This window comes from Malus sylvestris, chromosome 11 (assembly GCF_916048215.2).
Source record: "Malus sylvestris chromosome 11, drMalSylv7.2, whole genome shotgun sequence".
Lineage (NCBI taxonomy): Eukaryota > Viridiplantae > Streptophyta > Magnoliopsida > Rosales > Rosaceae > Malus > Malus sylvestris.
Genome location: NC_062270.1, coordinates 35,276,350 through 35,338,606, shown reverse-complemented (window position 1 = coordinate 35,338,606; position 62,257 = coordinate 35,276,350). Strand labels below are relative to the sequence as shown.

General features: G+C 38.7%; 3 protein-coding genes across 4 annotated transcripts; 1 reads left to right on the top strand and 2 right to left on the bottom strand.

Moving 5' to 3' along the window:
• The first annotated feature begins 31,801 nt into the window (after window positions 1-31,801).
• On the top strand, window positions 31,802-33,775 carry LOC126590955 (ras-related protein RABA1f-like). Its single transcript, XM_050256476.1, has 2 exons — window positions 31,802-32,229; window positions 32,999-33,775. Exons 1-2 carry the CDS (start codon window positions 32,012-32,014, stop codon window positions 33,429-33,431), a joined length of 651 nt encoding a protein of 216 aa, XP_050112433.1. The 5' UTR covers window positions 31,802-32,011; the 3' UTR covers window positions 33,432-33,775.
• Window positions 33,776-43,986: 10,211 nt separating this feature from the next.
• On the bottom strand, window positions 43,987-49,388 carry LOC126590952 (probable E3 ubiquitin-protein ligase ZFP1). Of its 2 annotated transcripts, none has more exons than XM_050256473.1 (7): window positions 49,165-49,388; window positions 48,906-48,964; window positions 46,096-46,980; window positions 45,498-45,892; window positions 45,220-45,312; window positions 44,840-45,007; window positions 43,987-44,687 (listed from the first exon to the last, which is right to left on the bottom strand). In XM_050256473.1, exons 3-7 carry the CDS (start codon window positions 46,940-46,942, stop codon window positions 44,541-44,543), a joined length of 1,650 nt encoding a protein of 549 aa, XP_050112430.1. In that variant the 5' UTR covers window positions 46,943-46,980; window positions 48,906-48,964; window positions 49,165-49,388; the 3' UTR covers window positions 43,987-44,540. The 2 variants fall into 2 exon arrangements, with proteins under 2 accessions (XP_050112430.1, XP_050112429.1); XM_050256472.1 differs by having other exon boundaries at window positions 49,170-49,388.
• A 6,824-nt stretch (window positions 49,389-56,212) lies between these two features.
• LOC126590956 (uncharacterized) lies at window positions 56,213-62,001 on the bottom strand. Its single transcript, XM_050256477.1, has 8 exons — window positions 61,770-62,001; window positions 60,366-60,403; window positions 58,845-58,904; window positions 58,632-58,715; window positions 58,517-58,551; window positions 57,449-57,534; window positions 56,594-56,659; window positions 56,213-56,457 (listed from the first exon to the last, which is right to left on the bottom strand). Exons 1-8 carry the CDS (start codon window positions 61,834-61,836, stop codon window positions 56,423-56,425), a joined length of 471 nt encoding a protein of 156 aa, XP_050112434.1. The 5' UTR covers window positions 61,837-62,001; the 3' UTR covers window positions 56,213-56,422.
• Between the last annotated feature and the right edge of the window lie 256 nt (window positions 62,002-62,257).

Below are 62,257 nucleotides of genomic sequence, written 5' to 3'. Positions count from 1 at the left end.
TTCATATTTCTCATCTTCTAGCTCTTATCCAATTTGACCCTTCTTGGCATTCCCATATCTTATTAGATTGCCGGAAGTATTTATAGCAAGGGTCCCTTACAGAAACATGATCATTTTGACTTTCAAGATAAGTGGCTAATTCACAAAATAATTTCTCCATGACATTTTTGGCACCAGACATTGTCGCGTAAACATCAATTCTAAATTTGGTGTACACAGCGGAATCTAATGTAACACAATAAAACAGAGTATTAATTAATAGCAAATGAAAAGAAGAATCATTTAGTAAAAACACAAAAGTAAAGTCTCACTTATACAACAATTCTTCATCTTTTTATCTTGACCAAAACCAACCATTGAGGTGCAGCTTTGATCATCATCGTCTACAGAATTGAAAAAATAAATATATAACAACATAACAACAAATTCAGTACAAGTAAACATCATTAGAAATTAAATGCTGCAAAAACCAAATGCCAATTTTTTTTAGAAACAATGATGAATAAAAGAAAAGAAAAACGAAGATCCAGCAAAAGAAAAGACAATAACAAGTAAGAGAATAACAATGAAGAAGAATGCAGAATGAATACGAAGAAATTTGAAGCATTGATCTTACCAGACATTGATGCTCAAGCTTGAGCTCAGGCAAGCAGTGTTATGTTTGGGTTTCAAGGGAGGAGTAGTGAGGGAAACGAAATGGGGGTGAAAGGTTTAGGGTTTAGGAAAGAAAATACCAAGACATGGGATGGGCTTAGCTAGATCAGTAAAAGCATCTGGTATGCTTTGAGCAATACTCTGAAGATCTATAATTCATCGCACTTCAGTTTTACATTGGGCAGTGTGGGAGCATACCACGACAATTCGTGGCATTCTCTAGGAATGTTAACATGCTTATCTCCCTCTAACGACATGAAGACTATCTCTTCAAAGTGACAATCCACAGAACTTGTGGTAAAGAGATCTATTGTCAAGGGCTCTAAATAGCGAATAATTGATGGCGAATCATAACTAACATAGATTCCCATATTTCTTTAAGGACCCATTTTGGTATGTAGTGGCGGCGTTATTGACACATAAACTACACATCCAAACATACGTAAATACGAGGCGTCAAGCTCGTATCCAATAACCAACTGTAATAGTAAATAAGGTTGGGTAACGGTGGGCCTTAGGCAGACCAACATAGCTCTGTGCAATATTGCATAGCCCCAGGCAGATATCGGCATTTTGGTTCACATAACCAAAGTCCGAGCTATCAATTGAATGCGCTTTATGAAAACTTTTGTCAAGCCGTTTTGGGTGTGAACATGGGGTACATGATGTTCGACTTCAATCCTAACTAACATGCAATAGTTGTCAAAAGTTTGTAACGTAAACTTTCCAGCGTTATCCAGTCTAATCGACTTCATCGGATTAGCAGGGTGGTGAGCCCTAAGCTTAATAATTTGTGCTAGGAGTTTTGCAAATGTAGCGTTGCATGTAGACAATAAGCAGACATGTGACCAACGTATCGATGCATCAACCAACACCATAAAGTATCTAAATGGTCTGCATGTTGGTTGGATATGTCCACAAATATCCCCTTGAATCCTCTGACGAAACTTAGAAAGGTTATGAATAATCTTTGTAATTGAGGATTGAGTAATCAACTTCCTCAAAGAACAAGTTTTGCATGGCGGGAATCCAATATAGGAAGGTAAATGATGTCTATGTGATGATTTGAGGATACGATGCATCATGTCACTTCTGGGATGTCACATACGGTTATGCCAAAGCAGCAAAGTGCTCTGGAACTCAAGCACATGGCCGGCCACATGGTGGGCTTCTATGCCGCAAAAGGTTGTGATGTACAACCCACTCAGGAGACGTTCTAACTTTTCGTGAATATGCTTCTGGCCATACTCGTAAGAAATGATACAAAGAAATTCAGAACCATTCTCTTCAGTGGTTTTAATATGATATTGATTATCTTGAATGTCTCTAAAATTTAGCAACGTTCTTCCGAAACATGGAGAATAGATGGCCTTTTTAATGGTTAACACGATACCATTATACTACATGATACGGGTCTTTCTATATCCTTCAATCAGATTGGATGAGCCTGAGAGGGTTGTCAAATGTGCTTTCTTAGGTACGAAGTTAGTAAAATAGTGTCGCTCACGTACTATGGTGTGCGTAATCGCACTATCAGCCAAACAACTAACTTTCTACTAGACATATTTAGAAATAAGTTGATTGAATTGGTCACATGCATAAATATAATTCCATTCATTCAATTAATCAATTCGAGAAATAATATCCATAAAATAATTATCCATAATTCAAAACAAACCAAAAAGCCAAACAAATTATTCCAAATACTTAGAAAAATTGTCCAAAAATTAAACCATAAACCTAAAAATTAAAGGGGGTTCAGCTAGACCTGTAAATGGGTCGGGTTTGACCCGATCCGTTAATTTAACGGGTCATCTGAACCCAACTCGTTAATCTAATAAGTCACCCGTTTCACCCATTAACAATTTTTTTGTTATTATTTTTTTTAACTTTTCATCCAAACCAAAAAAAGATTGGTGCTTTCAGTTGTTTTCTTCTGTTACCTCAAAACCCAAGTCTCCCTTGCAATCGACTCCATCACCGCTAACCAATCTCTCTCCAGTGATCAAACCATTGTCTATGTTGGTGGGATTTTTCCTTACCCGGGCATTGAACTACAACATCAAGAATTGAATGATTCTCAAGTTGCCAGGCTTGCTTTGGAGTCCCTCGAAACAGATGTTAAAAGGGCAAACAAACTAGTTGACAAGTATAAAAACCGAGCGTGTTTCTACTTGCTTGTCAAGTGCCGACACATTGTCAAGGAGGTACAAGACGTTACCAGGGATATCAGAAGGTCTTTGGCTACTCTGTCTATTGCAAACACCGACGTCTTATTGGGGATATCTAATCAGGTGAATAAGTTACAAAATGAAATGCAGAAATTGGAAATTGAGGCCTCACAATCTCAGCTCCAAGTTTTCGACAAGCTAAAACAAGGTCTTGATGATCAGACACTTGACCAAGGTTTTGCAAACGATATGCTTGCAGAAATAACGATGGCAATTAGGGTGCCACTAACGGGTGTTAACGGGTGGTTAACAAGTTTCGCGGGTTCAACCAAAATGACCCGTTATTTAATAGGTGATTAACGGGTTGACTCATTAACCATCTGATCCGTTTAGCACTCACCCAAATACTAATTTTAACGGGTTGAATCGGGTTGGGTTAACTGGTCGGGTTGAAAATGCCAGGTCTAGGTCCAGCCATTCCTAGTGGGTTCGGCCACTAGGGGTAAAAACACCATAAAAACATGTTTAGAAGAATAAAACTTATTCGTCCATAGAAGCTTATGCATCCTGAAAATCTGATATCTCCATGGATGTAGTAACATCTTCGAGATGCTCCATATAGGTAAAGTTAGACTCACGACGGGAATGATACTTAGTAATGCCCTCGAGGGGTAGTTCTACATACGCGTGACCAATGATCCTTTAATCCACAACGGTAACACATATTCATTTCAGTAGAAGCCGATTGAACGATAGCTTTTCCCTTATTCTTGAAGTTTGGGATCTTAAGGGCAAGGGGTTTGCGCGTGTGGGTCAAATTCTCTCTTGGGTGGGCCTTGGCTCTGTTGACCTTGGGCCCGTGGGTGGGCTTGCAGCCCATTACCATGGCCACGACGATTCTTTCGTCATTTGTGATTGTTAGAATTGGTCGCATGCACTTCAGGTGTAACATTCGAGCTAGTGGGTTGAGCTTGATGATTTTTTAGCTAGAAGTAAAACAGAGATCAAATCGGAATATTTGATGAACTTGTGTGCCTTATATTGTTGTTGCAGGACAATATTGATGGCATGGAATGTCGAATAGGTATTCTCCAAGAAATTTGCATCTCTTAAGTCCACTTTATAGAACTTAAACAATGATCAAATTCTACAAACTTCAGAGTTGTATTCATTCACGGACCTAAAGTCTTGAAGCATAGATGTCGTCAATCGTGTCTTACTCAGGCAAGTAAATGTCTTTCTGGTGATCGAAACGGTCGGCCAGAGCAAGCCAGAATGTGCGTAGGTCCTCCTCAACGAGGTACTCAATCTAGAATGCATCATGGATGTGTCTTCGAATGAAGATCATTGTAGTAGCTTTCTGAGCTTAGTCGATAGGGCTAGCGTCGGTAGCTGCCTCGATGGTGGCTCTAATACTCTTTGCAATAAGATGGAGCTTTACGTCTTGAACCCACTTCATGTAGTTTCTTCCAGATACTTCCAGAGCGGTGAAATCGAGCTTGTTCAAGTTTGACATGTCCCTAAAACGGATGGTACAACAAAACATAGTTAGTCATATGGTAATCCATACACATACATCGTAGAACATTCAGGTTTTATAGACATGTATTGGTTTAATTTAAACATGAAAGGTGCAGGTTTCATGTGGTCAGTTTTGAATGAAAACTTCGGGTTTCAAAGGCACTAAATATGAAACTACAGGTCAATTTAGTTTTATAAACGATTAATTCATAAAGGAGAGGTTCCTGCAATAACATAGAATGCAATATACTGATTGAAGTGTAATGGATTTTAGTTGTTTCAGGAACTCAAGTGTGAGAGTTTCAGGACTACGAAATGATGTCAACGGTTCAAAGTATAAAAATAAATTATTGAATCACTAATGTCCAAAAGTTATCTTCAAGTCAATAATTTTGGATTAATTATCAGATTAATGGAATACAAGTCACTTTTAATTAATCAATAGATCGGGACCAAATATGGTCAATTATGGAAGCAAAATAATGATAGACGGGTCATATTAGCTTCAATTGGTGATAAACCAAGTGATAATTAAATTAGAATTAATTAGCGTAAACCAAATTACCCAAAAAATATATATTTGGGCATGATTTATAAAGTGGGGAAGCCAAAAATTAGCATTGGGTTGAAAAAATAATGCGGCCCAGCCAAATGTGGGCTGGTATCTAAACGTGGACAAGCCTTGCAACTTGGCTGCAAGCCATTGGGCCACAATGATGGCTGCAGGCCTCTGAGCCGTGTGGTCTAGGTGAGCCCAGCAGCAAAAGCTGCTTGTTTAGGCCTAAAAACCAGGCACGGGGCAAGCCTAGCCCAAGGCTGGGTTTCGGGTTTTTGGGTCGGGACAGGTCAAGCCTAGCAGCAAAAGCTGGGGGTGAGTGGGATGAAGGTTGGGGCGAAGCCCAGCAAGCAATAGGCTGCTGCGGGCAGGTCTAGTCATGGGTCAAGAAAAGCCTAGCAGCTCTGGGATGTTGGAATTTGGCCAGGGACACACGGGACAAAGGCCAAGAAAGCTAAAGGCTTTCTCAAATTGGGTTAGGGGCTTCAGGCCCATGGAACCTTATCAGGCCTAGGGCCTAGGTTGTCTGGCGTAAGCAACAAAGCACAAAGGGCTGCTGCCGTATGGTCCAAAGAGGCAAACTATGTCGCTTCTTGTTTGCTCCACGCGGCTGGGCTACAAGCTAGCTGCAGTGGTAAGTGGTGGTGCCACGACGGTGTGGCGGCGAGCCGTGCCGTATATTTCCCTGAATTTTTTTTTCCGACATCTCTATGGTTTGAAAAAACCCTAAATTGCTTCTAATTTATTTATATGCTTTGACTCACAAATTCCACATAGCAAAATAATTGCGTAGGACATGAAACTTATATATATTGACAAATATATGAATCATATACAATATATATATATATAGGAAGGAAAATATAAATATATGGGGTTCATGCATCATGAGGAATGTTTTCATGGGTCGTGGACGTTTCAAATATCTTACTTTATTTTAAGCGTACCTGATTGACAGAAAACAAATAAAAGCCTTTGAATTTTGTAGAAGATAGTCTTCTCTTACGATCCTTCAGTTCCTTAGCTTCTGGTAAGAGTGTGCTGATAACGTGTTGTAGGCGTATTTGACTAAACTGTATTTAGGACTAGAGATGGAGAGAGGCCGGCGCGGCAAGATAGAAGAGAGAAATTTAATTGTTATGTGTATGTTGTATCACCCTATTGTGACTTTATTTATATTTATAGTAGTAGGATATGTTAAATCATTACCTAATAGAATTACAACTCTAATAGGATATCCTAATATTAAAAAATCTCCATATATATAATAGGATGTACACAATTACATTTCTATTCTAAATATGACTGCAACAAGATTATGATATACCATTTAATTATTCAATTTTTTGATATTATTATTTAATAATAATATTATTCGATTATGATCTCTCCCTCCGCGTGGTAAACGGACGGAGTTCTAAATTATATTGTGCCGGTCCAAATTCAAATTATCTCTCCTAACTAAATATTTAATAGGGTTTTCCAATTTCAATACAGATGAAGTTATGGAGAGGAGAGACAGAGACTTCTGGGAATCATACAAAAATTTTGTTCCTTTTTAATTTAAATTCCACCCATTATATCTCCTAAATACAATTGGCATTTGGCATCACTACTAATTGCTCCAATGAATCAACGGATCCTACTAACCACGAGCAGGTGACTCAATGATAAATGGCGAATTACGAGGTCAGGAGGAGGTTGAAATGTCTCTATGAGTCTTCTCAATTCCCGAAATGGATGAATAACTGTGAATTGCCACCGGTTGTCTCTTTTTTTTTTTTTTAAATGTCTTAGTATATTTTATTTGCTTAATGGATGGTAGATTTACACCACCACTAATTACTCACATATACAATTTACACCTTATAATAAACCGTTGAAAATTCCAATTTGCTTAATGGATGGTAGATTTACTCCGCCACTGATTAATCACATATACGATTTACACCTTATAGTAAACCGTTGAAAATTCTTAATTTGCTCTGGTACATTAAGACTGAATCTTTGGATATGTGCTGCTAAAGAGTAGGAATGTGATTGTGTAAATCCTAGTAGTTATGAGAATGTATCTTATATTCCTATTAGGAGTAGATTACCTATTAAATGTTGTAATTCTAAAGGGTAAGAAATTAATCTTCCTTACTACTATAAATAAAGGCACAATGGGATGGAATAACACACACCCCACAATTACACATCTATCTTTTCTCTCTACTATTGCCGCACATTTCTCTCTCTATGGTCTTCATAATTGTTCATTAAATTATGCTTACAACACGTTATCAGCACGCTCTTGACGTTGCGCTAATAAGAGTTTATTCTTCAATCAGGGGAGTATTATGTTTTAATCATTCTTTTTATGATTTTTTATTTTAATTGATCTACATGTTATTGATTCAATTTAATTTTTCTGTGTTGAACATGATACAACGCATTGGAGATCCAATTTTGGCTTTCTGGAAAGGAACTTTGTTTATATCATACTTAGGGCCTCCGTATTTAGACCTCGTATAAATACTCGGGGGACTTAAATGTAATTATGTAATAAAGGAAGGGGCAAATATGTAATAAGTGAAGAGCCCTTATTCTATAAAAGGACCCATCACCCTCACAATTAAGGAGGCCTAACATCCCCTCTCATATTCAAAGAAGCTCATCCTCACATAAGGAAGCTCTCTCTCCCTCTCTCCCTCTCTCCCTCTTCAACATCTCAGAGAAATACAATAATCAGTGTAGACGTAGCCCAAACATTGGGGTGAACCACGATACATCTTGTGTTATTTACCTCTTGCAGATTCATGGTCGATTTACATTGTTCCAAGACCCTTCCGGTTTTGTGCATCAACATTTGGCGCCTTTTGTGGGAAATGACACGAAAAGCTATGTCGGTTCTCTCTCAATTTTTCACCTCCGCCATGAATCTGCAAAACCCAAGAGCCCAACTTTTGGATTTTTTCCAGAAAACCCTCCATTTCTCTCTCTGGGTTTTATTTATTGGTGTTGTACTTGGTGCATTTCTGAAAAAGTCATAACCCCAAAACCCGAGATTTCTCCCTGGAACTCATTGTACCTTCATACCAACAAAAAAGAAACAGTTCTTCGGAACCCACAAAAATGGCTGAAATCAAAGCCGATACGAGCCACCACTAGAGTCTAATCGTGTTGGAAGCCGATGTTTCCGACCCCAAGCTATCCAAATCGAAGCGCCTCGCTTCGCTTGACATCTTTCGTGGCCTCACCTCTCGTTGATGATTCTGGTTGACGATGCGGGTGGAGAGTGGCCAGTGATTGGTCATGCGCCATGGAACGGTTGCAATCTTGCAGACTTTGTGATGCCCTTCTTCCTCTTCATTGTGGGCATGTCCATTGCTCTTTCTCTCAAGTTGTCTCTGATAAAGCCGCCGAAGCAACAGGCTGCTCAGACGACGATTTCTCACTACTGTTTTTTCTCTAGTGCTGCCGGTTCAAAGTCTTAAAACCCTCGACGCCGAAACCAGTAATTTTGGACGGGATCTAGAGTCTTCGATTCTCCGTTCACCGTCTCCGTCTTCACTTTTTATCAGTTCATCACACTCGTGCTGCCGTTGCGCTCTGTGTAACAGAGTTTTCGTCGTCATGGCTTCATCAGCATCGCCAAGTTCTTCCGTGAGCGTCCAGAACTCAAAGAAATTGTTGGGGTTCATAGCAAATGCTGTGAAGCGCAAGGACAGCTTCATCCAGTTCTTTGCAATGACAAGAATTCTGCTATTGAGCGTCAGATCGTTGGGCCAGAAGTACCGCCTCCACGATCTTCAGGAGGACACGACGACTTTTAAAGAAGAGCCGGAAGCCCTAGCCGATCGCACGAAGAACATCAAGCGGGACCTCCTCCACGAGGCCTCTCTCGAGCCCTCTGGTCTCTTCGCTTCTAGGTTTCGCCTTCTCTTAGGCGAACGAGAGTGATCGCATTCAACCGCACCTTCGTCCAGAGCAAGAGCCATAATGGGCAGCAGATCGATGTCAGCGATCCTGACTGGAAATCCAAGTTCCAGGGGGATTTCGAGGAGTAGTTCAACATCCCCCACATCACTGATGTTTTCCCTGACTCTGTTCCCATTCCTTCCATCTTCTGCTTAATGTTGAGGACTCCGGTGATCGAAGACTTTGCAGGGTGAAAGCTCAAAAGAACGTTTGCTCCCGACTCAGATCCCTCGAACTCGGAATCTCAACCCAGTGCCCAGAAACAAAAGCAAAAGTAGATAATATTAATGGGGTGTATGGTGGGGTGGTGCAGTCCACAACCATGATGATGATGAGCCAACAAGCCAGCTCATTCAAATTCAGATCTGACAGCGGTTGCATGTGCATGGTCATGGTACTGCAGCAGATAATATTAATGGGATGCATGGTGGGGTGGTGCAGTCCACAACCATGATGATGATGGGCCACCAGTCTCTCAAAAACCATCCAAGCCAATGAACGCTACCAACAAAAAGCAAAAGAAAAGGAATATAGAAAGGAAAAAGCCAGGATTATACTTTTTCTTTTGTTGACCACCAAAGCAGAAGATGCCATCAACTTTTGAAAAAAACTTGCATTATGATGTTCCCACTTTTCTAAAAAAGCCACTGGAATACGCACATGGAAAAGGATCTGCAACAACCTAGTACACACCAACGACTGCTTTATTTATTTTTTGAATGATGTAAATTATTTTTCTTATCTTTCGGAGACATCTGTATAAACCCCAACAGAGGGTAATAATAAAAAAATTAAAAAAACGGCAAAGCCCAAAAATGGGCTGGAATGTTGTGTGAAGGGCGAATGCCCATAAGTCTAAAATAGCACCAACCAGGTAACCAAAAGTATGCCCAGTACTACAAAAAAATTATTCGGCACCCTGCCACTATTATCACCAACCAGGTGATCAAAAATACGCCCAGTACTTCAAATTATACATGAGCATTACTCATATCAATCATACATAAACATTCATGAGCATCACTCATGTCAATATTCATAAGCATCACTCATGTCAACATTCATGTCAACATCCATGAGCATCACTCATGTCAATCAACATAAACATTCATAAGCATCACTCATGTCAATCAACTTCAAAAGCTTCATTTACAAAAGCTTTAGCTTCAAAAGCTTCATTTACAAAAGCTCTAGCTTCAAAAGGTTCATTTACGGAGCTTTAGCTTCAAAAGCTTCATTTACAAAAGCTCTACCTTCAAAAGCTTCATTTACAAAAGCTCTACCTTCAAAAGCTTCATTTACAAAAGCTCTACCTTCAAAAGCTTCATTTACAGAGCTTTAGCTTCAAAGCTTCACTTGCAAAGCTTCACCTACAAAGCTTCAGTGCAGGGTATACAAATACTGCATCCGAACAATCGCCACTTTGGCCCATACATGGATTTAATTTGAAGTCTCCAGCCAACAAACTCTATTGACCGAAGACTTGGGGGACTACACTATACCCCATATATTGGGCCTCAACTGGGCCTCATGAAAAATACTTGGGGGACTCTAGTCCATTATTTATGTACTGAGGAGCGAGCCCTTATTCTATAAAAAGGACTCCCTCACCGTCATTAGAGAACATCGCTGCCAGCTGAGCAACCGCCTTACAGCGAGCATCACTCCTAGCCCATCACTTATGTATTAAGGAGCGAGCCCTTATTCTATAAAAGGGACTCCCTCATCATCATTAGAGAGCATTGCTGCTAGCTGAGCAACCGCCTCGCCACGAGCATCACTCCTAGCCCATCACTTATGTATTGAGGAGCGAGCCCTTATTCTATAAAAAGGACTGCCTCACCATTATTAGATATCATCGCCGCCTACTGAGCAACCGCCTTGCCACGAGCATCAACTCTAGCCCATCATTCATGTATTGAAGAGTGAGCCCTTATTCTATAAAATTGACTCTCTCACCTTCAACGCCACAAGCCGAGCCAACCAAGGCAACATAAGCCACGAGCCGAGCAGGCTCACAGCATGTGCTACTTCTAGTTGAGCATCATTTCAGATTGAGCACCGCCTCATATCGAGCATCAATTCAAGACAACACCTAGTTACTTCGGCCCATACATGGACTGAATTTCAAGTCTCCAACCAAAAGACCATCTCGACTAAAGACTTGGGGGGCTACTATTTATACCGTACTTAGGGCCTCTGTATTTAGATCTCGTATAAATACTCAGGGGACTTGAATGTAATTATGTAATAAAGGAAAGGGCAAATATGTAATAAGTGAAGAGCCCTTATTCTATAAAAGGACCCCTCACCCTCACAATTAAGGAGGCCTGACATCCCCTCTCATATTCAGAGAAGCTCATCCTCACATAAGGAAGCTCTTTCTCCCTCTCTCCCTCTTCAACATCTCAGAGAAATACAATAATCAGTGTGGACGTAGCCCAAACATTGGGGTGAACCACGATACATCTTGTGTTATTTACCTCTTGCAGATTCACGATCGGATTTACGTTGTTCCAAAACTCATCCGGTTTTGTGCATCAACAAACTTCTACAAATTCAAGGGCTTTTGTAAATTTCTGCCAATCAGGTACGCTTAAAATAAAGGAAGATATTTGAAACGACCATGAAGCATGAAAACATTCCTCATGATGCATGAACCCCTTACATTTATATTTACCTTCAATATATATATATATATATATATATATATATATATATATATATATATATATATATATATATTTATTTATTTATTTATATGTTCCATATATTTGTTTCATGCATTACGCAATTATATTTGCTATGTGGAATATGTGAGTCAAAGTATATTCATAAATTAGAAGCAATTAGGATTTTAAACCCTAGGTTCGAAAAAAATGGGTAATTTTTAGTACCACTATGGCGACAAACCTTGGGACACCGATTTGGACCTTTGCGCAGCCCTCTGGGCTTGCTGCCTTCCTTCAACATTTAATCAGGCCTCGACCTAGGATGGATATCTCACGGGCCTGAAAGCCCTGGTCCAAAACTCGACCCACAACCCGCATGCCTGAAGCCATGTTGAGCTTGTCACTGTCACAAGCTTGAAGCCTCAACCCGTCTGCACCAGTTTTATGGTTAGCTAGACTGGTTCTCTGCCACAGCCCACTTACTACTAGGCCCTTGCCTCACCCCGGCCCTATGCCACAACCTTTTTGGTTGTTGGGCTTGTGCCGCAGCCCAATAACTCGGCCCTAGCCTGTGGTTGGGCCTCATGTGACCCAAAAGCTTGCAAGCCAGCCTCGCTGAGCTTGCCTTCCCATGCAAACCCAAGGCCAGCAATCTACTAAGCCTAACCCATACCCCCCATCGACCCTAATTAAGCCAGCATTTGTTGCTGGACTTCAAAACCCTAGGCATGTGGCCTGAAGCCATCCCATAGGCTACTATTGCAGCCACACCCGAGCCTTTTGCTCACGGCACCCAGCCCAATTTTTAGGCTATGGTATTTTCGACCCAATAATATTATTTTAATATTATTTAGCTTCTACAATCGACCCCTATGCCCTGATTTATTGAATTAATTAAAAGTGACCTGCAGTCCATTAATCTAATAATGAATCCAAATTTATTGACCTGAAGATCACTTTTGGACATTAATGATTCAATAATTTATTTTTATACTTTGAACCGTTGACATACTTTCGTAGTAACTAAGCTCTCACACTTGAGTTCCCGAAGCAACTCAAATCCACTACACTTAGTTGTATATTTCATTATGTGTTCTTGCAGGAACCTCTCTTTTACGAACTAAACGTTCATATACTAAAATTGAACCCGTAATTTCAAATTTAGTGCCTTTGAAACCCGAAAGTTTTCATAAAACAATACACTCATGAAAACCATGTCTTAGAACTCGAATGTTCTAACTTTGATGCTTATGGATGATTCATTCCCATAATACCAATCACAATCTTGTTCCCTCCAATTCAATGGATTGTTGAACCGTCACAAGTTCGATTTCTCTAATTTGGACGTTTCTAATAGAAACCACTTTATGTGGGGTACAAGACGTGAATCTCCACTTGACTATCAAGAAGCTGAGAAACCACTGACGCCAACAATGGCATGGAAGAGCTGAATAAGCATCTACCATGATCTTTATTCGAAGACTTATGCCCAAAGCATTACAAACTGAAGTACCACCCGAACGAGTATTCCATGGCTCTTTGACTCGTTCCTGCGGACTATCTAATCATGAAAGACATTGCCTGAAGCACACCATGATTACATCCATGAATAAATACAATTCTGAAGTTTATAAATCTGATCGAATTTTGACTAAAGAAAGTTTTTCTCATCCTTCTTTGTTTCTAATTCACCCATAAAGCAGTAATGTAGAAAGCGGAAGTTTATCAAATTCTTAAATCTGATTACTACCACAAATGTGAGAGAAAGGTATAGACTCAGTTCGGCTAGAGTCTACCAAAATGGCTCGACCCAGTTCGGTCAAAGCCTACCAAACGGTGATGCCCTGCTTCGGCAATGATGTACCGAAAGGTATGCTCTGCTTCGGTAAAGGTCACCGGCTTGAGCCTACCGAACCCAATCACAATCCAATTTCAATTTTGTTTTTACAACATATGGTAGAATCAAGGCCTGCCAAGGTGTGGCATCATGCCTGATGCGTGATCATTCGTACTTAAGACCTAAAACTTCAAGAATAAGGGATAATATTCTCAAACCTCAACCCTGTAGAATCTATTTCCGTCTCGATGGAATAGATCATTGATTATGCACCTGTCTGTGCCCCTACCAATGTTGTTGAAGAGTACCATTCTCGTAGTCAATATGTGAGATTAATTTTGCTCCACCGAACATCATTGGAAGAGCAAAATTTTGACATGGATGGCCTTGTTGGCCGAATCCCCTCAGTAAACCATTTACTTTGTGAACATTTTTCCATGTTCTTATATTCAAGTTTGGTGTATGTTTTACTTATGGATAATCTTATTGATATTGTCCTCGAATGTGAGTTAATTGAATCATGTTTCTTAATACATGTGACCAATTCAATTAAACACGTGATTAGGTAGGAATGTGGGAAAGTTAGTTGTCTGAATGAATGCAATAGTACGCACACTAACTTTACACCTAAATCACATCTCTAACAACGACTTCAAGTATATCCAACCTGATTAAAAGCATCGACACGCTACTCGTTATAAGAATGGTATCGAATTACCATTTAAGGGACCCTAAATTCTCCCTTTTGTTGAGTTTTTAAGGATATTCTAGAGAACAATGATCATAAATGAAACCACTTATGAAAATATAGTGGAATATCTTTGCACCACCTCCAAAAATGAGCCTGAAGCTTTGATTTGAGGCCAATGGGTTGTCTCCTAACTGGGAACACACCACATGTGGCCGACCTGGAGCTTAGTGATTTAGCAGTTTACTTGATTTAGCACGACCTTTTTGGGACACTTAGGTCGAACAATGATGCTACAACGCATCTCCTTACCTGAAGTAACAATCTTGTGCCTACAAGCATACTTTGTCAAGCCTGCTCATTAGGGAAATTGATTTTCTAAATCATCCATTGCAAAGATACGAAACGACTATCTTTTCACAGTGGATTCAAAGGAACATATGTAGACTAATCCAACCAAAATGTGGACCATATAAATACTTATGATTTTGGTTGATGAATTGATAAACTGATCACATGTTTGTCCACACACATTGCTGCTAAACCTCATGGCCGATTAAAGGTTCACCACCCTACTTATCCCTTAAGGTCCGGGAGATTGGATAATGCCGAAGAGTTTATATCGACAGTTTTCGATAAAGTATTGCATGTATTTTAGGTTTATAATTGAACATCGAATTTCCATATTCACCCCAAATAGCCTCGCTTAGTGATCATAAAGTGCAATTTAAATGATCACCCGAATTTTGGTGAACGTACCAAGTTTTTGGTTTTTGCCTAGGGCTATGCAATCTTGTACGCAGTTATGTTGGTCCGCCTTGAGGCCCATTGCCACCCAACCTATTTGATGTTATTGGTTACTAGATACGAACCTAACGATTTTCGTATTTACGCATTTGGGTGTGCATTTCATGCGCCAAGTTACGCCACCACAACGTACCAACATGGGTCCTCAAAGAAGGATATGTTTCTTTTGTCGATTATGATTCTTTTTCACACTAGCACTCTTAGAGCCCTTGCATGCGATCTCTTTACCACTTATTTGTGGGTTTTCAATTTAATGAGACAGTCTTCCCGCTGTTAGGGGGAGATAAGAACGTCAACGTTCCTAGATAACAGCTTGAATTTGTGTGGACATTGCCCACTATGTCACATCTCGATACCCATACCGCACAAGTGTGATAAGCAAGTGCGATAAATTCTAGCTTTTAGAATGTTGCTCAAAACGCATTCCTCTGATTTAGCTAAAGTTACGAGATCATATACCAGCTGCAAACATGCCTACAAGGATAGACGTACTCAACGGACGTCGAGTCAACATCCCTTATTGGATGGTTTGGACGCCTCTGTTGGACGGTCCGGTACACACGCGGATAGCCAATCAATTTGTCTTGGCCTAGAGCACGACAGATAACTCGGTTCGTCGGATTCACTTCCCTAGAAGAGGAAGATACGGCACAAAATGAATCCATACTTGATCGCTATCTCAAATCATTTCCATCTTATGAGATTAATCCGGATTAGTCCTTAGACTTGAAGTTCTTGGTCCAGTATACTAGTTTGGATGAGCTAAATGGAATTGAAATGAGATTATCATCGATGATGTTTTCACTTATATGGTAGCTACCGACATAAATGAAAAGCAACAATATCGAACCATGTTCCTATGATTAAGTGACAACGTAAAATTGACTAGACAACTGAAATTACAATCCAGGTCAAATTCCTTACCAAAGTGTGTATTGGACCTGTCATTCCTACACTGCCCAAGGTAACCCTATTGTGTTACAAGTAGGAAAGGAAGCGTTATGAGATGAATGAAATAGTACGATATGATTCACGCCTTACGGCACAAGGTTTCTCTCAAACGTCCTGTGATTGATAAGAGCATTATGTAATGTGGTTAATGTTTTCTCCATAGGAATATAAATACGGAGATTTACATGTAAGTTCCCGAATAATTACATGGACTGGTTCAAATAGTTCCAAAACCACGGAACACACTCTTAACTTGTTTGAGGCATTCACTTACAATCCAACAAATGTGGTATACCCGTCTAAGTGATTATTTGATCAGTCAGGGATATCAATTATGCCCTTGCATGTTAAACTATGAAGTCTTACTCCGAATTGCTAAAGTTACAGTTTATGTCTTTGACACGAATCTCGCTAAGACTCTAGAAGAGCTTGAGAAAACTGCCTTGCACCTGAAGATGGAATTTGAGATGAAAGATCTTAGGAAAAATTCGTTTATGCCTTGACATGAAGTTGAAGCATTGTTCTGATGGTATTTTGGTTTACTAGTCGAACTACACGGGTTATTTGTTATGCTGACGCATGTTGCATATCAAACCCGCACAAGGCAAAATCCTCAAATGGTTATGTCTTTACCATTAGGGATATCGCAATATCTTGGAGGTCCACGATATGACCTTAGTTACGAAATCTTCGAATCATTCCAAGACTTACTTCACTTTACTACGCCATAAATGAGACATGGTTAGGAGTTATTGTTTAGCATATTCGAAGTACTTGCTGTTTTCATCCATCGTTGAGTCCCAATGACGATCCATAAAGACTTTGCATCATGTATCCACCAGACCAAGCCATGATACAAGTCAACACCAAGACATATTATGTTTACATCTACATCATCAAAGCATTAGGAGATTGAAGTCATGCAAGCCGATCCCAAACAACCTTGCCAACCTCTACATGACGTCACTGTCGAAGTCAACCTTCCAGAAGCTTGTCCAAGGAATTGGTATGCCTAACTATTCATATGCAATGTTTGTAGTTCTCATTTGGAAGTTATGTCAAACTCAGGGGGAGTATCCAGAAGTATACTCACTTGATCTTAATGTACTATTTTTCCCTATGATTAGGAGCATTTTTTCCACTGGATTTTTGCTACCTAACTAGGTTTTAACGAGGCACCCATCCAGGATTGATCATACCCTTATGAGCTCTACTACTTTCGTCCAAAAGACGTATAGTTTTGACTTAATGCAACTTCTCACTTTTCTCCTTAGTCTATGAGTTTTTCTCCCACCTTGGGTTTGACCATAGCGAGGTTTTATGAGTTTTACTTTTTATGCATTCTTCCGTTAATTTGAGACTTGCATTCGCTCATTGTGCCGACAACTTTATCAACTGTACTTATTTCATCGCTGAAGACCTGATGCACCATTTACTTGAGTATTTACATATTCAAGGGGGGAGTGTTGCATTCCTGTTAGATTAGGAATGTGATTGTGTAAATCCTAGTAGATATGGGAATGTATCTTATATTCCTATTAGGAGTAGATTACCTATTAAATGTTGTAATCCTAAAGGGTAAGGAATTAACCTTCCCTACTACTATAAATAAAGGCACAATGGGTTGGAATAATACACACCTCACAATTACACATCTATCTCTTCTCTTCAATATTGCCACATATTTCTCTCTCTATGGCCTCCATAATTGTTCAGTAAATTATGCCTACAACAAGTGTAATTTATTAAAGTAACTAGTTTATTTATTTATTTTTTAGTGTGGTTGCAGATTTAGTTAGAAAGCCCCACCGCTGTATAATTTATATGGAGCAGGGTCACGGTGTAGTATAGAGTGGCCAGGATGCATGGCAGACCTTAACGCCCTTATTTTGCTTACTTTCTTCTCTTAACTATTTCGACTTGGAAGTGATTTTATTCTCGTATTTTTGCTAAACGTTATATGTATGTTGCGTAATTTTCACCAACGGTATAATATACATGTTCCGTTAATTTGAGAATTGCATTCGCTCATTGTGCCGACAACTTCATCAATTGTACTTACTTCATCGCTGAAAACCTGATACACCATTTACTTGAGTATTAACATACTCAAGGGGAAGTGTTGCATTCATATTAGATTAGGAATGTGATTGTGTAAATCCTAGTAGATATGAGAATGTATCTTATATTCCTATTATGAGTAGATTACCTATGTTTATACCATATTTAGGGCCTCGTATTTAGACCACGTATAAATACTCGGGGGACTTAAATGTAATTATGTAATAAAGGAAGGGGCAAATATGTAATAAGTGAGGAGTCCTTATTCTATAAAAGGACCCCTCACCCTCATAATTAGAGAAAGCCAATTCCTAGGCCCTCTGACCCCCTCTCCATGCTCTCACTCTCAGAGCTCTCTCTCCCTCAGATAAATACATAATCAGTGTGGACGTAGCCCAAATCTTGGGGTGAACCACGATAAATCTTGTGTTATTTACATTTCTTGCAGATTCACGATTGGATTTACGTTGTTCCAAGACCTCCGGTTTTGTGCATCAACATTTGGCGCCATCTATGGGAATCGACACGAAAAGCTATGTCGGTTCTCTTTCATTTTTTCATCTCACCACCGTGAGACCTCATCACTGTCCACTGTGAATCTGCAAAACCCAGGGGCCCAAAACCTCACTTTTGGATTTTTTCCAGAAAACCTTTTCTCTCTCTCTTCCATTCTCAGAAGAAAATAAAAAGCTTCAGTCTTTCTCTCTCTACTCAAACAGTAGAAGAAACCCAACTCGAGATGCGCCTCTCCTTCTTTTCAAGTCTCAAACTATCAATGCAGAATAATCAAAGTATAAGAAGTGGTAGAGCTATTTTTGTGACTAACAATGGTAGTGACGAATGAGCAAAACGTCCGCCATTCTCAGCTGGTGCCACGAGTCATCCGTCAATCCTCCTAAGCCCTCCTTCTAGCGCCATAGCCGGGTCAGAATCTCGTAGATCACAATGATCAAACAGTGGACGACGATCCGTCCTCGACGGTCTTCGATCTCGCCAGGATTTTGGAACAGAGGTGAAACCTCACAAAACCGTCCCACATAACTAACATAGCCTCGATCCCACAGAACCATCCGTCATCAATGCTTTGTTTCAGAACCAGAGGAGTTCTGAGCCTCTTGATTCTCTGTTCCTATCTAAGTGTCGGTGGCTTCGGCGGCTCCTTATTCAACACTCCGTTCTTTTCTCAAACTCAGCATCAACGGCAGCAAACACCGTCGTTTCAGCAGCCGACGCCCTACCCTAATTCTCAATTGACGACTCAGATGGCTCATGTCGCTCCTCTCCCTTTCTCTCTTGCCTTTTCGCTTTTCCGGTCACTGATCAGACCATCCACACTCATGAGTACCGTGCCTATCAGTTCCAGCCATCTAATCACTCATTCGAGCCGAAATCAATCCAGATTGTCAACATTGGGCCCGCGTTCCGAGCCCATTACTGAAATTTCAACCCTAGCTCGCCGTTCCCAATTTTACCCTGCGAGCTTAGGTTTTCACCGATGAATGTCGACAGGGGAGAGGATAGCTTAGATCAACTGAAGAAGCATAAAAAGGATCATAGTGAAATGGATATGTGTAGTGAGGGTTTGGATGTTGGAAGCCTCAATAGGTTGATGGGTTCGGAGGCTGCGAATTACACCATGGGCGTCGAGGACTTGTATGAGAAAATGCTTGTCAAGATTGAGACTTTGACCAGGCTTGTTGAGCAGAGCTCCGCCAAGGTTCTTGAGCAGGTGCTGTGAGGGGGACTACCCACAGTGCTCAGAGATTTATGGAAGAAAGCTGCGATGTAGGAACCACAAGTACCCATCTCCATGCCATAGGAGAAAAAACAAACTGATGACTCAACGCCAAATACTTCATGCCCAGAATCTCCGGTTTCCTAATCCTGAACGCCTTCCCAGACAGCAAAAGTCGTCCGTCGACAAGTCATGGTGCTTCTACTGCCGTTCAAAACCACTTGAAGCTACTTTTGCTTTTGTCGACCACCAATGCCCACACTTTCATCATGCAGGTTCCCATTTTCTGAAAAACAAAAGCAGAAAGCAGAAAGAAAAGCAGAAAAAAAAAACAGAAAGCCCTACCTCATGAATGATGCACACATGGTTCAAACTTTCCGGCCCTGGCAAAGCACCATGTAAAGGGAGAGATTTTGCATTTACGAGACTTTGCTCTGCGAGAGCACATGGTGACACTGCAAAAGCAAGAAATAAGCATCCCACTGGAATAATGTAATTTATTTTTATTATCTTTCGGAGACATCTGTATAAACCCCATCAGAAGGTAATATGTATAAACCCCATCAGAGGGTAAAAAAAAAAAACCCAAAATAAATGTGCTTGCATGTTGTGGAGGGCGAATGCCCATAAGCCCAAAATAGCACCAACCAGGTGACCAAAAGTACGCCCAGTACTCCACAATTATTCGGCAACCTGCCTCTATTATCACCAACCAGGTGACCAAAAGTACGCCCAGTACTCCAAAATTATTCGGCAACCTGCCGCTATTACCACCAACCAGGTGATGAAATGTACAACCTGTACTCCAATATCATTTGGCAACTAGCCATTCATGCCACCAACCAGGTGATGAAATGTAAAACCACCAACCAGGTGATGAAATGTACAACCCGTACTCCAATATCATTTGGCAACTAGCCATTCATACCACCAACCAGGTGATGAAATGTACAACCCGTACTCTCCTTCATGCCACCAACCATGTGATCAAAAGTACGCCCATTACTCCAAATTATACAAGAGCATTACTCATGTCATTCATACATAAACATTCATGAGCATCATTCATGACAATCATACATAAACATTCATGACTATCATTCATGTCAACATTCATGAACATCACTCATGTTAACATTCATGAGCATCACTCATGACAACATCCATGAGCATCACTCATGTCAAACAACATAAACATTCATGAGCATCACTCATGTCAATCAGCTTCAAAAGCTTCATTTACAAAGCTCTAGCTTCAAAAGCTTCATTTACAAAGCTCTAGCTTCAAAAACTTCATTTACAAAAGCTCCAGCTTCGAAAGCTTCATTTACAGAGCTCTAGATTCAAAGCTTCACTTACAAAGCTTCACCTACAAAGCTTCAGTGCAGGGTATACAAATACCACATCCGAACAATCGTCACTTCGACCCATACATGGATTCAATTTGAAGTCTCCAGCCAACAGACTCTGTTGACTGAAGACTTGGGGGACTACACTATACACCATATATTGGGCCTCAACTGGGCCTCATGAAAAATACTTAGGGGACTCTAGCCCATTATTTATGCATTGAGGAGCGAGCCCTTATTCTATAAAAGGGACTCCCTCACCACCATTAGAGAGCATCAACTCTAGCCCATATTTATGTATTGAGTAGTGAGCCCTTGTTCTATAAAATTAACTCCCTCACCATCATTAGAGAGCATCAACTCTAGCACATTATTCATGTATTGAGGAGCGAGCCCTTATTCTATAAAAGGGACTCCCTCACCATCATTAGAGAGCATCGCCACCTACTGAGCAACCGCCTCGCCGCGAGTATCAACTCTAGTCTATCATTCATGTATTAAGGAGCAAGCCCTTATTCTATAAAAGGGACTCCCTCACCTTCAAATGCCACAAGCCGAGCCAACCAAGGCAACATAAACCACGAGCCGAGCAGCCTTGCAGCGTGTGCTACTTCTAGTGGAGCATCATTTCATATTGAGCATTGCCTCATATCGAACCTCAGTTCAAGACAACATTTAGTTACTTCGGCCCACACATGGACTGAATTTCAAGTTTCCAGCCAAAAGACTCTCTTAACTGAAGACTTGAGGGACTACTGTTTATACCATATTTAGGGCCTCGTATTTAGACCTCGTATAAATACTCGGACGACTTAAATGTAATTATGTAATAAAGGAAGGGGCAAATATGTAATAAGGAGTCTTTATTCTATAAAATGACCCCTCACCCTCATAATTAGAGGAGGCCAATTCCTAGGCCCTCTGACCCCCTCTCCATGCTCTCACTCTCAGAGCTCTCTCTCCCTCAGATAAATACATAAATCAGTGTGGACGTAGCCCAAACCTTGGGGTGAACCACGATACATCTTGTGTTATTTACATTTCTTGCAGATTCACAGTCGAATTTACGTTATTCCAAGCCCTCCGATTTTATGCATCAACAACCTATTAAATGTTGTAATCCTAAGGGGTAAGGAATTAACCTTCCCTACTGTGGAGCCAAAAATATTCACTAGGCGACACGTGGACTTTTGGACAAAAGAGGACAAAAATACCATCGAGGCATACCGGGTTTCCTACACGCGAGCAGTGGAGAATCATCCATCAACCAAGTCAGGAGTACCCAAAATGGGTAACAATTCAAAACCTATTTCATTCCATATATGTTTTTACCTCATTTTTTCCTTATTCAATTAGCCATTTATTTTAAACATTCCATAACATCCTCAACCAATTAATATAATCAATATATTAAAGGCTAATTACATCACCAAATTAAACCCAAAAATCACCCTAAAGGCCGGTTATCCCTTCTCCAAAGGGAGCCGGCCATTTCCTTCTTTTTTCACCATAATTCTCCTTTTTTGTGACATTGATTAGCCAATTATACAAAAAACCACCAAAACATTCATTTTATGTTTAATAGCCAAATAAATTGGCTAATTAAACCTAAATCAAACCCAAAAAACCCTAGCCACCTCCTATCCCTATAAATCTCATTTCTCACCAAAAAGCCAATTCCAACACTTTGGCAAAAATCCCAAAATTCTCTAAACACTCTTTCTCTCTAAATTCTAACTTTGGCATCGGAGGTTCTTCGGCCAAAGCCCCCCCATTCATCGTGGGCGCGTGAGGCTCTTGGCCTTAACCTAAGGTGTTAATTGTTTTGTAGGTGCAAAATTGTCCAAGATCAAGGAGGAAGAAATTTGCATCCACAAATTGGTGCTTTCATTGAGAGTTGAAATCCATACTCGTAGAAGACTCTCGCACAAAAAGGTTTTTTCTTTATTTTCTAGTCCATTTGAATATTTTTCATACGTTCTTATTATTAGAATTTTTTACTTGCAAAGGTTATTTGATAAAACGTATAAGCAAAATATAATGGCTAGAAATTTAGAAAATTCCACGAGTGAAAATTCTAATGATCAAGAAATGGGATTGCGGAGATCCGTGAGGCTAAATGCGACAATAAGTGGAGCAGCACCACCACCACGAGTTTCCACCATGGGAACCACCACGGTGGCTACCTCGGTAGCCACCCGTGGCGAGGTCCATGGTGCCTTCACCACGGCTCGAGCCGTGCCATCCAAGGCTCACGACACCAAGGCCACGACCCAAGTCGTGCCATCCAAGTTTGCACGGGCCCGGGCCCAAGCCTCGCATTCGCTTGCATCACATTCTAAGCAGTCTGCTCCCGCCAAGCAACCTGCTCTCGCGGCCCAGCCTGCTCCCGCCAAGCAACCTACTCTCGCGGCCCAGCCTGCTCCTGCCAAGCAGCCCACTCCCGTGGCCCAGCCTGCTCCTGCCAAGCAGCCTGCTCTCGTGACCCAGCCTGCTCCTGACGAGCAGCCCACTCCCGTGGCCCAGCCTGCTCCGGCCAAGCAACCTGCTCTCGTGGCCCAGCATGCTCCCGACGAGCAACCCACTCCCGTGGTCCAGCCTGCTTCTGTCAAGCAGCCCACTCCCGTGGCCCAGCCTGCTTCAGTCGAACAGCCCACTCCCGTGGCCCAGCCTGGTCCTGCCAAGCAGCCCACTCTTGTGGCCCAGCCTGCTCCCGACGAGCAGCCCATTCCCGTGGTCCAGCCTGCTTCCGTCGAGCAACCCACTCTCACGGCCCAACCTGCTTCTGCCAAGCAGCCTGCTCCCGACAAGTAGCCCACTCTCAAGGCCCAGACTGCTCCCGTGGCTTTCCAAGCAGCCCAAGTCGGCCCAAGACTATCTCAACCATTTGGACCTACCATCGAGACGGGAGTATTCTCACCACATTTTTTCACGGATTTGACATTTCCCAACTCAAATCTCGCTTCCGGAGTCTACCACCCTTCCACTGCCCAAGGAGGTGCATTCCTTCCAAGCTCTTCCAATCCAAATGGCGAACAACACTTGTCTCGACAAGTCATAGAGTTGACGAGCGCCCTTGCACAACAGACAACCTTGGTGAATCAACTTTTGCAACGCATCGGGATCCAACGTGCCCCTGACGAGGTATCCCGAAGTAGGACAAGGGCAGACGGACATTTCCAGCAGCATCCCGGTAAGCAGCCACGAGCTGAATGTTTGGGCAGTGTACATTTCCGTCTTAGAGCGCGAAGGAGCATGCACTCTCGACTAGGCCCACAGAGGAGCATACATTCACGGTTGGGGTCATACTCCGATAGTCAACATGAACAACCTTCCGGGCAAAGTGTCTATTCACAGCTAAGCCCACAAGGAGCGTCATCCACTTCACATCAGAGTAGGCAGCACGACGGACAGAGAGAAACAGTCACTCAATCTAGCTCAAGTTCAACCAGCAGCCTGCGAAGAACTCGCTCGCCTACTAGGAACGCACCACATGTACTGCATCCGCGGCATAGACGAGCTAAACACATGGAAGAGCAACCTAGACCAGCAAGTCATGACTGGGGGCAGCTGAGAGCTCCGCTACCCCAACAAAGGCAAATTCAGGAAGAAGTAGAGAGACTCTTGACCAAGCGATTATATGATTTCCAACGCAACGAGGTCACCGACGAGGCACTACGACGGAACATAACCAACATAAGCAGGTCACCCTTCACAGAGGAGATCGAGCAGGCAGAGCCTCCACGCGAGTTCAGCATGCCACATTTCACATCTTTCAAAGGGGATGAAGACCCGGAGAGACACTTAAAACGTTACCAAAGTGCAATGATCCTTTATCGAAACAACAATGATCTCATGTGCAAGATATTCGCCACCACTCTACAAGGCGAGGCGCAAGATTGGTTCTACACCCTGCCGCCACAATCCATCCGGAATTTCTACGAACTTTCTTTGGTTTTCACCAAAGAATATTCATTCTATCGCTCGATCAAAAAGAAGTCTGACCATTTGTTCGACGTCAAGAATAACCCAAAGGAGTCGCTTCGCGACTATGTGAGGAGGTTCAAAGTAAAGAAGGCAAAAATAGTCAGATGCAATGACTCGATAGCTAGAGCAGTCTTCCAAAAAGGACTTCCAGCAGACCACCCGCTATTCGAAAAATTGATCATGAAAGAAGATCTAACTCTGGCATACTCTTTTGCTTTAGCAGAGAAGCATGCACTTTGGGATGAGGCTCGCCAATGCATATTCAAGGACTTGAACAAGTACTCGACATCACCTCCCTAGAAGCAGCGGATGACTTATTCGCATGTTTGACAGTATCTAAAGTAGCAATAAGCTCTACCATCATGCGAGAAGAGCTGGGGGCCCGACTACCTGTATTCTACAGTTACCTACAGTCATCATCATGACGCACTATTCCACCGAATCCAAACCGGCGACGATAAAGGCGTAGACCCTGGCAGATGCAAAGTTTTCTGACAAACGTAACAACTCGGCCCAACAATGCCCCGAAGGCAGTCGATCACACTTTAGCCGCACATATTCCCTCAATGGAGATTTCTGGCATTCGCATGTCAACGGCGCATCCAACTACAAAGACTCACGAGCAGCCGTGGTTCGTTGCAACCGACTACATCACCAAAATAGGTGGAAGCAGATCCCATGACGACCACGATTCAGACGAACATAGAGCGCTTCATATGGAGGAACATCATTTACCGATTTGGCATCCCTTAATCCATCGTCACCAACAACGGCCTGCAATTCGTGGGCAAAGATTTGGCGAAGTTCTTCCAAAAATATGGCATCAAGCAGCATATGTCCATGCCGAGATATCCTCAAGGCAATAGGCAGGCCGAAACATCCAAAAAGATGGATCTCATCTGGGAAGGTCTGTACAAGCTTAGCAGAATAGGCAACAAGAGTAATTATACCCCCGCTACCATGAAACGATAAAAATATTGAAAAGTAGTGGAGTGCCTACAATCTGAAGAAGTACCATGTGTGACCTCCCACTACATCAAAGCCTGAAGACTCAAGAAGCTCGACGGGCACCACCTCACAAGTCAAGGACTATCCAGTTGTTATGCAGTTCCTACCTTACAGCTAAGTTCTCGTTCGTTTCACTCGTTTTTCAATGAGGAATTCAGAAGTAATCACAACTTGGCTCGGCTGCATGCTTATAACAACTGATCACTCCGGCTGCATGCTTATAACAACTGACAACCCATCGCAGGAATTGCGCCCCCCCGAGGGACCAACCATGCTCTCCAGTGCGAGAGGGTAAACTAATTGCTCTCCAGTGCAAGAGGGTAAACCAATTCCCCGACACCCATATGGGTTAGCTCTCCAAGATGGAAGGATAAACTTTACACTCCAAATATCCAGACGTGGATGAGCCTGGCTACCCTAGTATAACTAGATGCACGATGGCTTGCGCCGGGATTCCTAGAAGTAGCCGCAATGGTCTTTTTCAAGGCTTAGCTAACTGAAGGATTTTGGGTCTTTTGGCCTAATCCGTAGGGAACCGGGCCCTAGAGATGGAGATGGCACATTACGCAGTACATTCGATGGACGGCTGCCCTGGAATCCTAAAGCTGCTACCGAGTGCACTAAGGTAGCCTACGGATTCCGGAAGACTACCTACGGCTTGCCCTTTGAGTAGTAAAGTCGCGCTAGACTTATGCAACCGCACATTCTTGTGAAAGGTTAAACAAGCTAGCGCGCATATACGAAGTTTTATCCACTGCTGACATGCTACGTAGTCGATAAGCTTCACCTCTGCCAAACGCGGAACAACCTACACCAAGTCCTAAAGTGTTGTGATACTTGCTACGCAACCTACGGAATTGAAAAAAGTCAAGGTTAACAACCTAGTGGTTACGCGGACTTGTCTGCTTCTGTAAGTAAGGCATTCGGCTGCCAACCCTATGGCTAACAACTTTGCAAAGTTCTACACCAACACCTACGGCTGCATAGGCTACTCGAGTTTGTCTGCTTATAAAAAAGTAGCATGCCTGCCACTGGTTTATCAAGTTTAAAGGTTAGGGCATGAACAAAAGAAGTGAAGATGAAGAAAAACGAAGGAAAACATGTTTATAAACAACTAGCAAAGGCCGAAGGAGTTCAAGCAAAACAAGAGCTACAAGGAAAAACAAAGAAAATCCTAAAGGCTACCTAAAATACTACACTACAGCAGCTTGGACATCCCACGACTACTCGATCGCCACACCTTCAACAGTCGTAACCCTCTTAGCAGCGGCATCATCCGGCGCTTCACCCCCGGCTGCCCCAGTCTGGGCACTAACTTCTCCAACTACTTCACCAATGGAAGCCTTAAAAATAAAAGCAAGCAAGTCTTCTGGAGAAATAGAGAAGCTCATCCACTCCCTTCTTAGCATAAGCAGCAAAACGAAGCTCAGAAATTGCAAGCTTAAGATCTTGAATCTGAGGCGAATCAATCTCAGCAGCAAAGGGAGCAAGCTTTGGCGCCACTTTAGCAGCAGAGTCCACCTTACCACTCTTCATAATAGAAAGTCTCTACAAAGGTGAATCGGACTTGGCTCCCAAAGAACGTCCTGGTACAGACTTCGGCATTGAGGGCATGATAAAACCTTTACGCTGAGCAATCTTATCCACAATTGTACTAGCCATTCTCAACATGGAAGACACCACATGCTCAGATCTAGCAGCCTTATTTTTCTTCCCATTGGAAGAAGTCATGTCAATCACATACCTCTCGGTAGCAAGCGGACCCTCATGAGCAGCAGAAGAAGTCTTCAGTTTTTTCTTAACTGGCATCTCATGAGCAGGCGGGGAAGATCTCTTCTTTCCATATTCATTCATAATAAGCTCCACGACAGCGATCAGACGAGCCAATGCATCCACCTTGATCCTCTTTACCTCCTCTTTCTGGAGCAGCCCACATTTCTTTCAGCAAAGAGGACTAAGCAGCCAACGACATTCATGGTACTCAGCAGGGGAGCTCAACCCAGCATTCCAGCAGGCAGGAGGCCTGCATGCCCAACATTCCAGCAGTCCATAAGACCCACAATCTCCTTGTTTCTCTCAATCGCCAGCCTGGCCCGAGTCAGGTCCAAGAGCCCAAAGGACATGAGCCATGCGGCTCGCCTAGCACTGCGCCTCAGCGCCACAATCCTCGACCCCAGCTGCACAAGCTGCCCTTAGCTCAAGCCAAGCCAATCTACCCAAGCAGTGGTCCCTGCCACGATATCTCCTCAACTCATGCCGAGCCAGCTCCTAGCCCCTGCCATCCGACGTGCTGCACCACCCCGATGGCTACCCCGCAATAGCACTATCCAAGAATAAGGCAAGAAAAATTAAATTTTTCGTACATTGGTGCGGCACGAAGAAGACGAAGAAAGCAACGAAAGACGATCCTTTGCACGGGCAAGATGTAGAAGATTGCTAGAGGAGGGGGAACAAATATCCTCTAAGCTATCTCTCTCTTGTAGGGTAGAATAAATCGCTCTCCAAAGTTGATTTAATAACCCACTTAAGGTGGACTTAAATAGGCTTTGAGAGAAATTTATTTCCTTTTCCTAGAAGGATCTAATTTCCTATTAAAGAGAGAATCAGCATCAAAATAGGAAGCAGTCTTAAGTTTCCTAAAGCAAGAAGATCTCTACACCTGCTGCCCTTTTCTGCGAGCAGCCCAACAAGTGTGGGGGCATTTGTGGAGCCAAAAATATTCACTAGGCGACACGTGGACTTTTGGACAAAAGAGGACAAAAATACCCTCGAGGCATACCGGGTTTCCTACACGCGAGCAGTGGAGAATCATCCATCAACCAAGTCAGGAGTACCCAAAATGGGTAACAATTCAAAACCTATTTCATTCCATATATGTTTTTACCTCATTTTTTCCGTATTCAATTAGCCATTTATTTCAAACATTCCATAACATCCTCAACCAATTAATATAATCAATATATTAAAGGCTAATTACATCACCAAATTAAGCCCAAAAATCACCCTAAAGGCCGGTTATCCCTTCTCCAAAGGGAGCCGGCCATTTCCTTCTTTTTTCACCATAATTTTCCTTTTTTGTGACATTGATTAGCCAATTATACAAAAAACCACCAAAACATTCATTTTATGTTTAATAGCCAAATAAATTGGCTAATTAAACCTAAATCAAACCCAAAAAACACTAGCCACCTCCTATCCCTATAAATATACTCTCATTTCTCACCAAAAAGCCAATTCAACACTTTGGCAAAAATCCCAAAATTCTCTAAATACTCTTTCTCTCTAAATTCTAACTTTGGCATCGGAGGTTTTTCGGCCAAAGCCCCCCCCATTCATCGTGGGCGCGTGAGGCTCTTGGCCTTAACCTTAGGTGTTAATTGTTTTGTAGGTGCAAAATTGTCCAAGATCAAGGAGGAAGAAATTTGCATCCACACCTACTACTACTATAAATAAAGGCACAATGACGTGGAATAACATACACCTCACAATTACACATCTATCTCTTCTCTCTAATATTGCCGCATCTTTCTCTCTCTATAGCCTCTATAATTGTTCAGTAAATTATACCTACAATAAGTGTAATTTATTGAAGTAACTAGTTTTTTTATTTATTTTTTAGTATGGTTGCAGATTTAGTTAGAAAGCCCCGCCGCTGTATAATTTGTATAGAGGAGGGTCACGGTGTACTATAGAGTGGCCAGGATGCATGGCAGACCTTAACGGCCTTATTTTGCTTACTTTTTTCTCCTAACTATTTCGACTTGGAAGTGATTTTATTCTCATATGTTTGCTAAACGTTATATGTATGTTGCCTAATTTTCACCAGCGGTATAATATATACTGCAGTCTTTGTTTTTTTGGCACGTAATTTATAGTGCATTGAAAAAAAATTGTGACAATGATTCTTTAACTTTAATCCAATCGGGACAATGTTCTCACAACACTATTAATTTTTGCAACACTTTGCCATTGTCTAACAAGATGACGATGTAGAGTTAGGGAGGATTAGAATGAGGAGCCACGAATTCGTGGAAAAAATATAAAATCAAAAGGGTTCTTCATAAAACGGGTCATGGATTTCAAACAGGTTTCATGTTTTAAGTTGGCAAAATTTTCTAAGCTGTTGGATTTTATTTATGTATAATCAGGGGTGTGGTTTAGGCTTTCTTCTTCTTGTTTTTGTTTGCTTTCTTCTTCTTTTATTTTTGGCCATTGGATCTTTTACTCCACATGATCCAACCATTCATTTAATTGGTGTATCTGTGCCAATTATACAAGAATAGAACATTTACCATAACGTTGTGATATGTGTTGAGGCCATTTATCTAAAGGGTTGAGAGAGGGTGCGGCAAGTGAGAGCGTGGAGAGAAATTGTAGAATGTTTAAGATTGTGTGATTCTTACATACCAGTATTTTTACTAAGGGTAATACTAGGAAAACTAAATTTATAGACAAAAAATTACAAACTAAATGATGTGGTCACTAATATGAATGAGCACGTTTATCAACACTTAAGTAATAATCCAACCATCAACTTTCATGTAATATAGTTTACAAAATTTTGTTTACAAATTTAGTCTTCCAAGCATTACTCTTTTTTATTAATAGTAATCTAAGAGGAAGGAATAACTTATCCTCCAAGTAATTACAATTCTAGTAGTAAAGAATCACTATAATAAGGAGTAATCTAAAACTCAATCTAATAACTAGGATTTACACCATCACTATAATAATGAGCACAAGCATAGAGAGAATTGTAATTTCTTGAAGGACAAGTCTTTCTTATTAAAATTGTAATTTCTTGGATGACAAGTCACTCATTCCTATTATATTACAATTAATAAAATGTTCTATTCTTGTATAATTGGGCATAGATTACCACTAGGCCCCTTATCATGGAATCTTGGAGTTAAATGCTTCAACAAAAAAGCGTAATTCTAAAATTCCATTATGGGATTTTGCTAGCTCTTCTCGCCACAAGTCTTTTCTTTGTAATTGTTATTTTCATCTCCAAAAAAATAAAAAAAAACAAACAAACAAACCCAAGGTATATCTTGATTTTGATTGCTTGAGATGTAAGGCACCAAAAAGATTTTTTTTTTTTTTTTAATTTTTAAAACCAAGTTTTGTCTCCACAAGCTCATCTACTTCTCTATTCAAAGTTTGAATATATTCTAAGTGAGTTTTGAATGTTGGTTTGCAAGAACATGCAACCCCCTCGTTTTTTCTTTCTCTAAACAGGCAGAAGCATCCACAAAGTAAGAAAACTCTGAATCACACCATCTACAGCGAAATCTCCAACTCTCTCCAAATTTTCCCTCTAAATTTTATTGCCGTAAAATAAATAATTTTTTTTCTTTAAGAAATCACTAAGACCATCTCTAATGTGTCAAAAAATAAATATCAAATGTTAATTTAATAGCTAATGTGACAAGTGTCAAATTTTCTCTTCCTCTAATCTATTTATTATTTATCTTATAAATGATATTTGTAGGACTCACCCAATAAGATAATTATAAAAAAAATTGGCAGCACTTTTCTCATATGTTAATTTTGGCAGCAGAAAATTCATTCATATGTCATCAGTCCACGTTGTCGGTTGAAGGTTCTTCATACTTTTAAATTTGATTGTGTGACATTCGACTTAAAATTTGAAACCTCATCTTAAAACGAATAAGTTTTTTCTACGTATCGGTTTACGAGTGGTTAATGAAATTTGAGTGTACGAAGATTCCTCTAAGAAAATAACTATTAACCCTTCAGGCCCAGGAGTGAAAAACAAGGGCCTTAAATCTGGGGTGGGCCCACATGGCACAAGGTGATACACCTCTTCAAATATCATATCATTTTTTATCAGCAGCAGAAAATCTCAAATTTGCCGTCCTTCCGTTTTCACACAATCCTCCCTCCCTTCGTTCCATGCCTCCGAGTCCGAGTCGCTCTTCCAATTGAATAAATCCGGCGACCCAATTCGGATCCGACCCGGAAACCAGAACCCAACCAAACCCAACCGCCGAGTCGAATTTGGATTTGTGAGGGAGGAGGGCAGCCATGGCGTACAGGGCGGATGACGACTATGATTATCTGTTCAAGGTGGTGTTGATTGGCGACTCCGGCGTCGGAAAATCCAACCTTTTGTCGAGATTCACGCGCAACGAGTTCAGCCTCGAGTCGAAGTCGACGATCGGCGTCGAGTTCGCCACTCGGAGTATCCACGTTGATGAGAAGATCGTCAAGGCCCAGATTTGGGATACCGCTGGCCAAGAAAGGTTTTTAACTTTCTCGCCCAATTCACATTTCGATAATTTCAATCTGTTTGCCTTTTTTTTATTTTTTATTTTTTGTTATGGGATTTGGGTAAATGGGTGATTGGATGCTGAGAAAATGTGGGAAAAGGGGTAATTGGGTGCTGAGAAAATGTGGGAAAATTGAAGGGACTGTTTAGAGTTTTCGTTCGCCATACGAATCGAGATCTGCTACTAATTGGGTTTTTATTTTTGTTTTCGGTTTATTGTTTGAATGCTGAACAGAATCTGACACCAATGTAAGATCACTTCTGAATTTGAACATGTTCTCTTGTATTGAATAATAGAATTATCAAATTACAAAATTACGAAATTGTAAGCTATAATCTCAAAGAATTGAGCATCGAAAAAGTACATGTTTAGTTCTTTCTGCTTGGTTCATTGCAGAAGGATAAACTTTTGAACATTATAAGTAGGTCATCTGGTAAGTGAAGATGTCTCCTGTACCGTCAGATGTAAATCCAACAAGGGATTCTACTAATGTGGCTTTATGTGTTGAATAGTGTGTTTTTCGGAAATAGGATTGGTACTGAATATTCGTTGCTTTCCTTCTACCGAGCAGATGTAGTCTTTAGTTTGTGTTGGTGAACCTTTTCGGTAGCAGACTAGAAGATTTGAGATAATAGCTTTCAGGGCATTTAATAATTTGTTGTTTTGATGTGGTTGCGGTTGTCATTTGTGAATGATGATTGCCCGAATTTTAAGTTTTGAGTAATTTTTTCTTTTGTTGAAGGTACCGTGCAATTACAAGTGCATACTACCGAGGAGCTGTTGGCGCTTTGCTTGTCTATGATGTCACCCGGCATGTGACATTTGAGAATGTTGAGAGATGGTTGAAGGAGCTACGGGATCACACAGACTCCAACATTGTGATAATGCTCGTGGGTAACAAAGCTGACCTGCGTCACCTGCGTGCTGTTTCTGTTGAGGATGCTAAGGCTTTTGCTGAGAGAGAAAACACCTTCTTTATGGAGACATCAGCACTCGAGTCTATGAACGTTGAAAATGCTTTCACTGAAGTCCTAACACAGATATACCATGTAGTCTGCCGGAAAGCACTAGAGGTCGGAGATGATCCTGCAGCATTGCCCAAGGGACAGACCATAAATGTCGGAAACAAGGATGACGTTTCTGCTGTTAAGAAAGATAGTTGCTGTTCTGCCTAATCGTGAGAGTGATAGGTCAAGCTGAAGGGCGTCGTCTTCTCATTTTGCTGCCCCTGGAGTTTCAAGATTTGTACCTGTCAACACAAGGAATTTGTCTTTAAGTTTTTACTGTATGGTATTGCTTGAGTTTTTTGGGGTTGGCTTTTAGTTTTGGAGTCAAAGAAATGTCACAGCTTCCGTCTTATGTCAATTTCTTGATTATTTACCTACGGCCCTCTCTCTCTTAAAATCTCGTTCATCTTTTGTTGTTACTTTCGTTTGCTCTAGTTTAGGAACAGTTTCTGGATAATTTTTTTTGTATCGGATGGATGATTAGTTGAATGTATGATGATTTAGCTTCTTCCCTTTTATGGCTCAAATAAGTACATTGCCAGTCGAAAAGGTTTTACACCATGACACGAGGCGGTTTCAAGGACTCCGAGACATTATTCGAGTTACGGGACCAAAGTATACCTAGCGGACACTTTTAGCGGCCATTGTTAGGATTAAGTCAAAATCTTTTATGCCATTTTTAGAAAACATTAACGAAAAGTTTTTGGTACTGTTCATTTTAACGAAAAATCACATTTTTACACTAAATAAATCAATTATGGTACTATTCATTTTACCCTTTATTTTGTTCTTTTCATTAAAACTCAAAGTTTTCAAACTCATTTCATTAGTTTTCCTCCATTTTTATCTACCGAACAAAAATTCTAGAGTGTTGTAGAGTACGAAATGTTTCGTGTGTTTTAACAATTAGATCTTAGTTTTTGTATTTTTAAATAAAAATTTAACAGTAAAAAACACTCGGAGTCTGCCATACTTAGGGTGCTGTGGAGGAGACTGCTTTCTAAAGCGACTATAGGTAAACCTATTTGATTTTTTTTTTTAACAAATAATATTATCTACACTAAGGGGATGCGGGATGGGCTTAGCCTCACAATGGCTAGCAATAATGTGGTTCAAATTCGCCTTTGGCGATAATTGAACTTAAGACCTTTCACTTACAAGTGAAAAGGAATATCACTAGATCGTGGTACTAAGTAGCACCTATTTGATTTAAAAGCCTTGGACCAATGACACTTAGTACTACAGCCTAGAAGTATTCTTCTTCACTTGGATGTGAGAAGTTTTATGTTCAATTCTCACCGCAGGCGAATTCAAGTTGAATTATTATGGCAAGCCCACTGTGAGATCATGCTCCCCACCCCTTAGTGTAAATATGTCACGCTCCGACCCGTGAATAAAGATTATCCACGAGTTAGGGTGTGAGCCATATTTTAGCTATAGAAATAAATTATACAACCAAGATATGGCGGAAAATTAAATTAAATTACAACGATTACACTGTATACAAATCTTTCAGAATAAAAGTTTGAGTTTACTACATATAATTTATTGAGTACGCAGCGGAAATAAAATATTAGTATACAAAATTAATTCATAACAATAGTACCAACTAAATTAATTCATAACAATAGTACCAACTAAATTGAAATGAGTAGCTCTTGCAAATACATAAAATGTATGCAATGAGATGCATGAATGTACTCACTCCCTTCTAATCCTGTCAACACATATTTAAGGCACCCAAGTCTGCACGTCTCATACCATGTTTTTACCACTTGGCTCCGGATACCTTAGAATATGAGTTAACTCTCGTTCATCCCTTAACCCCAATTTTTGTAATTAAACTCTCAATTTCCACTTGATTATATAGGCACTTTCCCCGACGCCCAATTGTATATTCAAGCCCTTCCCCCGGTGCCTGACTTATACAAGATTTCATTATTTTATAATTAACCAATTTGTATACTCAAGCCCTGCACCCTATGCCTAACATACACAAGGTTCATTATTTTATATTCAAGGCAAACTTCAGCCCTTAAATGTTTCTATTTAATAACTCAGTGTCTAAATGGTTTGCTCAACTCAAATTTATTGCAATTAGACAAAGGGACACGGAGATTTAAGTGGTTCACCAATTTGGTTATGTCCACTAGGGTTGCATATGCATTTATGTTTTCACTATGTAAGAGAGATTTACAAAATACATTGAAGATGGCCTAGAACCTTTACATAAGGTAAAAGAAAAGGATGGTGGGAAGAGTGGTTTGAGAAGGAGAGATTTTTCTTGTTGTTAATAAGTTCTTGCTGGTGTGTGTTCTCTTCTTCCGTGTTCTTTCTTCCCTCTGCCTTTTATGGATGAAGAAATGGAATCCTCCATTAAGCCTTAAGGACACGTTTCACTTTGTTTTGCAACACTTGGACATCTTGTAATTAGAAGCAATCATTCTCATGCATGTGGACAAATACTCAAAAGCCACGTTCAAAGTCTAAGGATTATGAATCCCACCTCTCCAAAAAATCTCTCAAGTGTGCCAATAGAAAGAAACCAAGTGTGTTGCCAATCATTAGACATAAAATGTGTTCCAATCACAAGGCAACAAATGTTGTTCTAATCATTAAGAATGATATGTGTTCCAATGGAAAAACAACAAGTGTTAGATTAATCATGAACTAATGAATATCATGCAAGATGTTCCTTGCACCCAAAGGCCACGTCCAAACAATTAGGGGGATGAATCATCACCAATTATCAACCATGATATGTGGTCCAATAGAAAGAAAACAAATGTTAAGCTAATCATTAGCCCTACTATGTGTTCCAATAGAAACACACCAAATGTGAAGTTAATCATTGACAATAGGATGTGTTCATATAACAAAGCAACATGTGTTAAGTTAGTTATAAACAAAAATTATCATGCAAAGTGAACAAATACCCAAAGGCCACATCCATACTTTATAAGATATAGAATCCCACCTCAACCTATCTATAGTAATGACTAACTCCTCCTCTTTATTCCCTAATGGTTGCCAAAACGCCACTTAGCCTTTGTGAGAAAAAAAAATCAAGCCAAACTCATCATAATCCCCTTCTCCAATTCAAACTAAAAATATCTCTAATTACATATGAACATGAAATACTGTTTGGGCCCGAATTTACACAATCGGCCTGAGTAATCGAGGCCGTTGAATATTATTTTATTATCCTGTATGGTCAAAGCAAATTGGTCAAGAAAGAACACAAATGGATATGGACGGAGGAGTTCAAATATCTTGACAGATATGGAAGAATTATAGTCATCAAATATTTTGGCAGGATGATAAATATTATAATTAAATGGGATTAATGAAGTTGCATGCATATGGACATGCATGGTGGAAGAAAAAAGGTTTATAGTTGCATTAGGAGTCTGACTTTGAAGTGATGGCTTTGGATGGGATAAGGCTAGGCTCTGATGAGATAAGAAAATTTCTGATGGGATAAATATAAGTCATAGTGGGAATAAAATAGGATTAGCATGCAGAGTCCCTATTGTTGTTCAGATTCGTATATTCCATCATGAAGTCTTTAGGTGCATTTGAAATACAAATCCGTCAGGCCAAAGCTAGCAGATATCCAACCTTATAAATACAAGACTCAGTGCACCAAGTTAAGCCTACACAAAAATCAATACAAAATTGCCCTGCGCAAACTCTCACAACTTGAGATCTTTTTCTTTTCCTTTTTCGCTGACACATCTTCCGTTGGCATCAACAGCACTGTGGAAGCAACCGGTGGTATCTTAAGTCGGCATAGACAGCTCTGTCACCGTAGAGTCGGTCGGTCTTGCAGTATCTTCCGTTGGCATCAACAGCACTGCGGCGAGAACGGTCGGTTACCTATCCAAGTCTCGGTCGAGAAGGGTTTTCGAATCCTTGTTGGTCGAGGTCATCTCATTAGCCTTCTCGGCGAGGTGAGGTGTCACAGTTATTACATTCGGCACATTGCAAGCCGAATTCGGTTCGTGAACTTTGTAAGAAATAGCAGCCTTGTCTTCAGGCTCGAGAACCCAAGAGGCCGAGACGTGTTCCTTTCTCGGCCGCAATCGCAAGACGCAGAAGTCAGTAGCGCGACCCAACGCAGCATCATCAAATTTACTCCTCGGCCGAGCTTCGGCCGACGAGTTGGCACGCCCCGCAATCACCGAAGGACGTAGTTAGCTTAGAATATACTCGGCCTGCGCGCCACGTAGGCTTTGTAATTTCTAGGGTCAACATTTTGGCACGCCCAGTGGGACCCAGTGCTAATACTACGAAGTTCATATGATATATCAAGATTTCAATCTGGCTCAACGTAGCCGATTGTACGAGCTCCTGGAGGAATTGAAAAAACATAATGAGGAATATAAAAAATCTTTGGAAGCAGAAAAAGTTCTTCGTGGCCATGAAGAGATGCAAAAGTCATTCGCTTGCATGTTGAAAATAAAAGCTCCTGTTACCCTGCAAGGGCAATGGGAAAATGAAGACAGGGCTCGATTTAATGCCTGGCTAGATGAAGAAAACTTTCCTTATGTTTCTGATTACAGATCAATTCCATTTGAAAAATGGTTAGGCCCAAAGACCGGGGGGCAATTTTTCGCTCCGGCCGTAATCAGACATCGGCCTAAGAAAATTGTTAATTTGGCCGAAGAACAAAGGCCACCTATTTTTTCGGTCGAGACTGAAAATATAGCAGGCCTAGAAGAAAAAATTCAAATTTCTGAGCCACAACTCGACTTAGAAAATGATTCGTCAGAAAAGTGCTCCAATGACGAACAAGGCCGAGACATAGGCGTAATCGGAAAAATCACGCCAATCGACATGATTATTGGTGATAAGGCCAATATGGAGAAGTCCCATTCGGCTAAGTTGTTTGAATTGAAAGCCGAAATTGTGTCTGGGGAGCATAATAATTATTCAACACATTCGGCGGTCGATAAAAAATATTTTTCCAAGTTAAATATATTTGGAGATCATTTTTTATTCGGCTTAATGCAAAATTTGAGTGGCTGTGTTGATATACAAAAATCTCGGCTTGGAATAAAGCATCGTTGGCCTCCTCCACTTTATAGTTCGGCCACTTTTGTTTTCTGTTATTAAAAAATATATATATAATGAATAAATTATTTTCTTAACCATTCGGTTGTTCAGCCGATGCCAAGAAAATCGGGGGGCATTTTGTGGAATAATCAGTGGTATTGGCGGTTAAATTTTCATTTTAAGCCTCGCCGAGAGAAATTATTTGCTGTGTTGCTGCATGTTTAATTCTACGGCAATAAGAACTAGGTGGGGTTGGAAGTATTAAGAATAGGCTACTTTTTGGTGGGCATTCGGTGCATACATGCAGCATTCTTGTTTGGTGGTAGAAAAGTGGATGGCCGAATGATATGTCGAACGGCTATGCACATGCGAATCTTTCTTGGAAGCAAGCAGGCTACATGCTCGGCAAAAAGAGCCGAGAAAGAACCCAGATTTCAACACAGAAGAATTTCATGGCCGAGAAACAACAGTGTATGGTCGAACTCGGTGGAGTTGGTTGGCAATACATAAAGCCGAGGTCGAAAGTCGAGGAAAGTAGGATATATATATCCTAAATGGGGCCTGATGCTATGCGTACATGTGTGTGTACGTCTATATATATACATATATATTTTCCAAGCTTTTGACTCCCAAGCTCTCGGCCTCATGTGGTTTCTTGGCTCTCGGCCTCATATGGTTTCTCGGCCACCTCGCCGAGCTCACTTCAGGCTATGGAGTGTATTCTTTGACTAATCTAATTTCCTCAACCATTCGGCTTACGAGCCGAAATTCAAGGAAATTAGGGGGCAATGTTTGGGCCCGAATTTACACAATCGGCCTGAGTAATCGAGGCCGTTGAATATTATTTTATTATCCTGTATGGTCAAAGCAAATTGGTCAAGAAAGAACACAAATGGATATGGACGGAGGAGTTCAAATATCTTGACAGATATGGAAGAATTATAGTCATCAAATATTTTGGCAGGATGATAAATATTATAATTAAATGGGATTAATGAAGTTGCATGCATATGGACATGCATGGTGGAAGAAAAAAGGTTTATAGTTGCATTAGGAGTCTGACTTTGAAGTGATGGCTTTGGATGGGATAAGGCTAGGCTCTGATGAGATAAGAAAGTTTCTGATGGGATAAATATAAGTCATAGTGGGAATAAAATAGGATTAGCATGCAGAGTCCCTATTGTTGTTCAGATTCGTATATTCCATCATGAAGTCTTTAGGTGCATTTGAAATACAAATCCGTCAGGCCAAAGCTAGCAGATATCCAACCTTATAAATACAAGACTCAGTGCACCAAGTTAAGCCTACACAAAAATCAATACAAAATTGCCCTGCGCAAACTCTCACAACTTGAGATCTTTTTCTTTTCCTTTTTCGCTGACACATCTTCCGTTGGCATCAACAGCACTGTGGAAGCAACCGGTGGTATCTTAAGTCGGCATAGACAGCTCTGTCACCGTAGAGTCGGTCGGTCTCGCAGTATCTTCCGTTGGCATCAACAGCACTGCGGCGAGAACGGTCGGTTACCTATCCAAGTCTCGGTCGAGAAGGGTTTTCGAATCCTTGTTGGTCGAGGTCATCTCATTAGCCTTCTCGGCGAGGTGAGGTGTCACAGTTATTACATTCGGCACATTGCAAGCCGAATTCGGTTCGTGAACTTTGTAAGAAATAGCAGCCTTGTCTTCAGGCTCGAGAACCCAAGAGGCCGAGACGTGTTCCTTTCTCGGCCGCAATCGCAAGACGCAGAAGTCAGTAGCGCGACCCAACGCAGCATCATCAAATTTACTCCTCGGCCGAGCTTCGGCCGACGAGTTGGCACGCCCCGCAATCACCGAAGGACGTAGTTAGCTTAGAATATACTCGGCCTGCGCGCCACGTAGGCTTTGTAATTTCTAGGGTCAACAAATACATACTAGCTAATTTTTGAAATAATTTGTAGCAAAAAGGATTTTACATATCGAAAGTAGGTTCTTGCATAAAATAAATCTAATAAAATCATTACGTACAAATAATTACCCACATACACACACACACACACACACACACACACACACACACACACACACATATGACAACCCCGATCCTAGAATCAAGGCATGTTGGCCGCCACGTGAGCGTGACGTAACCAAAAGTGCGACGCGGAAGCAAAAAGATAAGAGAAATATAAAGGAATAAAAACCAACTACTAGCAATAATATCCAACTAACATGCTAGAGTGAGTTTAAGTGTGAAACACACATGTTCAGAGCATAAATACTAAGTGCAGTCAAGTAGGACCATAACTAAATTACAACACCCGAAGGTGAGTCCTACATTTATGTAGTTTGTCAGAACGCCGTGGGAATCCTCATGAGCCTCCAACACTGCTAACTAGAACCTGGAGGGGCGCAAAACAAGATTGAGTGAGTCAGTAAAACAAAACTTTTCGAAAATATTTCATTTAACAACACTTTTAACCCCTCACTGTAAAACCTGTATACTTTCCCAGAAAAATAGTATATACATAATCATATATCGCAGCAAAACTCAAATCACAAATCTTTAACACTTTTCAAGAATATGCCATGCTATGAATCAAAACATGACAAGGATGCATCAATAAAACAGGTGAAATAATGAACCAACCGGAGACCCTGCAGCTGTCCTGTACGGTTAATTCTATAGCTCAATATCCAACCAACCTGAGTCACCACAGTGACCTGTACGACACTACTCTGCACATAAATCGGAACTACCTGAAGTAGTCTGTACGACAAGAATGGTGTAAGAATACGCTCTTGTGCTTCTCTCATCAACAACTGTATAATAATCTAAAGTCACCTACAAGTCGGAACCACCTCTAATGGTCTGTATGACATGTCGGAATCATCTCTAGTGATCTGTACGACATGCACTTACTTGGATCCAAGGTGAGCGTGTGGTGCGGGGTGAATAATATAAGCACTAACACCAGGGTGCAAGTTATGAGCTTTCAACACAATTCACATCATCAATAAACCATATGAACAACATAAATTCACCTGATACTCACCCGTGCGTCCACAACACCATTTTACATATATGCATCAAATACTAATTCATATTTTTCATATAATATGCATGCATGGCATTTTAAAACATACTTTCATTTATATTCAATTTCTGGGAAAATCAGTAGTATACATGTATAAATGGAAAATAACTGCCCACTCACTGGTAAGTCGAAGGGTCGTAACCCCCATGACGCCCTTGAATGCGTTTGTCCTCGTGATAGGTCTCACCTATATGCGAAACAACTATAAAAACGTTATTTAAAGCACATAACCAACAATACGTAATAACTTCTCATACGATGCTCAATTTGGGTATATGAGTATACCACAATGATCTACACAACCTCAGGATCATCACCAAATTTTTAGAAAAAATTTTGGACTTACCATGCACCCTCACGCGCCAGGAATGGTACGGACCTACGCGCCCCCACGCGAGTCGTCCCCTACCTCCAGTTGCCGGACTGGTTTCGCCCGTGCCGGAAAACTGGAGATTTTTCAAACTCCATTTTCTCCATCAATTCTCAACCATTTTTTACGCATTTTACATCAAAATGAAGCCCTAAGCATGTAGAATCACGTTATACTAATTTAAGGCTAAAAAACACACGAAATCTCACCAGAGAAAATCCAAGAAAACCGGCCAACTTCGAACCCTACGATCCCGACGTCCAAAACCTTCAAACTAAGTACTCCGAGCTTCCTTGGGACCTCACTAAGCTCCATGTAAGCTTAGAATTCCCTGAAAATCAACATTTCACGTGTGCATGAACAGTACTCAAAACTGGGGGTTCGGATTTCAGGAGTTTTCGAAGGTTTTAAGTTCCAAAAATGGTACCAATAAACTCACAAGCTTGCAAGGATGAAGAAACTCACCTTTTTGACGTCGATCCGTGGAGATTTGAGGGTTTTTGGTTCTTGTCCATACGAGTTCGAGAGGGAGAGAGGAAGAGTGAATTGAGAAGGAAGAGAGAGAGGGCACGGGGTGAGGGGAGAGAGTGTGAGGTTTGTTTTGAGTGTGTGTCCTTCCCCTAACCACACAAAATGCAAACCAATTTTTTTAATCCAACTCAATTTTTCCAAAAACTTAGGAATGTATGAATTATTCAAATTAAACAAGTCACACATACCTTAGTAACTTTTAAGGGCAATTCCGTCAAATCACATCCACGATAACTGAATTTTCGAGACGGGCTGTGACACATATATATATATATAACAATTTTTTTTAAATACGGGGTATTAAAAAATAATATAGTATTATTAAAAAAATAAAAAAGCCTTGGATCAATATACTTTTATGTAGTTTGTTTAATCAAGTAAAATTTATGAATCTTATATTATTTTAAAAAATAAATTGTACATTGTTCAATGTAATATATGGTTCTATGGAAAAAATATTATCCGGTCCCTAGTTACTAATGTTCATTGACTGAAACATTATTAGTTTTCAGATTTTGATCAAAGTCTCTAGTATTAATGTAATAATGAATTTAAATGTCAGTTACATAATTTTTTTAAATAAAAATTAATAATTGATTTAGAATTGTAATACTCTTACCTTTATTAAACTCCTAACTAATTTTCAATTCAAAACATATTCAAAATAAATTAAAAAATTAGAATAAGTTTGTACCCATTAGCTTTTTTAAAAAATATTTGAAATATTTTAATCTTATATGTACCCATTCATGTAATTTTTTTTTCAAATTTTTAATCTTAAAATGTACTCATTTTTAAATATACCAATTTGTTATATGTAAAATGTACCTTTTTTATATATAAAATCTATTCATTTTTTTTCTAATCCATTTTTAAACTTATATGTTTACATTTTTTTTTCTTTGATTTGAGAATGTATTCCTATCAAGTTTAATTGAAGAAATTTACTAATGTTATTATACCTAATATTCTCTTCGTTTTTTGTGATTTTGAAGAATGTACCCATGTTTTGGTACAATAATTTTTGGTTATTTTTTATGAATGTACCCATGTTTTTATATATATACACACACAATAGTATATTTATATTTTAATATTTTTAATCTCACTATTTAAAATCTCATTAATATAAACAACTATAATTTTTAATTTTTAATTTAAAAAATATAGTAACATAGAAATAAATTATCACATTAATTTCAGGGACTTCGATCAAAAATTAAAAACCAACAAGGTTTTAGTCAAACAATATTCATAGCTAAGGATTGCATCCAAAGTTTCCATTGTTTTATTTTATAAACATTTAACCAAGCAAAAACTCTATTCAAGTAAAAAAGCCGTAGTAACACAACACATCATACATACATCAATGGCTTCTCATCTTAGAGGTGTAAAGAAATCAAGAAACTATTAATTTATGTATTGCGTGAGACTAGTATGAATTTTTGTATGATGTCTAATATTATAAATTTCGCAAACCTTTAACGAAACACATTATTCCAAGTCAATACCGACCTAAAATATTATTTAACCGTGATTATTAATTAATTAGATATTAAATCATTGAAGTTTTACTATATTTTGTTAAATAGATTCTCAAATTTAGAGATTATAATCTCTCAAAAGAATCTCGTAGCTTGTACCATATTCCATATCCAATTAGTCACCAACGGAGCTACACACCACAAACATGCAACATGAAATTTACAGTGCTTAATATCAATATAACGAACAAAAACATTACATTCTCTTTCAAACATAGTCATAATTCAGCGTCGGCCGATCATTTTTCATCGACAAAGACGAATTATTCAAAAAAAATAAACAAATAGTTGACACAATTGAACAAGATGTGGCTTAATTACCAAGAGTAATACCGCAGAGGCAGAATAATTAAAAAGGTCGTACCCAGTGCACAAGGCTCCCGCTTTACGCAGGGTCTGGGAGAGATGAATGTCGGCTAGCCTTACCCTCATTTATGGAGAGACTGCTCCCAAGTCTCGAACCCGAGACCTACCACTCATGGGCGAAGGCACTTGCCATCGCACCAAGTGCGACCGCAGAGGCAGAATAATTAAAAAAAAAAATTTAAAAAGTCTGTACAAGTTTGATAGGTACATGACCAATGTTGGTAACAGTTGGTCGATATATATTATATGCCGGTGCATATACAAAAATATATAACAAAATAAAGTTAGATGAAAGAACAAAGGAAGAATCCTTTGTCATTCAACTGTCGCCCCTTCTATACATTCTTCTTCCCTGTGTTCAACGCTTCGGATTTGCAGACAGGGCACACATTTTTCACAAGCAACCACTTCTTCAAGCAACTTGCATGATACTCGTGTCCGCAGTGGAGAATTCCTATCTTCTCGCGGTTCTTGTAATTATCCTGTAAAATCCCAAATGCAACAATGGTGAATTGACCGGCAAGATCGTATTTATTTTCTTAAATGGTAACTATTAGAGATTCACGAGTATGAAGCTACTCCATTCCACATAACCATCAAGACGAACAATATGTTGGAACGAGATTTATGGTACCTGGCATATAATGCAGGAATCGGCTTCCTTCTCTGGGGATCCAGCATCTTCGAGGTTTAAATTAATTGAAGATGATAAATAAGACCTTGTCTTTAGTTGTTTTCTAATGGCCTCATCTGACAACCCAGTGTTTACATGGCCAATTTGCTCCCCCAATGCAAGAAGCTCCTGCAGTCGAAGTGGAGTTTTCAGGTTAAAACTCTGCAGAAGCAGCATAACTATCGGAATAACAGAATAAAAGCAGTAGGAACATAAATATATCTGAGAATCCATTGGCATAGCTAAGGAACTCTTTTATCTTTTGCTTATCTGCACGATTCAGCAATTCGTTGATGTATCTAAATGAACAAATAGGTAAGAATGGAACTACTTCAGTTTACCTCATAGGACATGTCCTCTATGTCCAACCGCATGTCTCTGTGCTGGTCAAGAAAGCTTCCATATAAATTAGGAACATCTACTATGACACCCTCCTACAAAAAAAAAATCCAAAAAGGTTCAGCCAAATATAATCTCAAACGTAGGTGGTAAATACTAAATGCATATACCACACTTCCAAATAACACGCAAGCGATATATATATATATATATATATAGAGAGAGAGAGACAGAGAGACAGAGAGACACAGAGACACAGAGAGACAGAGAGAGAGATTACATCAGCCTGAAGAACTCTGAAGTGGGGAAGGTTCTGGTGTCTTAAAGCTGCCTCGGGAATAACTCCTTGGTGTGGCCTGTATATCCTAAAACCATTCGAGGGAATAGATCCTGGTTGCCTACGACCAATCTCCAAACCATTCTGAGAAGGATTCATGGTGCTGCGCGAGGAACTTGTGGGTAATCTATATGAAGCTGCTGTGGCACCCTGGGGGATAAAATTAAGGTTGTGGCCTCTTAATCCTTGCATGGGTGGTGCTACATGCTGATTATGATGGCGGTGGTTGAGCGGAGGAGGATGCCGGAGAATAGAGGAATTTCTGTTGCTAGATGAATCATGATATCTTTGCATACCCATGTTTGCGCTGTCCATAGAACCTACCGTGACATTACCCCCTGTGAGAATGAGCACAGAGACAAAGTGTTCCAATTAATAATTAGCACATTGATCATTAAATTAAGACACATAGGTGTGTTTCCTTAATTAGATCAATACGTTGTAAGAGCAACTGAAACATGACCTTTCTGACATTAAATGACCTAATCAGATGCAAATAGGAATCCAATTATAAGGGAAGAAAATACAAGCAAGTACTGACCATGCATAAAAGGAATAGTAGGAACTGGATTCCAGGATGAAGAACTTCCATCCCCACTGTTACTACTTAAATGTTGATCCAACCAAAGTGTTCCAGCCGGCTGAAAGCGCTGACCTGCATAATTTACTTGATTCAGATGGTTATGGTCATGTGTCATAACAGAATCAAGCCCAGCTGTAGCTGATCTGTTCCTCATACTACTCTGAGGTCCTGCTTCCATAATTGGTGGATTGCCAGTTCCCGCATACTGAGGCAAGGCATAAGTTACAGCATCCATTACAGCAACTCCATCAGGATTCCTCAAATTCAAAGGAGGCACTGAAGAACTAGGGGTTGCAGAGGCATTAAAATATTGGAAATTCCCTGGTAGGCCTTCAGGGTTTTTTCTCTTAAACTGACGACTAGCATCATCCATTATGCGACTATTTCTACCATACTCATCTGCAGAAATTCCAATGGCTCCATAATGGCTAGAAGATGGCGACGGATCAGAAGCACCGTGATTCAGAGGAACAGGTAACACCCCAGTACTAGACGAAGGAGTCATGTACGAATAATAATAGTTGGCTGGAGTCGCAACGCCCAAATCAAGATTATGATGATGCTGAACACCACTGTACTGGGCCATCCCATAGAATGCGGCATTATCATAACCCTCGGGTAAATGTTGGGCATCAAAACTAGTAGTGCCCCCTGAAGCTGTTACCATTGTGTGAACATTGTGCAGTTGGATACTAGAAGCGCCCCCAAAATGGACGGAGGGTGGGGGACAGGGATAACCTTCCCCTTGTTGACTCATTTCCAAATCGATCATCTGACTAGGGCATAGCATATTTCTTTGCCCCATTGAAGTCGCAAATAATCCCTTCGCTCCAGCCAATGTATCTACAAAAATCAGTCAGATGATCAGTTAGGACATTATAGAACATGGAACAAGTAAAAAAAAAAACATTTAGATGCATACATGGTCCAGTTACCCACTTCATAGTGAGCAAGCAGTTCCAGGGTTACCAACTTTTTGGGATCCACTATACATTGTGATTCAATTATCTAAACCATTTATTTTTAAAGTGTCCATTTAAGGATCATGCAAAAAATAATCCAAATATGCAATCATTTAACCACTTGACTATCCTCAGCTATTATTTTAGTGTTTACAAACAATATAAGTGTCCATCTAGTAGATGAAAGGTAGGTTGACCGTGGAATTCCTCACTCCCCGTGGAGTGGGTGAACAGGTCTATATGTTATACCCTCCAACGTTCAGACTTTAGCACTAATTTCATTTGCCATCCTTTACGAATGATTCAGTTATATTATATACAATCTTTGAAAAATAAAAATAAGGTCATTTTCTATATAAATTTTTTTGTTCAAAAAGGAGGGAAAAAAAAAGTCATATAGTCTTCTAGAGTAGGAAGTTCAAATCTTGTAACTAAGCACAACCATCGTCAATGTCAATCACAATAAAAATAACCTAAGGTTCGGTAGAACGTCTAAATCAATCTCCCAATTAAGGTTCGGTCAATTATACAGTAACATGGTAACTGAAAATTGATACTCAAAATGCACAAATCAACATAGACACTCAAGCAAAAGATTAGTCCATGCAGCCACAATAATGGGGAGATCACATTGACCACAAAATACTTCAGGAGTGGAAGGAAAGCATAAGAAAACCCTCAAGCAGCAAGAAATATCTCAAAAAGAAAACTGCTCCTTTCATCCACCGTACGAGATAATGTGAACTCTTTAGGTTGCCAAAAATCCAATTATCCAGCATATTTCATTCTTTTTAAAGATAACTAAAATCATGAATCCCCAGTGAAACATGACGAAAGATAAGCATACTTTGATAAAACAAATACCCACTGCTTGTCTTAGTCTACTACTCTCTACCACAAGTTTGTAACCTTAAAAGATACCAAGTGCACCTGAAACTAAATGAAGGGGGAAGCACAGGTTTCACTGTTAAAAAAAAATATTTTTAAGAAAATGTGGGAGAGAAGTTCACTCTTCCAAATTCATACCAACAAATATTACCTTTCTCATCACATCCCGTAAACCATACAAAGAAGTCTTATCCATGACTTTGTCCAAACTAATTCCATACGTAACTTCCTATTCTCCTCAGAAAGTAAAACACTTCCCCATTATTGATTAACCCATCTACTAAAGAATCCCACTCGGCCAAACACACACGTTTAAGTATAGCATTCATCTCATGGTCACAAACTATACGTCCTTTTTCGATTCAAACCTAGGATCTTCATACTCCTCACCCTTCTCATGCCACTTCAGCTAAGGTTCACGGGCGAAAACAAACAATACACTCCAAATCAATGTAATCAGCAGCTACGTGCGAATTATCATAATTATGAGATTCTATGAGCTACGAAAACAACAAGAACAAGTCCTATATTGACAAACCTCGTGAAGAAAGAAAATCAAGCGACAGAAAATACAATACCACACAGCTTTAGACCATACAATTACAGATTTAGACCATAAAATCTAATATAATATAAAAATTGAAAAAAAAAGTAACATGCAGATGATAACCTCAACAAACTTGGTTCCATAAATTCGTGTACTGTGTTGGATATATATAAATTACCCCTTAGTTTTGCTCATCAGTTTAAAGGGGGGCAAATTACATGTAATATTTATTTAAATTTGAAGTTTTTTTTTTTTAATTTCTTTGACTTTCCTAAGAAAATCAGAAGAAACCCAAATTTATTTCAACAAAAAATAAATAAATTTCCCGAACTCTTAGAAAAAAAAATTAACATAAGTACAAAATTACATACTTTATTATCATAAACAAAGGGATTATATCCGAAGAATGCCGAATTTCTTCAAAAAGTTCCTGCAAAAGAAGAAAAAAAAAACAATTCAATTACAAGATTACACATAACGAAATCGTCGAAATTGTAATCGGAAGGAGCAAAAAACCCTAGAGCTCAAATTAAACGCTAACGGCCACAAAAGCTTCAAAATTTGCAGCAAATAAAAAGAAAATCATGAAAAAGTTTGAGAATTTCAGTGAAATCGGCGTAGAAGAAAAACCTCACCGAAACGAAAACCGATCAAAGCAAGCGAGATCAAAAGGGTACTCCCAGAGAGAGAGAGAGAGAGAGAGAGAGAGAGAGAGAGAGAGGAGAGAGAGAATGGGGTTTTCAATATAATTGGGATAGAGAGAGAGAATTGAAATTCTGGGTGTTGTTCTTTTATATCCAGGAATCAGGATTGAAAGGAATATTGATTTTATGGCTCTGAGTTTCTAATTCTGACCGTTTATAATTTAATTTTTCAAAAAGGAAAACAAATTTAATAATTTTTTTATTTTGTTTCCAGTTTTTCTTCGGTCACTTTTTTCGATTCCGGTTATGACTTAGGTGGTTCTGTTTTTATTAGCTAATTAGGTTTATTAAAATCTAATTTTTTATTTATTTCAATTAAATTATGTAAAAATTAGAATGGATTTTGTATTTTTTAATGGAGATTTTACTTGTCCAATAACAACATTAGTTTTCTGTTTCTCGAGGGTAAGTTACACAAACCTGACCTGTTAGAGAGATATTATAGTGAGCTTGAAATACGAGGCGAAATATTACGTATTATTATATAATTTACTAGATAATTGATTTGTTATATAATTGCATGATGATATATAATATTCCGTCATGTGTTCTGAAAATTTTGCACCTTTGTTTTTTAAGAAAGAAAATAAAGTGTAGGTGGCTCAAAAACATCATTGGACTTTTACTACATTTAATCATCTAATTTGAAATTAATTTGTATTTGTGATGCGAATATCTTGGAATCCAAGGAAGATTTTTTTTAGTTTCCCAACAAAAAGAGGAGATTTATGTCTTTTTCTTTTTTTTTGTTAAGCGATAAATTTTGTTAGATTAGATTTTAAATTAGTCATCGATAAAATTTGAACTCACGTTGTCATGTATGAGAGGTCAATATCTTTCCACTACTATAATAAATGAACACTTGCCTTATTTTGTTTGTTTTTAACGATAATGTTGTTTGGGAGTTATTATTTCAAAAATTTATTATGCACTCTTTTATGATAAAAAAATTACAAAGAAGAAATAATGCATAATGACTCATTTTGATTGCTAATAATAATTTTTTTAAGAAAAACAATTGTATTTATGAAGATGTTTTTCAGAATGAGCTATAAAAATAGTAAATGTCATTGACATTCTAAAAATCTTATTATGCACTCTTTATAAGTTTATTTTTCTTTCTAAATATAAACAATTTGAAGTGCAAAATGAGAATGCTAGTATGCCAATAACAATCCCCGAAAAATATCTTAATAATAATTATTTTCCTTTATAAAAATAGTCCCATCTGCCAACAAAGATACACTTCCATGATATGAATAGTGTATTTTTGCTTAGCACTCTCAAGCACTGTTTTAAAAACTTCCACCTAGCATTTTTAGGCATTTGAAAATTAATAAATGATGTTTAGGCACCCGCCTAGATCGCGATTCTCACTTAGATAGAAAATAATAACTTTTATTTTGCATTTTATTTTTTTATAAATTGTAAAAGAGTTGTTGAACAAACACTCCTTATATTAATGTTCACCACCATATTTATTACTATTTGATGAGTTTGTGAGATTTGTGTCTATTAACTACACAGATTTTGAAATTCAAATTTATTTACCTTTGATAAATTGGGTGATGAACATCACCATTACTTGAGACTAGTAAACAAAATATTCTCGTAATATGAATAGTCGCAACTAGGCATCACTTATCGCAAATGTTCATCGTTTTGCATCTTGTCTGTTAAATGAAACCTATGAGATCTTCTAACCAAACAGAAAAAAAACTACGACTGGAACAATAATCAATTGGACACATGGAAGGTTATCTCATATACGAATGCATTTCACATATACGTAATACGACGATTTCTAATACGCAATTACAAGAAGTAATTTTACGTATATTAAGATAATTTCATAGAACGATTCTTTCCAACTTAACTATTAATTTTCTCTCTTGTGTACTATGTACATAGTTGACCGCTTCCACCACCACCAGCACCGCAGTATTGCATTATGGTTTCATATCCACATGCCAAAAAAAAGGGACATCAATTCACGTGGTAATGACATTTTTATAAAACAAATGATGTTATTATATCAAATGATATCAAATGCATGATAGTACTAAATCCGGAGAAAATCAATAGTCAAATATTAATAAAAATATGTAAAAAATAGAACGAGTATGTGAATATTACATCCTTAAAATGATGGAGTACCTTTTGGGGGTGGTATTAGGTATATGTAGATTCACACTTTAATCAATCCCACATGGCATAAACTAATCACTAATTATCTGTTCTTTAATTAATTTTGTTTTGAAACAAAAACAATAAATCATGAATACTTTGGTGACCAATAAAACCCACTTCCAAGAAACTCATTTACAAAATAAACAATATGTAGAATTGTTGACCTAAACATACACGCACACGCACACACACAACAGAAAATTAAAAACAAAAACGTTTTTATCGTGGTTCTTTCTCCTCTGTGTCATCCTCTTCACGAATCGGCCGTTTGACTTTTCGGTCAGTAAGTGTGTTAATTTTTTTATTTTGGTCAGAGCTCAGAAATGTGTGTTTTGAAATCAGAAATCGTTATCCTTATTGCAACTTATTTCTGTTGTGATAAGCAGAAATATGAGAGAGAGAGAGAGAGAGAGAGAGAGAAGACGACATAAATGGTATGGGCAACTTATTTCTATTGTGATAAGCAGAAATATGAGAGGGAGAGAGAGAGGGGGGGGGTGACGACTTAAATGGTAGGGGAACATTTTTATATTGCAGTATTTTTTTTACAGCTAGATCTAATCTCCTGATCTTTGTGGAAAGGAAAAAGAATTTTATGTTCTTCCTTTCGAGAATGGAGGATTAGAAAAATCTTAGCAACTTTCTCCGGAGGTAATGTGCTAATGAAACAATGACATCTGGACAAAAACGTAAGCATGCCTTTACTTCGGTGGTAAGAAGTGTAACTGTAACAGTGTAACTGTCCTATATAAGACCTTCTTGAAATTGCTACAGTTGTCTCTTCACAATGAAATAAAATATATGTTATTTTTGTCCACGTCATTGATTTAGACAAAAAACATTATGTCACGGTCAAACTTAGATTCTTTCCCTTCTTATTTTCACCTCCTTCTCTCCAGTCCTCTCACACTCTTCATTTTGTCTCTCTCTAAAAAAAATATATAAAAAATTAGCGTGTTTTAACCATATCCGTTCAAATAGAAGGGGAAAGAAGAATAAGGAAAAACAAAAGAAGGGAAAAAAGAAAAAGAGAAGAGAATCATACTTCGTTATGGTATATTGGATCTTTTTTTTTCTTTGGACTACGCGGGAATCTGTCGATATATCCGATTTAATCTTCTTGTTTCTAGACGTTCTATAGGAATAAATTAGGAATGAATAAATTACTATTCCCTTCCTTTACCAAGAAACATTTATTCCAAGTCACAACATGCGAGTCATTTTAATATCTTTCTTTGATTCCAATTCCAGAACACAAGATCCGTTTTATTAGTTATATCTTATACATCTATTTATATATCTAGCAAATCGCTATTTCATGTACTAAATATTTCCATCCATATTGATACATGCAATATTTTTGTTCCGACAACATAATGGGGAATGTATGCAAGAAGGGTACTTTCATTTCGAGTCTCATATTATTTAATATTTAATTAACTAATATTTATTTAATTCAACACAATATATTAATTTAATAATAGAAAATTTATTAAAAGAAAATAAAAGAGTATAAGAGTGGTTCGAAATGCCAAAAGAATATTCCTCACATTCAGAGTTGTAAATTACATATTTATGTGGTCCATTCTCTTCTAAATCCCAAAATAACAAGGATTGAGTTGAGGTGGGCTCATTACCTTTTTTTTTATTTCTAGCTTTTAGAGTGACTAATTAAAAAAAATAATTAAGAAACAAAAATAGAAGAAAAAAAAACGTTCAGAAATCGTTTTCTTAATTTCGGGTATTAAATTATGAATTTTGTGACATGTGTTACTTAATGTGAATGTGAGGAGACGTGAATTGGGGAATTTAGGAATATGAGAAGTAAGGAAATGTATTCAGATCAATTAATTCCTAAGTTAATCTTAATCTCAATTTTCAGGTATTCGTTTATATATTTCAAGGAGAAACCCGCATTTTCTCTAATTCTATATGTATTAGTAAACATAAGAAAAGTTTAGAGTTGAGGACATGTTTACTTGGTATTGAGATGGGAACCAATACGTATGACAATGTCATGAAATGATTCTAAACACCTGTATTATGATAAGCACGAAACACTCAAGAATCATAATGATTCTAAAATATGTCATTAATGTGGAATCCACACTTTATAATACATGTGTGTTAGTAATAAAAATAGTTATAATATCCATGTTTTAGTAAATAGAAAATTTGTAAAAAGAGTGAAGTTAAGAATCGGAAAAATACCAATACTCATTTTATATAAGTAGGAGTAATGCTATGTAGATTAATTTTTTGATCATATTTGCATTTGATGTGCATTGATAGAAAATAAGCACGTTTATCAACATTTAAGTAATAATTTAATCATCAACAACCATGTCATGTGATTTACAAAATATGCTTTAATAGATGGTCTCCCTAATATTAAGAGGTTTTTTAGTGTGTCGAGAACACGGATCAAAACCGGTTGAAAACTTGGAAAAAAAAAATTCAACCTATTGTATTATGACATCTAGTGTTCTGGAACCTGTTCCCGGCACACTGAATTTATTTATTTATTTTTGGTATTACCCTGTAAGTAAACATGTGGTTCATATCATCTTCAAAGAATATAATCCCCTTTTATAAAGATGAGATTAGTTTTTGACAAAAAAAAAAAACAAAAAAAAAAGATGAGATTAGTCTCTTTCCATATTTTGATGAAACCACCACAAATTTCCCACCAATTATACTCAACTAAGTCATGTCTTTAAACTTTCCAAATTTTCAATACATTATTTTTAGGGAATTTTAAAGAAAAGCTTCATGTACTGTTCACTTTAACGAAAAATCACATTTTTACACTAAAAAGTCAATACTGATACTATTCACTTTACCCTTTATTTTATCCTTATCGTTAAAACTCAAAATTTTCATGTCATTTTCATTAATTTTCCTTTATTTTTAATCCAAACCACTTCAGCTCCTAAGCTCTTGGAATTAGCTGAGAGTCAAAGAATGAATTAAAAATTATGATTAATCAATAATTAGATACCTATATTTTTTTTAAATACAAGAAATATTTCCATTTTAACAACACTAAAGAGAGAATTTTTAGCCAAAATATCTTGAGGTTGGCATAACTCCTTATTTTGGTCATTAAGATTTAAAATCGATATAAGTAGTCCTAAGATTATTCACTGTAAATCATTTTCGTTGTTCTGTGAAAAATATCCAATAAAGGTATTTTTGTCAAATTAACCACCCCACTTGATCTTGTGGTTTCTTCAACTTAAAAGGAGATTTTTCACAAAACAACCAAAATAATTGACAGTGAACAATTTCGAGGACCAAAGTGAGGAATTATATCAATCTCAAACACCATTTTAGCTAAAAATCTAAAAAAGAAAGAAAAATTAAACTCGGATGTAATAAATTGAAAATAAAAACCTTAACAACCATAACAATCCGCCACTTCCAATTACTTTTAATTTAAAACCACATACGAAATGGAGACTCGAATTCCTCTCTTCTTCTTTCTTAGGCTGCCGAGCAGCAGCCCAGCCATTCCAATATTTAATATCTAATCATGTCATCAAATTTGGGTTTACGAGTTGTCCATGAGAAACATTTTTTTAACTACGTATAAATATTTAATAAATTAAGCAGAACTGTTCAATCCTTACGCATATGCATATGTTGGACTCTAGCAAAGTTAACGTTCCACATCACATGGAATGTCCACAGTTTTTCTTCGCTAGAAAAAAAAAAGGACGACTTTTAACCAACGTGACTCTCTGCTTTGAGAGGGCCGTCGGGGGGAAGAGTAATCAGTTTTACCTTTACTTTGCAAAGAGCCAGAATCATAAAAATAATAAAAAAAAATAAAAAAAAAAACAGAAAAAAAAAAAACTAAAAGGTTCTTTGTTTGTTTGTATAGATGCAATATCGGCACGGGGGAGTCAAATACGGGGTCTCTAGTGCTGGGGTTGATGCCCTATGCGAGTTGAGGACAATTATAATACAACCCAGAAAAAAGAAATAAGGAGTAGCTCGCTCTTGATCCAACGGCATCTATCTTCTTAATCTTGGAAGAGGTTCTAAGTTTGAATCCGTCCCTTCGATCAAAGAAACAACACACAGAAGCATTTGCTTTCAAATTTCCACTTTCTATGCAAAAGCGAAAGGTACAAGTTGATTGCAGAAAACTTGAGCATGGACAAAAGCAAAGCACAAACACAAAGATTCATTCGTTCATAAGGATTATGCTTTTAAAAGGTTTGTGGATCATGCAGCCGCCCAATTGATGCCAAAATAAACCAAATCAGACATTTTGGTATCTTCCTTCTGTAATTTGCTTAAACAGTGGTTTAAGACCAGATTCTTTCACGTTCCATAACCTCAAACCAAGGACCATCGACAGATACGCATACGGTTGCCTGCTTTTCGTCGGTTCAGGAGGTTTGCCTGTCGAAAACCCGCCGGCCACGACTTCTATGTTTTCCATTTCAATCATTTACAATCTCCCTTATCCTAAGCCTCGGAGATTCTTTGTTCTTGTATTTGTTTAGAAAAGAATCACTACAGGTTGAAAATTTGGTTACAAGGTAGGAAGGTCGAGAGAGAGAGAGAGAGAGAGAGAGAGAGGGAGGGAGAGGGAGAGTACCACAGAAGCATTAGGTACCTGAAACGGCAAAGTTCGTTTGAACAACTCACTCACCGACACAATTTCTGCAAGGCAAAAGATACAGTGAAGAGGGAGTTGAACAAGAAATACTCACAAAGGATTACTCTGTGTGCTGAGCTCAATGTAAACCGAAACCTGTATACAGCAACTATTTCGATGAATGGTTGTTTCCCCAAACCATGTTTCCAATAAAATACGAACAATTTCCATACACTTCATAAATAAACTAGTAATGTAAAATAAGATTGCAAAAACCTTGGTAATATGAGTTTGCTTGGGCTACAGATAATACAGATAAAAAGGTCAAACGTTACAAGGAAAGCAGCCGAATTCAATTACTGGGCATCTCCAGAACTTTATTTCACTTGCGTCCCTCGCCTTTTTTCTGCTCTTTAGCTGAAATGATCATCGACCATTTTGAGTAAGGAGAAAACGGAGGAGGATTATTAAGATTTTGAACAAATAAAACATGAAAGGCAGAGGAGTATCACAAATGGGAACAAAAAAAATAATGATGAATCAGGGTACCCACCGGCCTTTTCTTCCTCTCGCTTCTTAGCGGCCTCAGCCCTTTGTTGGCGAATCATGGCTAAGCGCTCTGCAAGAACAATTTAAATTAAAGAATGAAACAAGGGCAATAGAGATGATGCACAGGAAAATAAACTACCGACTCAAATAGAGATATACAGGGTCACAGATCATATTGTTAAGCGACACAGAGAGGCACAAAACAAGGGTAACAAACGCATTGAGAAATTATTCCTATATCCTGGAACTTGATGCCGGTAAGCCATAAAGGAAAGCAAATATGGAAAACACAATATGATAATGGGTTCAGTGGAGCAATTTTATGAGTTGCATCTTTATATTAACCACAAGCATTTAGAACCAAGCAGGGATACATGTTCACATTGATATTCGGCACAACCAAACGACACTGTTAAGTATGTAGGTAAGCAAAACAATAGACAAAATTCCAAATCACTTGAAAAGTTCCAGAAACAGAACTTTCATAGATATAGCTACACACAGTGGTGTCGCATATAATCTCTAATATTGGAGTACACAAAAAGTCACCACCTAAGTTGAAAAATCTATTCAGGAAGAACCATGGATGACCTGGACATGTCTTTGATTCTTCCGTATAACTAATTGTCACTCAACTTTGGGCGAAGCATACATCTAGTTTTAGCCACTGGTTACTGGAGTGACGTATCAGCAAGGAGATATAATTACAAGATAAAATATGACTTTTCAAGCAAAAATATTGGAACCCATGTTATGTGTACGCGAATTAAGAAAATTCAGTTAACATATCATTACGTGCCTAATATAATTAAATCAACTGCCAAATGCAAAGCTGGAATTTGTCAATTTCCCACATTACCTAAATCCTTTTTTGCTTGTTCCGTTTTTCCCTGTTCCTGCAACCTCATGTACCGCTCATGAGCCTTTTGCTTCTCGATCTCCTCTCTGCAAGGGATGGACATTAAGTTGACACAATACTTGGCCTTGGAAAACTCAAAAATTTGACTCTAAGGACAACCAAATTGAAAATATTGATCATGACATTTCACAAATCAATCATATCAAAATAGAAAACTGCAACTAAAAATTATGTGACCTCAAGGAGGTTCAATCGTCAAAAGTACTATTTGGAAGCATAAAACTATGAGAAAACATCCAGTACTCCTATGAATAAAGATACATGGAATCACAGACAGAATGCCAGGGCATAAGCATAACATGAAGAACATATTTCAATAAATTCAATTTTATCCACCATTTTCCTAAATCCTTTCAGCAAAACATAACTTTTGATAAAACTATTATTTTGTTCAAGAGTGCGGCTGCCGGCTGGTGAAAATAATCTAAAAAACAAATTATAATTTACCCCTATAAAGTTCATTTTTGACAAATTATGTATAAAATTCCGCTTCCCTATGGTTCAGAACACTAAAAACAGAGTGATGAGTTAAATGCTTTAAGGGCTTGACCAAAAACAAAAATGTTTTAAGGTCATATCATCATAGGGTACAGAGTCAAAAGCCTCATACGAGGTACAGTTTAACAGATTTCATATCCATTGAACAAATTCCGGTGGTCTCTTTTGCCTGTGTGATATCCTCAAAACTAAAACTAGAAACAGGAGAAGAAAAAAAAATCCAGGTCAGCCTAGATAATGTAGGATAATTCCAGTGCTTAGAGATAAAACCGGATGCCACTATTAAAGCCTCATGCTCTATTGACAGTCTCATGAAAGATGCATTAATAATCATATATTTGATATTAACAAGTTATAAATATGTGAAAATAAAACTGAAGAAAAATGGGATAGAAGAATCATCAATGAAGAAGCAAGATTTTGTTTCACAATTTAGACACTGCTCAGATACTTGCCACGGAACTTGTTCCATAGATATTGAATGTACAGGAGGTGAGGAACATTGCATACCTTTCACGCCTTGAGAGTTCAGTCGTTTTCTCAATCTGCAAAACAATAACAGAAAATAAATTTACTATAATGAGTTAATACTGAAAATATACAAAAATTCTCTTCACCAACTTACGTCGACATTTTTAGCCTTCACATTCTTTGGTTTTACTAGATTGGGATTCTCAATTTCAATGATTCCCTGAGTGCCTTTCCGTTTCTGTGAACACATAGCCAAAATTGAAGTAAGGTACAAGTAGGAATTAGTAAGAAACGTAGATGCTTCCACATTAACAATAGAATAGTTCGATATAAAGAAGAATGGAATAGAAATAATGAGTATACTGACTTCGGATTCTTCCTGTTCTTCTTCTGATTCCTCTTCAGACTCCTCCTCTTCGGCTTCTTCCTGACGATATCAAAGAAATAAACCTTTAATATCCAGCAACAGCACAAAACTTAAATTCATCCATATGCAAGAGAAAGAGGGAGACATAGTAACAGACGAGGCAGGGTGGATATAATCAATAAAGCCACTATATAGCTCACATATGTTGCACACAATGATATCAATGGCACAAGAAATTTCTCTTTCTTAAACTGGTAATTGAGCAAAATTACTACGTGAAACTATCAGTGCCCATGTTATTTGTAGGCTTGTAGCTAATATCCCTATTTGGAAACTAAGCACTTAATAGCCCAACATTCATGGCCTGCCCATGTCATTCTTACTTTAAGTTTAATGTGTGCGTTTCACGGGATCAAAGACTCAAAGTCCTACTCCCAATGCCAGACTACAATAGGAACAAATCAGGAGAACTTATTGACTGTTTTGAAATCAACCCCAAAAGGAAGAAAAATATAACATGCTACTCAAGAAGCAATTCATATTAAGAATTCTTTTTCATTTATCGGGTAAGAGGTCGCACTTGGTGCGATGGCAAGTGCCTTCGCCCATGAGCGGTAGGTCTCGGGTTCGAGACTTGGGAGCAGCCTCTCCATAAATGGGGGTAAGGCTAGCCGACATTCACCTCTCCCAGACCCTGCGTAAAGCGGGAGCCTTGTGCACTGGGTACGACCTTTTTGGGTAAAATATGATTTTGGTCCCCGTAGTTTGGGAGAAGTTCCATTTTGGTTCCTGTAGTTTAATTTTCAAATTTAGACATGTAGCTTACTAATTGTTGCAACTTCAGGACAATGAAATAATTTTGTCAATTTCTTTCACATACTCAGAGTGTTATGGGCAAATGTGAGCTCTGCAGGGACCAAAATCAGAATACGTCCTTGCCTATGTGAGATTCATATTAGGGACACATCTATTATGGGTTTTGGGTCGATGGGTTTACAAGAGTCCTTAAAACACTGCAGCCTGCCCATAACTGTGACATGCCCTACAGGGCAAAGAAAACTTTGTTTCACACGGTCATCCTTTGCAACATGTAATGCTTCGAGGCATCCACAAAAGATGCATTCTTATTGCCTATGGTTGGTTCAGCCACGATTCACATGATTCCTATCAGCCAGAAAGTTTGGGTTACAGAACATCTTGGTTCTGTGACTTCTGCTAAAATAATTTTCCTTTGATAATATGACGGATATGAAACATCATTAAGTTAATATAGATGTCTTCGGTGCATTAATTTAACATTCCAATTCTATGTAGTCCCATCAATGCAAACTCCATAATGAGCACCTATACACTTTACATGCATCTGTGTACGTATGTATGCTCAAACAAAATACTATAAAAGCCTATTGACACCGCCGCCTCTAAAATTGAGAATCATGACAGCAGCATGAAAAGTGCAGTGTCTTCAATTAAATCATATAGGAAAAGTGTAATACAAAATGAAAAGGGGCAGATTATTACCCTTTTAAAACTACGTGGACGAGCAGAGCTACCAGCAACTGCAACCATTTGAAGTATAGACACAAAGGCAAGCTGAGTCAGCTCATAGCAGATATAAAAGTTCAAAAGCATTTGAAACAACTTTACCAATCATCCATATAATTTGATATAAAGAAAAATGTCTGAGCTTAAGTGAAACTGATATTGTTAACATCACCCAAATATACAAACTCACAAACCATTAACTTCATACAGTCTTCAGGAGTACAACTGATAAACTCATAATACAATAAACAATCATAAACAACAAATCTTAGTTGCTGATATAAAAAAAAACCTTAATTTTTTTTCTTTACATAAACCAATAAAGCCGTCCAAGAGAAACCATGAGTAGAATTAATATAGTGGAGGGAAATATTCTTTCCTAGTCTGACATATTCTATAACCCAAGCAATAGTTAAACTTCATATTTTCTTTAATTTGGTGTAAATTTCAAAGCGTCCCTACAAAGTCATGGGTTTTTCAAGTAAAAGTAGCAGGGAAGTGAAAATCTGACCGAGAATGTTTTCAGAGAATATATCTGAAAAGGGATTCATAATTCATGCACCAACCCCAAGGTCCCCAAACTAGCAATTAATAAAGCTTGGTTGCATTGATTCATTTAACCAACTAATCATCCCAAATTTCAAGCCGACCCGAGTGAATACTCCAGCAAATATATTACAAATTCCAAGGCAAATCACTACCAATAAGCTAGAAGCAACAACTTTGAACAGGTTATCATTTTCTATTTCTTACGACGGTTATCCAATCTACTGGTCCAGACTCCAGAACATTAAGCCGGGTGAAAACAAAAAGAACCCGCATACCAAAATGAACAAAATAGTCTTCAAGCCAAGCCACTACCAATAAGCGAAAGCAATCACTGTGGACAAGGTTTCCATTTTGTTTTCTTACAGAGGTTATCCAATTAACTGCTCCTAAGCTGAACTATGCAAAAAGAACCCACATGCGAAAATGACCAAAATATTCTTCAAAAAAATCAAACTTTCACGAAAAAATTACGAGCTTTTAGACTAGCTAAAATTTTACAACCAGAAATGCTTACTGAATTAATACAAATAGAACCCACATGCCGAAATCATCAAAATATTCTTCAAAGAACAAACTTTCATGGAAAATTTTACAAAATTTCAGATTGGCAACCAAAATTCCACAATCAGAAATGCCTAAAACGTTGAAAAATCAATCTAGATCTAAAAGAGCCGAAAACAACTGAGACCCTGCGCATACACATATCAATACACATATACATATACATATACAGATAGAGAGAGAAACATAGCAATTGTTCCAACCAGATTTGAAGTATAGAGAGAGAGAGAGAGAGAGAGAGAGAGATAGAGAAAGATGGAGGTTTTTTACCCATCTCTTCGTGAGTGGAGAAGTGGCGGTGGCCGGTGGGCTTGCCCTTGAACTTTCCTCTTCCCATTTTCTCAATTAAAGTTGCAGCGAGAGAGATAGAGAAGAGAAGAAAGGTAGGGATTAGAGAAAAGGGTTTGGCTGAGTATTTATAGCTGTTGCAGGCAGCTGCTGCAACTTTTTGGGTTTTGCCTCTTTGCACTTGAAACCTACTGTCTCTCTGTGGGTGTATTTTTCAGTTTCTGTCTATTTACTTATGCATCTTGGTCCATCTGAAAGTCACTTTTCTAATAATCACCGTCTAACAGTGCTTCACGTTTGAAAATTAAGAAAATCCGTCTAATTCGTCTAGCCTCGTCTAGACATCTGCTTAGGTTGCAACTCACTTAAATACGAAATAGATAACTTTCCTTTTATATTTTATTGTTTTCAATAAATTGTAAGAGACTTATCGAACACTTAAATAAACACACATTATATGTTTGCTCCTC

What these genes read in the sequence shown, in the direction of transcription:
- LOC126590955 (XM_050256476.1), top strand. Translation starts at nt 32,012, where the DNA reads ATGGCGTACAGGGCGGATGACGACTATGATTATCTGTTCAAGGTGGTG. An exon ending in GATACCGCTGGCCAAGAAAG is followed by an intron (nt 32,230 to 32,998) that starts GTTTTTAACTTT and finishes CTTTTGTTGAAG; the next exon opens with GTACCGTGCAATTACAAGTG.
- LOC126590956 (XM_050256477.1), bottom strand. Translation starts at nt 61,836, where the DNA reads ATGGGAAGAGGAAAGTTCAAGGGCAAGCCCACCGGCCACCGCCACTTC. An exon ending in GTCCACGTAGTTTTAAAAGG is followed by an intron (nt 58,905 to 60,365) that starts GTAATAATCTGC and finishes TGATATCGTCAG; the next exon opens with GAAGAAGCCGAAGAGGAGGA. An exon ending in ACAAGCAAAAAAGGATTTAG is followed by an intron (nt 56,660 to 57,448) that starts GTAATGTGGGAA and finishes TTGTTCTTGCAG; the next exon opens with AGCGCTTAGCCATGATTCGC.
- LOC126590952 (XM_050256473.1), bottom strand. Translation starts at nt 46,942, where the DNA reads ATGGGGCAAAGAAATATGCTATGCCCTAGTCAGATGATCGATTTGGAA. An exon ending in TCAGAGTTCTTCAGGCTGAT is followed by an intron (nt 45,313 to 45,497) that starts GTAATCTCTCTC and finishes TTTTTTTTGTAG; the next exon opens with GAGGGTGTCATAGTAGATGT. An exon ending in TAGAGGACATGTCCTATGAG is followed by an intron (nt 45,008 to 45,219) that starts GTAAACTGAAGT and finishes CTTCGACTGCAG; the next exon opens with GAGCTTCTTGCATTGGGGGA.